The following is a 70,093-nucleotide window of genomic DNA, read 5'->3' on the forward strand; positions in this document are numbered from 1 at the left end:
GCTGCGTGATGACTGTCAAGCTTTGGACACATTTTTATACTCCTGTTCCTCCGCCGAGTACGTGTCAGGCTTTGTTTTGTGTAGCAGAGTCTCGGTTTGTCAGAATTTCATGTTTAGTTGTGAGTGAGTGTGTGTGTGTGTGAGTGTGTGTGTGAGGGGAAAAGAGAGGCTGGCAGCATGGCGGCAGGAGGGGGGCTGGATGTTGGAGAGTAAAAAAAAAAGCCACCCTGGGTCGGAGACAGCAAACACACAGCTGGGGAGAAAATTGTGACAGCTGCTTGTGCTGAAACATGCAGCGCGTGCATGCATGGATGTGTTATTCATGTGCGTAAAATGTTGAAAAAGGTCGTAAATAAAGCTCTGTGAAAACACATGCCTGTCTCTGTGTTTATGTAACCCTCACATCACAACTCTGCTCCCCCTCTCCTCAATGTTTTGGCATGAGGAACTATGATGGGGACAATCTCGCGAGAGTTTGGGAAGTTGGACTGGGGATTGTAGTTTTTCTCGGCACAGTTAGGCATGTTGCAGGTGAAGCGCTTTGTGTCAAACCTGGGGAGATGGATGCGCTGAGATTTCTCCCTGCACCTGCTCCCATGTTTCTTTATTAGTTATCAGCAGTATGATGCGGACAGAATACCTAAAATAGACGAGTGACTCATGTCGAGGTGGGAGAAGGCTGACCTCACAGACTGGCATCACTTGAGCCAATAAACCGTCTCCATGCGCTCTCCAAAGGGCGGGAATACGCATACATTTTTCACCAATGAGAGCATCCTTTCATTCATAAAGTGGTGTGGGCAGTTTTTTTTCGAAAGCGTGGGTTCGGAGGGTTTCATAATCCTGACTGAAACCGACTAACCTGCACCAGCGAGAGCCAATGACTGCCTTCGGATGGAAGCTGCCGTAATGTTTGCCCAATCGCTCCTCATCCCGGTCTCCCTTCGACCCGCCTTGCTTCATACAGAAAATCGAATGAATGGGGGAAGCTGTGGGGTTGATTGGCATGCAAATACGCCAACCAGAGGGGTGGATGAGCCGATAGACAGCTGCAGCAGCCAGTGTGCCGCAGAAAGGGGCGGGGCGGAGTAGAAGATGGGCGGTGCGCTTTAAATCAGGCTAGACAAGTGTTGGGGGAGTTGGGGGAGTGTGTGTGATGCTACAACCTCCTTATAAAGGGACTCTCTCTCACGTTGTGGCTTGGAAATTAGAGCACATTGCCTAAAATTAAGGTCTCCACACACACGCCGAGTCACCGAGAAGCCGCTGCCATGAGCTGGATGAACGTTGAGGAGACGCTCCGCAGGGCCGAGACGCCTCTCTTCTGGGTCGGTGCGTTCACTGTGGCCTTCCTGGTGCTGTGGCTGCTCTACAGGCTGCTCTCTGGCTTCAGGATCTGGGTCTTGGGGAACGGACAGCTGCTCTCTCCGAAGCTGGGAAAATGGGCAGGTGAGTTGGGTCACATCAATTTTCCACGCCACCTACATCAACGGTCACGAAGAGGGCAGCTCAGGAGCTCAGGCAGGTGTGGACTCGACGAGCAAAACAGCCAAATGAGGTTATTGGGCTAAAACTTGACTTTGGCACAGAGAGGAGCTGCTTTCTGCTGCGATTTTGTGGCTTAATTCAAAAGGGAGTTTGGTGTTGCGTAACAAGCGCAGGTAAGCAGCTGATTGACTGGCAGGATAACGCTCCTTTTATTAGCTTCAAAAAAAGATTTCTTGTCCTCGAGTGAAACGCCGCAGCGACTCTTCTCGCTGTTTTGAGCGTTTTCACCCACATTTGGAGCGGACATGGGGGGGATGCCCCACATTGGTGAGCCAGGAGCCAAACTGAGCAGCCTATGCGCACTTTTCTGTTTCATGTGGGTGAGCTATATCAGACAGCGCACTACTGAACCACATTAGCCCAGCTCTTGCTTGATGTAGGACAAGCCTGTATGCCCAATTAAAACGTGACCTACATCCAGATCATCGTCACAGCTCGTGTTTTCTCAGAGGATGTGTCCCACCTGAGTAGTTTTTACTCCTTTTAGTTTAAAAAAAGAAACGTGACCTCACTTTGTGTGTGAACATAATCAGTCGATTGCCTGCTTTTTGATTGTGTCGTCGCCTCTTTCCCATCGTTGCTTGTCACATCACCTTGTCCCGAACACACGTCTACAGATCAACATGATGTGTTGCTCAATCATCTTATTTAAAATTTAAAAAACAAAACAAAACAAACCTCGCTGTGCAGAAAGAAGCGAGTCTCCACTGAATATCTGTGCTTATTTGGATCCAGTAGAGTCTGGTCTCTCAGGAATCGCCCTGTTATGGCTTGACCCACTTCTCTAGTCTCCTGTTTTTTTGAGGAGACTGCTGCGTCTGGAGCCTCTCGCTGCGCAAATTCTCCAACGAGCGCCTCTCTTTTCATCCGACAGCTTTTATAATCCTTTTTTCTACCACTCAAAGAAAGGCCAAATGCATCAAGACTTTTCCTGTGGCTTTTTTTTCATTGACCAATCCACACGTTTATATCTGCACAGTGACGCGCTTTACCTCCAAATCGTGTATTTACTTATTTATTCATTGTAAGAATGAGGTGTTTAATTGACAACATTTTGCGCCAAAAGAGAGCAGAGACGCGTGACGCAATGGTAAGGTGCCTTTAGGAATGTCTAATGTACATTTTTTTGTGTGTGGTTCTGCTGGAATATGCGGAGGAATACTGGTGCACAACGATGAGTCATGCGCTTGTTCATCGCTTCGTCATCCATTGGTCATATAGAAATTGTGATCCCCCACCCACCCTCCCCCTCCCCCTCCCCCCACTGTCCCCTCCACCTGCAGAGCCCCTGTTTCTCCTCTCGAGGTTTCCTTCCTGCACTTTCAAGGACCCCAAAATGAATCTTTAGGCTGATTCAGTTTCATTTAACAGCCTTATTTAGTAGTACGTGTAACTGGTGCCATGTCAGTGTTGTGTTGTGATGTTCTGGATCTGCTCGGCAGGGAACGTTTCAGTTCACTTCAGTTATCAAAGGGTTAATGGAAACTAATTTCTGATTATTTTTTTCCCCCCTCGCGGTCACATTTATTATTGTATTCTCTTTCTTGGGAACTTGGATGCCACTCCCTGAAACCAGTCTGTGCCACCAGTTTGACGAGTCTTGCGTTAATAGTCTAAAACAACGGTTAAGGCCATGGCAGGAAGTGAATATGTGGAGGGCGGGGGGGGGCGATGTGTGCTCAGGATGAGGTGTCCTCCTCAGCTGGTTGCACCAGATGTGCAGGTTTGTCCAGGTTTTTGCAGTGGTGTGATTTCTTCTCCTCACGTCAACAGTGTGACTGCCAGTCTCCACCTTGAACTTAGAGACGTAAGCACATGTCGAAACACGTTGAACCTTTCCTCCTCCTCAGCACCGTTTGTCAACTTCTTTTGTAAGTTTTAGCAGTGTGTTAAGTGAAGTTATCTTACAGTTCAGACAGAGAATAAAGTCACTCAAGATTTTTTCCCAGTATTGAATATTTAATTTGAAATTAAATCATCTTGAATATGTCAAATCTTAAAAACGACAACTGGATTAAATAATAACCTCACACCCCACATTAATAACTTTGATTTACTTTTATGCTACAGTTAAAGATTGAAGCTGTTTAAATGGCCTCTGACAGGTGGTGTCTTTTTTCCACTTGTAAAGTTTCAAGTTTTCAGAAGAGCGTGTCATCCTTCAAACGTGCTTTTTGCAACCTGTCGTTGCAACATAGAGAAATGCTTCCTTCTGGTCAAACAGGTTTGAAAGTCTGCCTGGTACCCGTCTAAGACCAGACCAGATCAGATAAGGCTTTTAATCCCGTCCTCTCCTGTGAGGTCACTTGTTAGTTTGAAGTTGTTTTAGTTTTTCCATGAGACTGCTGCACTTCTCACTCTGCAGCTCTTTGCATGCAGACTGGAGAGAGGACACACACTCAGACAGAGGGAGAGAGAGAGAGAGAGAGAGAGAGAGAGAGAGAGAGCAGGGATTTCTCTGGAGTTCCTCTGCTGGTCTTCCCCTTGAGCGCATGAGACCCCTAGTGGCAGAACACTAGCACTGCAGCCTGAGTTTAAAGCGGCTTCCCCAGCCTCTCCACTGCACTGAGCATCCTCACACCCCCTCCCCCCCTCCCCCTCCCCCCTCATGCCAGCACTATCCATGTCTGCAGCTCTGTTATTTAAACCTTCGGTGCACCAATAGCACGACACGTTTGTCCTTTTTGGTCTTTAATTTTTTATTTTCTTTGTAGAAAAAAAAGCATAAAAGGAGGCTTACAGAGATGTGATTAGTCTGTGAGGACACGTAGTTAAAGTTTTCTTCTGGTTATTAGGTTGTCATTGTTTTTGCACACACAAGTTGGATGCTTTCACTTCTTCTGCTGGAGCAGCATTCAGCTTTTCACATGTATCAGAGCGCAGTCTTCTCCTATTCGCTCACTACATGCTTGGCCCCCAGCAGCCCGTGTTATATAAGGGAGCCAGAGTCTGCTGTGCTGCGTGTGTGTACAACTCCATTGCAGGGAAGTAAATTAGACTAAAGGGAGCTTTTCTCTTTTTTTTTTTATTGTGCGAGGGAGGGGGCTGCTGGGATGGGACATGCGCCTTAGAAGTGCCCCCCTCCTTCCTTTGACATCACAGTTTATTGAGAAAATGGTGCTATTATATAAGAGGGATGTAGCCATTCATCAGCAGCAGCACAGCAGTGACAAAGACTCGGGTCAGCACTTACGCAAGAATTTCGTTGACTTTGATTCGGCTCCAAAAATAAACATCAGAGGCGTGTGAGTTTGTCAACACGAGCGCCGGGCCAATCAGAGCCCCAGGATGGTTTTAATTATCATAATAAGAGAGAAACCGTTTGTTTTTTTTATGAATAGGATTAGGCTTCATTCTGAGGAACATGCGCACACGTGAATTAAATCCCTGCGTGTTTCTATTGAGACAGGGTCTCCACGTCTTCTTCATCCTTGTGAATGTGCTTCCCCCTAGTGATTTTTTATGAGTGAGAGAGAGTGTGTGTCTGTGTGTGGGCAGAGAGAGAGAGAGAGAGCGCTGCTGTTCATGTGATGAACACGCTCTGTGACACGTGCCCGAGCCAGGGATGCTGGGTAAGAAAAAAAAAAAGAAAAAAAAGAATCCTCTGCATCCCCCTCATTTCAAGCTCCTCTCAGTCCTCCCTCCCTCCTCTCACCCATCCAGCAGGTGTGTGTTTCTGTTTCTCTCTGTGAGTCTACAGTCTCATCATCTTCCTCCGAGCGTCTTGATCTCCTTTTTTCTTTTTTTCTTTTTTAGGTTTAATTTTTCTTACATTCTCCGTCTTTCTCTCTTGAGCTCCTGCTTATTTTACCCTTTAACGCCTCATTATTTCCCCCCATGATTTCATTTATACAACTAAGTAAGTCAACCCCAAATGATAAATTCACATTCTTTGTAAAAGACCGAACAGAGGCTTTCAAATACCAGAATCTAAATGATGCTTTTAGTCTGACTTTTTCTGCCCTTTTGTCTTAGTTTCTGACTTTTCAGTCTTCTGACCTGAAGTAAAAGAAATGATTTTATTATTTACTGGAGAGTTGCAACAAAAAAATCTGTCATTCATGATTTATCCTCTTTGGTAATTGTTCGCTCTACAAGAAGTCAGAAATGTGTTGAAAGAACAGCCGTGCACTGACAGACTCTTAACTTGGAAAGTGACCATGATGAATAAAGAGATCAAATGAGCAACATGATGTGCTAATATCTGCCGCTATTATCGGCCCACCGATTAATCTGTCGGGCTCTACTTTTTCTCTTGAGTTAAATCTGAAAAGAGTCAACATGCTACTTCTCCATTTTTATCTTCACAGACGCAAGAAACCGGAAACACCCGACTTATTAGTCTTCCACTTTTATCAGATTTGCTCCCTCCAAAGAAGAAGAAGAAACGATCCAATAAACCTGACTTAAGTTAATCTTTTTTTTTTTTTTTAATCCAACCAGTTAAACATAAACCTTTACAGATCTATAAATATTAGTCTTAAGATGTTCATTTGGGGCCCTTGCACCTTGCTCAACTGTAAACGCTCGAGGATTTGCACATCCAGGTTCAAGAGTGGTACAGACTTTTTTTTTTTTTTAATGAAAACAGACATTCCAGCGCCTGTCAACGTGTGCATACTTCAGTTTGCATGTTTTGTCTTTTAAAGCTCGTAATTGTACACCTTCACGTTGAAGCTTGTGTAAGAAGCTTTTTGGTTTGTGTTGATTTTGTGCCCCCCCCCCCCCCCCCCCCCTTACTTATGTCTAAGTAGTTTTATGTCTCAACAAACCTGCTTCATGTTGACAGACTCTTTTTTTAGGAGGTCTGTTTTGGCAGTTCATCACTCGCTCTGACATCGACCCTCAGCAGCGCTTTCAGGAGTTCTCTCCAGATGCTCTACAGAAGAGCGTGAGGGACGACATGCAGGCAGGATTTCTACTTTGTGTTCCTCGTGTCCACACTTCCTCACCGCTGAGGTGGAGGTCAGGCTTTAGACCCATGACAAGAAATTAAAATCCATTTCCTAAGTAACTAAAAACTTCTAACAGGAGCCTCCCTGACTTTCCACAAACGCAGGGCTGCACGAGTCATCGGGTGCAGTAGTAAAATTAGCTTCTCACATATTACTGGACCTCCAGCATATTTGGCACGGGTTGTTTATTACGCTCTGCAGGGTGACACCTTCCTGCGTTGGTTGCAGTCCAACATGCCAGAGAGGCAAGTTTGTTCACTTGTGAGTATCTGTTGAAACGTTCTTCAAAGCGTCGGTGAATCTGGAACCGAGGCGAGAAGAAGAAGAATGTATGAAGTCATGTTCGGATCCTAAAACGACACCTGAGTTAGCTAAACAAACACACGAGCTGTGTGAGAAGAAGTGCCGCTGTACCAACCTGAAAGACCGAGTCGCTCATTGCTTTCGGATAATAAAGCCACAGGAGGAGATTCAGATGTTTTGAATTCACATCTGTCCAGATTAGAAATCAGATAACAGTGCTGGATGCTGTGCATGTTTTTCATTGCGATGGCAGTATTTCCAGTCGTCATAGTCGAGACAAGACTCAGTGATATGAAGAGGAGAGAAGGTTGTCATGTTAATGAACTTAACTCATCAAGTTCTCCCTTTTTTTTTTTGTAATTCAGAAAAACAATTTTAAACAAAACTAAACCTTGTACATCGCAAAGTTATGATTGTCCTATATCATGCTCGCACCATTGGCTACCACAGAAATGAAACCAAACGAAAACTTCTCATAATGAAAGTGAAAATAAAAGGTACATGGAAATCAGCATTGATCTACAGGTCCATCAAGCTTGGTCCATTTTTAGATGCATCCCACAAACATTCCTTATTATTCCGTCTTTCCAACTTATTTTCAGATGATGCAATTTCCATTCATCAAGTTCTCCTGAAAAAAATACACATGAAATTAAGACTGTGTAGGAATATTAGTCAAACTGTGCAACACAGAAACCCAACTGAACAGTTTATTTTCTTTAACACAACTACTGTAGAGACTGATGAATCAATCAGCCGATAATATCTGCTGAGCGTATCCAGTGACTTCCTGTATCGGTTGCACTTCTTGTCTGTTGATGACTGCACTTGACGGGGTCGAACGATAAATGTGTTCATATCAAAGATGGCTCCAAGCTAAGACGGATGATGATTGGCCGATAAATCGGGATCACATTTTCTTTTTCTCTCTCCCAAAATCAATGTCGGTATCGGTAATCTGTACCTGTCGCTTTGGTTTTTATCAATCTTACTTTTTTACTTGTGTTTTTTAAAAGAGCAAGTGCAACTCTTTAATTTCCCTGTCAGGATGTTTTTCTGATGGGTGATCTTCTGGAAAGGTTGCATTGTAAAAACACAAACTTAAGTTGTTTGACGACAGATCGGATGTTTTCTTGTGCAGTTTGAGCGCCTTTAATTCCCTCCCAACATCCTGTTGCGCTATAACCTTTAACAGTTTGTGCAGGTTAACGAGTGAAATGACCTGCTGTATCTTTAACGGCACAAAGTCATGTATGAAAAGTTTGTTTCCCGCTCCAGAATCACCTTGTCTCAGTGGAAGTCCTGAAAGAAACTATTGATTTTTAAACAAAGCATGAGACTGCAGGAGGGCCGGGGAGGGAGGGGGAACTATTTTTTGCTCCGTACCCAAATTTAGACGCTGCTTCTATCTTGGGCGACTCTGAAGTACATGTTCTCTGTTCTCTCTGTGTCTTTGTCTCACCCTCCCTCTCTGTCTCTCTCCCCCGGCTTGATCAAGCTTTATTTTTGTCGACTTTTATAATACCCATGTGACTTTCTCCCCCTACTATTTAAAGCAGCGTGTGTGTGTGTGTGTGTGTGTGTGTGTGTTTGAATGTGGAAGGTGGGCGGATGGAGAATGGTGTGTGTGTTTGGTCGAGCAGTCTTTGGATCTTGTGCTGCATCCCTCCCTCCCTCCCTGTGAGTTGGGAGGGGCTGCTCGTTGATAGGCGAGTTTGGGGTGCGACAGATTACATAACGGTACGTAACGAGAGCGGGGCATACAAGGACCGCAGTCTCTCCTCACTGAGAATCTTAATTGGGGATTTGGTGGAGATGTGTGGGGGGGGGGGGGGGGGCTCATTCTTGTTCTGTCTCTAGCTTCTTCTTTTTTTGAATAGGAAGTTGAATCTTTAAAAAAAAAAAAGTACCTCACCCTTTGGGTAACTGATAGCTCGCACTGTGCCAGCTTTCTCTGCAACTAAACACAAGATGAGTAATGAGCACGCTGTCATATTTCAAATATCTGTTTGGTCGTTGTATGCTGTTTATTTTGGTGCAATCTGGCCCTTTAGATTCCTCTGGGATTCATAAAGCTTTCTAATTTTTCATCTTACTAATAAATATCACATAGCAGAAATCTTGAAGTTAATCGATATTATCTGCACACATCTCGTGCAGATAATGTTGACTTGTTAACTTCAAGATTTCTGCTCACCAGATGAGATGTCAGCTGGTTTTTATTTTTTTTAATTTATTTATTTTATAACCAGCCTGGCTCTGCGTTTCTCCCCCTGACATCAGTCTTTCAGATGGGGGTCTTAGGATGCAGCAGCCTGGTCGCCGTGGTGATGCTGCTGATGGGGGATCTTGTTGGTATTCAGGTGGTGCGGCAGGCAGGCAGGCAGGCAGCTCCCAGACGAGGCAGTGCAGGCGCGCTGCTATTTTTACTCCTCCTGCTGCTTTTTTTAGACCCTCGGAATAGTGAGCAGGCAGCAGCAGCAGCAGCAGCAGCAGCAGCAGGGGCTGCTCCACTGCTGAGGAGGGAGGGAGACAGAAAAGGCTGGGGGATGTCAATACCTCTGTACGTGATGTGCAGCGTTAAGCACAGCAGTGCTGCGGTGCTGCTGCGCCCCCGTCAGGCCGGCATGGTACGACAGTTTCCTCACAGGCCGAGTGATGGGGATGGGCTGGGGGGATACTGGGGAATGAATGGGAGGCAGTGGTGCACACATCCTCTGTACCGCCACACACACACACACACACACACACACATTCATAAGCACAAACTCCTCTCTCCCCGGCCGCTCCCAAATCCCCCTTTTCTTCCTTCATCACTCGATACGTGGTTCCCCCATCTACACACACTCACCCTTTGTTGTCAGTGTGTGTGTGCGTCTTTGAGCGTCAGTAGTGCTGCTGTCAGTCACGTGCATGCTTGCGTCGGCCCTTTAGTGATGCATTACGTGTGTGTGTGTGTGTGTGTCACAGATGTAATGTGTTGTTCATGTGAAGGGAATTAAGTCCTGCTGGGAGCACTGGGACGTGTGTGTGTGCATGCGTGTGTGTGCATGCATGTGTGTGTGCATGCATGTGTGTGTGTGTGCAAAGAACGATGCTTCTTTTTTTGGACATTATGTTCTGCTTGCAAAACGTTTGAGGAGAAGAATCTTTATTTAGAGTTTTTCCGTCGTGTGCAGCAGGATCATGTCGGCATCCTTCAGACCTCGTCTTTCTTTCTCCCTGCGTTCTTCTGATCGTTGCACTAATGAAGTCTGATGGCAACTCCAAAGCAAAGAGGACTTTTTTTTTTTTTTTTTTTTGTAAAGAGGAACTCTGTGTCCTAATCCCACTGTACCCCCCCTCCCTCCCTCCCTCCCTCCCTCCCTCCATCATCCCTCCTCCCCTGGTACAGAAACAAACACACACTTCACTCTCACTCACTCCCAAGACAACGTTTATTCTGAAAATGGTACTATTATATAATGAGTAGGAGGATCGGAGTCATTCATAAGTACAGCACGAGGATTTGGGCGAGTGAGGGAGGGGGGTTTGGAGAAGGGAGGGGGGGGGGGAGTAGATCTGTACAGAGTGCAAAACCACTAAAGTTGTGATGTTTTTTTTGTTTATTTCTCTTCATTGAAGGATCTTTTTCCAACTTTCTCCGTCGTTTCTTAAATGAATATAGAGGTTCAATAATGAACTCGATTCACTGACTGCAGCATCTCCCCTCTCGTTAAGGACGCACGGTAATCTCGACTGTGTGTGTGACGGTTTATTTCATTTTAAAGTGCTGCAGGCAGACTTCGCACAGAGACGGGTTAATCCTGTGAACATGTTCAAACTTCACCTGCTTAAGTGAAAGATGACCCAAACACTCACTTCGTTAAGTTTGTCACACCTCTGGGTATTTGTAACATGTGTGGCACGCACGGCCTGCACACATGTTCAGTCCGACACGCAACATGCGTTCTTCTCTGTCAGGCTCAGGTTCACAGGGTGACTCTGTAACACCTGGCACATTCCTGCACGCTCTCTCGTCTGTGGGGTCAGAGGTGAAGCCGGCGTGCACCTGAAGCTCAGTCATGCAGGTGAGAGACGCCCCTCATGCCTGTCTGTGGGCTGGATGTGCGAGCCCGTCTGAGAGGAATGCGGTCGGTGCACTGAGGCCCCTCCGCTTCGACTTTGTTTTCATGTTCAGTCGACCTTCCAGAGTCTCCTCGGTCTTTATCACAGGATGTATTCCTCGTCGTTCGGGGCTTTTTTTGACGCTTGTTGGTACGAGATTTCTTGTAATATCTCTCCAGCTGCACCACAAATCTATAAAGTACTAAAAGATGAATTCATTGACTGAGGTCAGAAATGAATGTGAGCAGCCTTTGATAAACAAAAGGACACATTTCTGTTCTTTAATATCAAATATGAGCAAGAACTCGCTCCTGCTTCTAACTTGAAGCTTTTAGGATTGTTGATATCAAAGTCCTGAAAACTTTTCAGGACAGAAATGTTTCTGCATTTTACACTTCGCCTGTAAAAACAAACAGATACTCAAACATTGGGAAGCGAGTACGAGCTGTGCTGTTTCTCCAAACGTCCGCCTGCGTCTGTTTGACCCGGGCGGACGTTAAGAGACAATAAAAAATGTGCTAAACTGGTGGAAACCTGTCTCATTATTACATTTTGGATCATTTCTACCTGAACTATCTTGCAGAAATGCTAAATGGAAAAGGTCCTCCCTTAACTGAGGGGTGAGGTTGCTTTAAGGGTTTCCTGCCTTTTGTTTCTCCTCGAAGCTCAAACTTGACTTTAGCTTTGCAAAATTACAGAAACAAACTGTCACGTTAAAATCACACTAAAAAGATTTTCTGTGTTCTTCAATGCATGCTGTCGATATGACCACACGGCTTTAGTTTTTGAATGTGATGGTACATAAACATCGTGCAGTGAAACTGTCTGTTTGGCAGCTGCTCAGTGAAACACCCGGCCTGTAGCTCATAAACCAAACGAGGTGTGTTCACTTAGAGAAAGCAACACATCGTCGGCCCTGTTGCTGTCTTTTCTGCGCCCGTCCTCAGCCATTTTACTCTGCAGCTCTCCGTCTGTCTCCACCTGCAGCTGCAGCCCGACTCACATTTGGTACGACCCGCGCCCATTGAGGCTTTTCTGCCACGGAGCGTTTCATTCTTAACACGGGGGGAGGTTTAAAAATAACCAGGGATTCTGCTCTCTTTTTCACTTTTGACTTTGTGCTACTCTCACTCTTCTTCTTCTTCTCATTCACCCCTCCTCCTCCTCTTCCTCAGCCATCTCTATTCTGTCTCTTTCTCCTTCACTCATTCGCTCTCTTGCTTCGCTCCAGTTCTATTTTTAGCCGCCCCTAGGATCCCTCCTCATCCCTCCCCTTCCCCGCCGTCTCCCTACCCCACTTCACCCTCCTCCTTTCTCCGGCTCCATGTTCGTCATCACTCTCTCTCTCTCCCCCCCCCCCCCCCCCCTCCCCCCCTCCTCTTGTCTCTTTTTCCTCTCCAGCTCTTTGCTGGAGAATGTCCTCTACCTCTCCATCTTTTATCAATGCTAATGATATATTCATGTGTTTGAGTACCCCCAATCCCTCCTCGACACCACTATCATTTTCTTTCTTTTTTTTTTCTTTTTTTTATTGGGGGGGGGGGTCTTTTTACCTCCCTTCTTCCTCCTCCTGTCCTCCGTCAGTCAAAGAGGAGCCGGGGTTGATGGGCAGTGGAGGTTTAAAAATAGCCCCGCTTGTTTGACAAGGTGAGGAGAACATCAGCTCCTCTCACGCTGTCGGCCGCTTTGTCCAGCTTTTAGCTCGTCGTTCGTCCACCACCTTTGCATCAACTGCAGCTTGGTCGACCTTGTTTGAAAGATTTGCTTGAACACTACGTTTGTGTTCAAACCCCCCCCCCCCCCCCAAAGTATGATGTTGAGAATATCCCTTTCTATCGTAGGAATCAGAGGGTGCAGAGAGCTTTAAGTCCTCTACTCCCTTCTACTTTTGTTCTGCAGCGATCTACAGCATCTAATCTGCAGCTCCTGTCGCTCCTGTCGACACTTTCTGTTCTGCATACTTCCCTTTGTGTGCACCTCACCTGGAACAATGGACACTTGACTGATGAGAAAAGTTGTCATTGTAAAGCTTAAGAGAGAAGCCTTCCTAAACGTGTGTGTGTGTGTGCGCCGTTGGGGTTTGCTTACGTGGAAGCCTTCAAATAAATGTCCCGTCTGTCACCTGTGAAGAGCTTTAGGCTTCTCCGCTGACAGCTGGAAGCAGACAAACCTGATGTGAAGGTGCGTCACAGACACCGGCACAAAGAGGAGTATGTAATTGTGTTTTTTTTTTTTATCCAACAGAAACCGTAAAGCTAACGTTGGGAGATGTGCCAAATTCTGAGTCAGTGGTGTGATTTATCTCCTCTGTGAGGTTTCTGTGTCGCTGACTTTGAGGTCATCCGTCAGACTTGAGCCAGAGTGTCGATTCTAACTTTAGTTTGAGGTTTAATTTTGACCTCTTGAGTTGTGTGGCTGGGAGGTTTTGAATCTTCTCTTTAGACCACCGGTGTCGTTTTTTTTTTAAGCTAGCTGTGCCTTTAAGTTGAACTAACTGTCCAAACATCAACACGACGATGAAACCTGATGAGTAATGGTTGATCCTTTTGAGGGATGTTAGACACGATGCATGTAAATAAAGGTTCCACTGGTTTTTGTACCTCACATTTGCCTTCTTTACGTTTTGTTGGAGGGGACAGAAAAACGAGGTTTATGTCACAAATGTAGCCTAGCGGGCGCTGATAGCCTCGCCATATGTACTGCATGCCACCTCCCCGACTCTCTCTCCTCCCAACAGTTCCTGTCTCTCGTCAGCTGTTTAATCCAGTAACACAGATGTCTGAAGCATCCAGCGTTGGGTGACTTCATGTTTTTAATAACCAAAACTTGCAGGCAAACTTCTGCACGTCGTTTAAAAAGCACAACCTTCCTTCTTGCTCCTGTGGCAGCTTCTGTTAAAGCATGATTTAAGCTTTGACACTGTATGAGATCATTAAAGTAATGTGTGGACTACGAACACTTGATGTCTGAAATGTTACTGTGACCGACACTTGACCCGAGCCCTGCTTCATCTTACAAGAGTTTTTTGAGTTAAAAAAAAAAAAAAACAACCTGTCATGACGTCGTTTTTTTTTGTCTTCTTTCTGTCTCTGCAGTTGTGACTGGAGCCACTGATGGAATCGGGAAATCCTATGCGGAGGAGGTGAGTCTCCCGGACCCTTACTACTTTCATGGAAAAATAAAAAAAAGCTATGACTCATGCGCACACACACACACACACACACACACACACACACATATACAGATGGTGTGTTAACTCTCAGGCCTCTGTAGGAGAGAGCTCTTACAGGCCTGTTAACATAGAGGAGGAGAGTCTCACACACATGCGCACACACACACACACACTCTATAGCAGGCACACGTTGAATGGGGGCTACCCTGCCACGTGTTTGGATCTACTGGTGTGGCGTGTTTTTAAAGTAGAGCCTTTGACTCGTATTGTCGGGGCTGCTTGTCACAGGAGCCGAATACTTCACAGGATTTTATGAATGTTTGTATTAATGCAGACTCACATGGGTCAAATACAAGATCGGTCTGCGTTTTGTGCTTCAACACTCGTGTTCAATCAGAGGGTGGATGGATCCGTAACGTTTAACTAGGTGACTCAAAGAGGCTTCAGAGAGAGGACTGATAAAATAAACGATCTAATGAACATTAAAACCTGTTTCATCAAGTCGGACCATAGCTGTGTCTTCCTCTGAAATACAAGAAGTTATATCCACTAAACGTGTTCCGTTGCCTAGTAACAACTTTTCTGGATCAAGACCGTCACACACGGTGAACATGCTAGCAGCTAGCGGCGAACTGATGAAGCTCTTCAGTCACTTAAAACCCATCTAGAAGAACTTTTTTTGGTTTTACTTTTGGATAACTGGCACGCTCGCCTTTTTAAGAGCAAGAAAATGTACGTCAGACGGCTTCTGGACCGCTGCGAACAAAGTCTGACGAGTGCGAAATGTTGCATTCAAAGTTGTGTGAAGGCAAAGATCAAGTAAACGTGAAGTCTGACACACGTGTAGAAAAGAAAGCGCTTCATCTACGACCACGGATGCTGTGCGTATCAAGAGTTCTCTAAAAGCTCTGAAGTTATTAAACTGTTCTTGCTGCCTTCAGCACTTTTTGTCGACACGTTTTGTGTGCTCAATATGTTTAGATGGATCCTTTATTTCATGCCGACTGACCTTTCATTTCCCCTCCAGCTGGCTCGTCGAGGATTCGCCATGATGCTGATCAGTCGCTCGCAGGACAAACTGGATGATGTGGCCAAGTCACTTGGTGAGTGTGTTTTTAAGTGTGTGTGTGTGTGTGTGTGTGTGTGTGTGTGTGTGTGTGTGTGTGTGTCCAGCGCATCATGGAAACCTGTTTCGGGTTGAAAGCACAGCGAGTGGGCTGATGAGGATGTGTGTACGGGCAGGCGATGACGTGCAACCTCCTACCCGGTCAGATACAGGGTTTCCCGCTCCCTAATAGCAGGGAGTGTCCTGGACATGAAGGATGAAGAATACAGCTTAAAAAAAAAAAATCAGTCAAGGAGAGAACAGAGTAACAGTCTTGTTTTCCAAAACGGAAAACTTTTTCAATGTTTGTTTTTGTTTTTTTTGCTCTCTTTGCCAACCTATGAAGTCATGCTTCCACTCTGAATGTTGTCATGCAGCCAACAAAGCAGATTGTGTTTGACTTACTCAAAGTCGGTGTAAAGGAAGGAGGAGAGACTGTCTGCATTGATTTGGAGGACTGACACAAAAACGTATTCCTTCTTGAGATATCTGCAGGATCCACTCAGACGGAAACAACAAATGGAAAACCAGCGTTCGTATGAAAGGGGGGAAAACTTGGCCCGTCTCCAGATCTGAGCAGAGACTAAATTGAGTTTGCCCCCCCCCCCCCCCCTCCCCCCCAACCCTCCACCCTTCAAATTCAAATAAGTGCCCTCGCTCTGCCTCGCTCCCTTCTCCATCTGTCTCTGACGTCTCCCACAGCGCAGTTTCCCCTGTCGTGCTTCGAGTCCACAGAGGGGGCTGATGGGTAGTCACGAGCGGGGCGCGGCGTGCCAAACTCTCTGGCACTCCTCCCTCATGATCGGACAACACCGCCCTCCTTAACATGTGCACAGGGCGACCCACCCTGCCCAATTAAATTGTCATCAACATGTATGTGAATGTGCGTGTGTGTGTCTCACTAAATTTTGGCTTGTAGTTGCACCAACCTGGCAACCCAAACTTTCTGCTACATTTTGGCAGCTTTAAATGTTTTCCACCACCATCAGCTGCTTTTATCATTTCATGTCACACTCGGAGGTTCTTGTTGAACATAATCTGAGCTGGATGAAGATTTCAGACACGATATTCCAGTCAGGTTTCCCCTGTTAAAAAAAACCATTTCCCACATTTCTTGTTTCTATTCTGAATCTTCCCTGAAACACTCCGACGAGGCACATCCCAGGAATTTTCCTCTTCTAACTCCCTTCGCCTCCTAACAGCCAAACGAGTCTTTGGACAATAAATTCTAATTGCAGCAGGCGCGTCAAACATGACGAGGGAGGAGAGGGAGGGAGGAGACGGTTTGTTGGTGCACAGCGCCCTCCTCAGGTCAAGTCTGAAACTGACTGTTTTGGTGCTGCGTTCATGTGAATGGATCCAAGCGTTTAAAACGGGGGATCACTCCGTTGTTTTAGCCCTGAAAGCCGTCTGACTTTTGACGCATGAAATCCTCCTCGTGCTGCGTTCACGTGCTCCTCTGATACTTCATGAACTCTCTCCTTCCAGCTTTGACTCGTTCATACTTCATCTTTTAAATGCAGAAACAAACGATGATGTATTTTCTTTTTATGGCTCGAAAACCTACTGATGCAATCCAATCACACGTGCACAAGTTTCTCGCCATCAACATAAAATGTGTTTTTTTTGTTTTGCAAGATTTACTTCTACCTCTTTTAACTCTTCAAGTCTGCAAACAATTTTTCTAACTTTCCGAGGTTGTTTTTGAGACGTCACCGAGCCTGATCTTCACTTTCACATGTTCAAGATGCACAAGGATGCATGTCCAAAGTGTTATTGAACATCACAAGGACTCACGGTCCCAGCATGCATCTTGTTTTTTTTTTTTTTTTTTTACAACAATCTCATTTTCATTTAGAACTGCATCTCATCAGCCTGCTCGTATATCCTTGAAACTGTTGTTTGAATAAATGTCTTCTCCTTACAGAGGAGCAGTACTCTGTGGAGACCAAAACCATTGCAGTCGACTTTGGTAGATCCGACATCTATCAAAAGATCGAGGCAGGGCTGACTGGTCTGGAGATTGGTGTTCTTGGTAAGTAGTTTTTACAGATCCGCTCTGCAGACTTGGTGCTCCAGTTTTCCCTCAGTGCACAAAGAACGAGTAGAGGTGACGTCTCAACGCGTTCTTTATTGAAATAGGACTAAAACTGGCCAAGAAATGTCCATATCAAACTTCTTTTCTCAAGTGAAAGGTTCTCAAAGGATGACGTATCAATAAACTCGACCTCAAGTCTCATCCAGGAAACGTGAACCTGTCACACTTCCTGGTGATGTCACTAAAGCAAGCGCTCTGTGGTTGAGTTTAACTCTGTTTCCTGTTGTCGTAGTCCGTCACAGGCTCGGATTGAACTGAATCAGTTTTGAGGATGGAGACGCTTTACTACGTCAACATAATCCACCATACCTTTCAGATGCTAAAGACTACCTAGCTAAAGTTAGCTCATTAGTTTTGTAACATGTCGAGAATAGGAAGTAGAGATTTGTGTAAGAAATGCAGGGTGTAAAAATGAAATACCTGATACTTTATACTTCCTCTTCTGTGTGCTTATGACCAAAAACAAAAAGGCGTAACATCCAATGACTGTGCAGCAGGAGGTCATCGAAATCAGAGTAAACCTGTGCTTTATGCTGCGTTCTGTTCACCTCGGAGCTGGGAACGACGTCTCACCTGAGTTGAGCGTGTTCGAGTCAGAAACGCAACATGGACACCTCCAGGAGTTTCTTTTTGTTTTGACCACAGAGAGAACGTGCACGACACGATCGATTTTAAACGCACAAAAACAGGAACAAGCTGCTGATAAACACGACAGTTACTGATGCACGTAGCGGCCATGTTGGATTCTAACTCGGGCTACTCCGAGTTCCTCCGACTTGTAAATACGACTTCAGCAGGCCGTTCCAGTTAACAATTCCAACTGGGAACTTGGAATTTCCTACTTCCCAGTTTAACTTGAACGCAACATTACTCCCATTGTGCAGGTTTCTCTGTGAACACTTTGACGAGGAGGGATTTCAGCCCCTTGATTTTCACACTTGAGGTGTCGCAGAAGTTGCACACGAGTCTGATTTTTGAGGATCTTGTTTAATTCTGAACATTAAACAATTACAATTAACAATCAATTAAAAAATTTTTTAGTACCCTGCGTTTTTAATTCATGCATTTGTTCTTAAAGTCGATGCTTGAAATACTTTTCAGACTGATCTCACGACTCACGCTTCGTGTTTAAAAAGTGCTCCGTAGTTTCCGCTGTTGGTCGTTCGGGCTCCACGGTTCACATTGTTCTCCTTAGTTGAACATTTTGGGAACTCTGTGTTCTTTTTTTTTTTTTTTTAAATCATACCAATTGTACTCTGGTTGTGAGGTGGGGCTGAGTGAAGACCTGTGTTGTTTGCTTTTGCTGCCCCTTTGTGGTAGAAATTCAACTTAGTTTTTAAATCTCCAGCTTAAAGTTATTTTTGCAGAAACACTTCTGAATCATTCTTTTGTTTTCTTCTCTTCAACAGTCAACAACGTTGGTGTTTCCTACCCTTACCCCGAGTACTTCCTTCACATCCCTGATCTGGACAATGTGAGGTTTTTTCCTCTGATATTTGAAGCTCTTTCAGTTTGTTTACCTCGTGTCACGTCATCTGACTGCTGCTGTTCTCTGTTTTCAGTTCATCACAAACATGATTAACGTCAACGTGACCTCAGTGGTGCAGGTGAGTTTGTTGCGAGCACATTTTCCAAGTTAACCTTCAGCCCCGTGCTCGCAGAACTCCAAGTTCATGTTGCAGCCCAAGTTTTTGTTGAAGCTGGATCCTTGGGTTCACTTTCCTCTCCTCCTCCTCCTCCTCTTCTTCTTCTTTCTCCTTCTTCTGTTTCTACCGCGCTACCTGCAGTGTCTCAGTTGTTCCCAAAGCAACGGTGGACTACACCAACGCTGTCTGTGCTCGCCACCCACGCAACTCTCTCTCTCTCTCTCTCTCTCTCTCTCCGTCGCTCCCTTAAAGTCTCTCTCTCTTTAACTTTGTCTGTTTTCTGGCAGAAAACTCTTTCACCTTCCTTTCCTAGTCTCCTTGTTTGTCCTCTGAGTTTGTGTGATTTTTTTTTTTTTTTTTTTTTTTTTTTTTTTTTAAATGTTAATGGCGCTTGTGTTATTTTTAGATGACCCGTCTGGTGTTGCCCAGGATGGCTGAGAGGTGAGTTGAATGATTGGCTTCCATGTTTTGCGACATGCAGACTGCAGTGAAACACCAGCGTGTGGCGGCCAACTGCCGAGACATTTTTAAAAACACAAAACAAGTTGTCATTTGCTGACGGATAACCCTTCATAAAGGTGACTCTTGTTGAAGAAGAAGGGGGGGGGGGCAGAAACCCTCACTGAGCCCTCTCCATCACTGCATCTCTTTTCCTCTCCTCCTTTGTTCGCATTGCTGACAAGCTTTCAATTCACACAAAGTGCTCTTCCCACCCCATTGGCTGCTCTGTTCCCATGTGACTCAAGCCGACCAATAGCGGCGCAGGCACATTTGGTGCCGTGTGAGGCTGGAGCGACGCTCCACTACATCACTGCAGCAACAGGCTGCCATGGCAACACACACACGGCCACTACCACACTGTTTCAGTGGCATCGCTTGGTGTGTGTTTGCCTCCGTGTAGACTCCAGGTCCCCGCTGGAAAATCACTGAAAGTTTTCAGATTTTTGCAAAAAAAGAAAAGAAAAGAAAAAATCGATGTAAAGACAAAATTTTGAATGGACAACGTGAAGCGATGTGAACAAATCATTAACACAAGATAGTTTAGATCTCTGGTATTTAGTTAATCCTGCAGCAGTCCTAACGCTCCCTCTCGTCTCCCTCAGGTCTAAAGGAATCATCCTAAACATCTCGTCTGCCAGCGGCATGTACCCCGTCCCTCTGCTTACCGTCTACTCTGCCACAAAGGTGTGTACTTCAAGTCTCGACAGCGTCTGCTTGATTCATCAGAATCCACTTTTCAGACCGCTGTGTTAAAACTCAGCATCTTTGTTGTTGTTGTTTTTTTTCTGTGTGCAGGCTTTTATGGATTTCTTCTCCCGTGGCCTTCATGAGGAGTACAGGCGTCAGGGCATCATCATTCAGGTGAGTTTAAAGCTTCTCTGATTGGATTAATCGCTCTCCTCCATCCTGCAAAAGTTTTTTTATTTTTTTATTTTTATGCAGAGGATGTGTTCTCAACCCCAGAGGACGCTTGTAGTTTTTTTAAAGGCAGATAGGAACCAAGATATGGGATCACTGCACATCACTGTAGGTGCCCTCCAACCGAGTCCTTTCCTCCTCTCAGCCTCCGTGCATGTTTAACAGAACATATTGTCAGGGAGAAACATGTCCTTTTAAGTCTTTAATGATTGATTAAAAAAATAAAGTATTACCTATTCACTATGTCAAGATAGAGTATCTCGCTTGAGTCGAGACTGCTTATGAATTCCAACTTGTTCCCCCTTCCTGGAGTTACCATCCAGAATGATTTCCTCTTAAATGCACATTTTTAAAACTGCTGTTCCCAACATGGCCTGTTTGTTGTTTGTAAAGTCACTCATGCGCCACCCTGTGGTTGCAGCGTGTAACAGTTTCTCCTCAGCAGACTTCAGAGTCACTTCAGAGAGTAAACAGAAAATATTCAAACTGCTCCTCACCATCAGAGTACACATGCTGGTTTTGATCGGATGGAGTTGGGAGTCTGGGAGCGAGTGAGAGAGTTGTGATTGACACACGTGACAGGAGTCATAAGTTAGTCTTAAACCTGGTCCACATTTATGGAGGATTGTGTCCTCTGTGTGTAGAGTGTAACCGCTTGGCCACACGTGACACCAATATGCCATCATATTAACACTTTAACTATTCCCTGATCCTGCAGATCTCAGCTGCAGAGGTGTTTCTGTTGAATCTAGTTCTATTGGGAGTACATAAAAAAAAGAAGATGCATCTAATCTGTTATTTCTTCGGTCTCCCTGCAGAGCGTGCTGCCCTTCTTCGTAGCCACTAAAATGACTCGTATCCGGACGCCCACCCTGGACAAACCCACACCTGAGCGCTACGTTGCAGCTGAGCTCAGTACTGTGGGTCTGCAGAGCCAGACCAACGGCTACTTCCCCCACGCTGTCATGGTAAGAACTACAAACCTTGACTTTTGGTCTGATGTCAGACTATGAGGTTAAGTTGTTGACTTAAGGAGCGTCCACTTCTACAAAATGATGAGCGATGAAAGATGGTGTAGGTATTGTTCCCTTGTGTGGTCCATGGTGAACAGAGAGGTCACATGCACCGATCATATCCTTCAGATCATGGATGTAATGAACACATCTGAGTCACTCTTATCATTTCAAAGCCTCTGTGACCGTCGTCATTTAATTTGCATCCTTTCAATTGAGGGGTGCAGACATTCAAATAAAGGTGCAATGCAACCTTTCGCACCCTCATGGATCTGGGACAGAACTCGGAGTCCCCGGTGTTTACATGCAAAGAATAGCTTTCCTAAGAGAAAGGAATCCAGGCTTCAGTTTGTATTTTTATTTTAAAAGGTTACAGAAATGATTGATTGTTGTTTTCTTATGTGTAGCACCTGTCCAAACCAAGGATGAAGAGTTTTATCAAAGAATATTAAACTCAAAATGAATGAAGCAGGAAGACATGAGCAACAACTGAGGAACTACTTTTAACATTTGATAACATTTTCGGTTTTAAAAATGAAGCTTTTTGATTAAAAAATAAAATAAGTGATTCGAATGAAGACGAAGAGAATATTAATGTTTATTAATATTAACATTTTAAACTCACGCACCTCTCTTTCTTCACCCGCAGGGCTGGTTGACCACCAAGCTTGTGCCGATCAACCTGGTCATCTTCTTCGGAGCGAGAATGAACCGTCTGCAGCGCACCGGGTACCTGCAGCGCAGGAAGCTGCGGGAGCAGAAGAACGGCGTTGCTTTTAAAAGTGAATAAGAAGACTGCTTGGATGAATCTGCAGACAGCTGTCGTATTTAAGAAAAAAAATGAGATTATGCGTGTGTGTGTGTGTTTTGTATCTGTGCAACTGATCCTCAAGCGTTACCTGAGATTTCAACTTCGTGCCTTCAGTTAATGTGCAAAACTTCAAGATAACTCTGCCCTGATGTGATTTTGTCCAGACCAAAATAATCAAAGATGGTGGGAGCTGAAACCATAATAAAATGCTGCTCTTTGCAAAGGACATGTATATATATTTTTGTGTTCACTGACACTGTTGGTGGAAACAATAAAACCAAAGAATAAGTGATTCGTTAACCCTGCTGTTGTAAGCAGTGGAAAATGGTGACGGGTATCTTTTTGTACGGATAATTATTTATTTTGTAAGAACACACGAGCGAAACGCTGACCTTCAGTTCTCAACCTGTTTTCAAACCAGTGAGTCTTTTAAAGAAGGTAATTCTACATCCTGTCATGTTAGTTTAACTCTATCGGCCCTGTCTGCCTTTTTTTTCTATGATATTTGTTGACATGTTTAAAATGATACTCTGTGGTGGGTTGTTGTTTCACCGATGTACCACTTGTTCTCAGCCGAAGATCGTCATGTATTTGTCGAAGTAAACTGAAGTGCCTTTCTACTGACGTGAATGATGGCTGCGGTCCGATTCGACGAGTGAGCAGTGCCGGTTGAATATGTATTAAGGATGTAATTCACTTGGTGCTATGTCTTACTCCCCAAATTCTGCCTGTTTTTAAATCGAAGTGGAAACCTTTGACAGACAAAGAAAGAGCTTACTTACCAAAGAACATGAAGTTTATCCGGTGTGTTTATTAAAGATTTCTCAAGGGTGAATTATAGTTTTACATTATAGGTTGTTAAAACGTTCATTTACAGTCTTTGTCACATCACATGCTTTCATAAATCTGCTCCAGAAATAAATGTTTTCCTCTTTACAGTTGGTGCACAGTTTTAAAAGAAAAAAAAAAAAGCACTGTTTACATTTATAAGGCTGGCAACTTTTGTTTTATACAGTTTGTTAATAAAAGCTCTAGCATACAGCAAGATATGTGTTCTCCCTTTATTTTTAATAGGACTAAAATAAGATCTACTTTATAAAGTACAGATGTGAACCTTGACCAGTGTGAATTGATTATTCACGATTTTATGATTAATCTTTGCATCCCTGTCAGACGGTCTTATATAAAAGAAACGTCAGAAAAGGAGCAGGTCCAGACCGTACTCTTTGCTCTAGACTCAACATTAATGCACCGTGAGCAAAGCACGAAACAACATTTAGGAAAGTAATCAAGGGGAATAAAAACTTCCGTCTTCCAGCTCATAGAAACACCTCATTTCCAGTCCACTTCATCTTTAGATTAAAGTTATAACTCTTTAGAATAAATTACCTCTTTTTAAAACATCTTATTAAACAGGAGCAACAATGACCTTAAAAATCAATTATCATGTAAACATTGGAATATGTTATGTTTCCTCACTGTGTCCACTTTAGTTTGATTCAATGGCACAACAACCGGGTTCAATGAATTCTCTTTTCATGAAGTGTTTCAGTGTAAATTAAAAGAGTTTGGACGTGTAGGTGAATATTTAAGTAAGGTCCTTTACCTGCTTTTGTAAAGTGTCTCAAGATAACACCTGTTATGAATTAACGCTATATAAATAAAGATTGATTGATTGATTGATTGATTGATTTATAAGCAATATATACTCAGACTTCAAAAGCAGAATTATTATGTATGGTTAATGTCTTTTCTCAGACTATCAGCTGGCCTATAAAGTTATATTCTGCACACTTTTTTAGGAGTGAAAGGTGGCGATGCTTCTAAAATGATCTGTACTGATGAAAATATGGAATAAACCTGAAATTCTTACAGGAAAGAAGAATGACACAGTTTGACCTCTGTACATTTTCAGATTACGTTACGCTTAGGTTAAAATGTATTTTATTAACCTTTATTATATTACATCTATTTTATTTTCACACGTCTATCTGAGGTCTGTTTTTTTTATGTTTACATGAAAACTTTTCTGTTCCGTTTGCAAACTGGAAAAGAAAAAGAAATCGTTGAACCAACCCGGAACCATTCTTCTCAGTTCCGGGTCGAGTTTATTTTGATGTAACACACAATCCTCACGGCTGTCATCGCTGTGGTGTTGCCTGTTAGCAACAATTCATGTAAGTAAAAATATCTGACTTTACTCACTTTGGTTTTTTTTTAAGCCTTACCTACATAAACTGCTTATTTAAATCACTTCTGGAGGTTTAAATCTCAGTTAGCTTTATGCTACATGCTACCTAAAGAGCTATAAATAAACTTATTATAACCAACTATGTTCCTGCGGTTTAACAGTGTTTAATGCAACTTAACGATATTGTTTTTCTGTCTCCAATAAATATTTGATCACAAAAATATCCGTCGTAATTAATCGCATTCATAAATTCATACCCTGCTTATGAAGCAGCGGGAGAAACCTGAGGTTTAGGATCCTGCTCAAGGACACATCAGACATGTGTCTGCAGGACCTGGGGATCAAACCCTCAACCTTTTAGTTGAGAGGCGATCAAGTAGTAGAAAAGTAGATAGAAATTTTTCTGAACTTTTTGTTCGTGCCCCTGGTAAATAAAGTAGATAGTCATTTTTCTCCACGCCCCTGGGTTAGGGTTAAGTAGTAGTCGTAGACGAGGAAGTTTTAACGCAGTGTTTAAGCTGTTTTGTTTGGAGAGTTTGTTTGTTTACATGCTGAGAGCTGACTTCCTCCATTTCTCCCATAAAGGCGACGTGATGTCGGATAAGCGCCAGCGAGCCAGAGTCCAGGGATCCTGGGCCAAACAACCGCCGAAACACTCAGGGCCAACAGGTGATGTGGGAGTCATTGAACCCCTGTCCCTGCTCTCCGATCATTGGGCCTGTTATCCGGCGTGTTGTCCGGCGTGTTGTCCGTGTGCGGCACAGTCTGTGATCCTCGCTCGCTCTAACTCATCGTTTGTCTTTCACAGGTTCAGTCCAAAACAACCTGCTGCCTAAAAGTGTCCACTCTGCCCCTTCTTCTTCTTGGGGACGTGGGCCACAGAAAACGCCTCAGACATTTGAGTTCCACCAGCCCGCCAAAGTAAACGACACACACACACACACACACACACACACACACACACACACACACGCACGCACACACACACACACACACACACACACACACACAGTTTTATTATGAAACACTCTTTGTTTTTCTTTCCTGCAGCTCAGAGAGGCTCCTCCTGAGAAGTCGATCGAGTGAGTTAAACGTCGTGTTGTCACATGACAGACGCCTCTAAAGTTTAATTTAAAGTGACCTCTCTTAAAAACGATTATCTGTCCTCTATCTCATGATGTTGTTGACTAATAAACTCAATGTTCGCTCTTGACAGAAACGCAGGTGATTATGAGATTAGCTGCGGGCCATCAGGAGTGTCCAGGTGAGCAGAATGTAAATCCTCCATTTGAAGTATATAATAATAATAACTTTATTTATATAGTACCTTTAAAAACAGCTGTTTACAAAGTGCTTAACAGATAAAAACAAATACATCAACATTTAGGGAAGGAAAGGAACAGAGGTAAACAGACGGACCAAACAGGAAGGGTTAGAGTACATAACAGTAATAGGAGAGATACAACAGGCAGCTATGAGTCAGTTAAATACAATGATGGAAAATTAGTTTAAAATCAAACTCAATAAAAATAAGAAATATAAATTATACTGAGGGAGACTGGGACGACACTTTTTATATATTTAAAAAAAAAGTAAATTAAAAAGGGGGACACAAAACATTTCTTGTGAAAGCAGCTAACCAGTATCTATTGACTCTTCTGTGATTGCATTTATAGTCCACTAGATGGCAGTCATCCCATCAGTAATGTGTGTGCTGACTGCCTCTGACCTCACTTTTGTTTTTCACGAGGAGTTTAGAGATAATAAGACAGAAATGTTTAACCAGGATTTGTTTGGTTTCAGACTTGTAGATGTCCGGGACATCAGCTCGTCTTAGTTAATCATTACTTGTTTGCATTTTGAGTTGATTGTTGATGTTTACATTGTGCAGAGAGAGCACTGAAGTTAAACTCATCGTGTGTTAAACATACCTGGCCAATAAAGCTGATTCTGTTCCACACACTGCATTAACCTGTGTGTGTATGTTGTCTTTCTCTGTGTCCAGGCTGCGGCTGCTTCCTGGGTTTCTCTCTCCAGACGAGGCGGACTGGATGTTCAGTAAGCTGCTGGCAGAGCTTCCCTGGTCCCAGAAGACCAACTACAGACAGGGTGCGTACCAGGGCGCTCTCAGGGGTTAAATGCACAGTGCGGGTTGAAATGGGTTTTCCCCCCTGCAGCTGGTTTTCTGGAGGTTTGGTCACAGTTGTATTCAGTGGATCAGGAAGCTTCACTCAAAGCCAGTGTCTTGTATATGAACCAATAATGACATTTCAGATTCTCTGATTTGACATGGAGGAGCTCAACAAGGACGTCCAGTCTCAGACTACGTCCTCAACCTTATCATTGAACTGTTAGCAGAACGAAATAAAGTCCTCAAAGAAGGTTAAAAGCATATTAGTGAGAACTGTAATCCATCAAATATCACTCGGCTGTTTTAGTTTATGTTCCAGTGTAGAGTAAGACTTCTTCGTCTCCTCGTGTCTGAGACCTCGTCTTCGTACACCTAAAGATCTCTGAGAGTCAACCTCTCGACCACAGCTACGTAACACTCTGGATTATGTCGACAACAGGATGTGTTTGGACATTTTAAGTGCACGTCTGGGTTTCATAAAGGCAGAATCAGTCAGTTCACCTCCGTTAGTGAAGACAGATCCTGAGGAGGAAGAACACAGAACATGGCTGCAGCCGCGCTCTTCTGGCTCTCAGACGAAGACGGGGAAAGTGCTCCTGTGAAAGCAAAGAATAAGTCACATTGTACCCGGACAGACTGTGTACAGGGAGCCTGTTCAGCTGCTGTGCGGCTCGTGTGTTACCCTGCGATCGCTCCGTGGCAGAAGAATGGCATCATAAAAGACAAAGTGAGCAAGATGATCTCCAGCTGCAGGTTGTGTAATCTCAATCCATCACTGCTCAGACTTTGTCAACAAAGTCCACGTGATGTTTGGGTTAGAGAGGACCATAACGCCGTCACCACTCACCTCTCCTACATCCTGTTTTTTTGTCATTTCTCCTGACTTATTTTAAACTGTGGTGACTCCGTTTTTCCGACCATTACTCAGGTCAAGAATCTGTTTAAATGTTCGTCTGATAGCAAATCTTTGAGCACACGTATTAAAAACCATTACTCCCAGAGTCCCTGAGTGATTTAGCGCCATAAAAAGCAACGGCTGCTTGAGCGGTTTGTTTTGGCCGGCGTGATGCCAGAGAATCAGAGAGCTGGTTGTTTCCCAGATAAACACCAAAAACCGCAGAGAATAACCACGCACCAACCTCCGTGTTTGAAAAATGAAACAAAGGCCGAAATGCAAAATCACATCATTTAAAAACTTTTTTTTTTACAGGATAAATGAACATGTTTACAGCCTGGTACAAAAAACTAAATAGTTTCAGATTAGTTGCTGTCCTTATTTTTTATCTGTTTTCATTTTAAGAATGATTGTGTTATTCATAGTCAGGGGCGTAGCTGACTTGATTGACAGGTGGGCGTGGTCTAACAGCTCCAGCTCTCAGCCTGTCGTCAGGTTGACTCAAAGTGAGGCTGAGACGGCGTTTCCAGCACGGAGGCCGCTGCCGATGATCCTCCAGCGCCCCCTGCAGGACGAGATTGGTGACATCCAGTTAGATGATTACCTTGCCTTACAACAGCCACAAAAAGATGACGGTAGCAGATAATCACTGCACATGTGTTGAAAGGAATACATCTGCTTGACCCAATTACTGCAGATGATCGTAGAGGCTTGTTTTCCATTATCGGAAGATAAACGGCAGAATAAAAATAATATAATTAAGTTCATTATCATTTGTTTTGAGGTGAAATATGAATGACTCATCAAATATTAAGCTGAGACAAGGAGGCCGTTGAGAAAATGATGTGAACGGGAAACAACATGCAGAACCACACAGATTTAGTTTTTCACCCATAAGACAGTTAATCACCACTACTTTATTATTTATTATTATTATTATTATTATTATTATTTTCAAATATCAGCTCTAAAGCTGGACGTCAAATCTACCTTCAATGTGTCTGTAAAAAATATCACAATCAAGGTTGAGACGCTGGCTCAGACATTTTGTCTTTGTGAATTTAAAAAGAGGATTCCTGATGGTGAACATACAGATGGAGGCTGAAGGATGTGCTGGCTTGTTTGTTCTGGAGGTAAATCTGTATTTCTTTATTTGTGCGTGTTGATCCAGGCGAGGCGTACGACGAGCCCAGAATGACCTGCTGGTACGGAGAGTTGCCGTATACGTACGCTCGCTCCACGATGGCTCCAAACACAGAGGTGAGATCCTTTCACTTCCTGTGTTTCTCTTTTTATTCTTGTTATTAATCTCCTGACGTTACTTTCTGTCTTTTTTTTTTTTCTTTCAGTGGCATCCGTTGCTGCTGAGGCTTTGCGAGGCCATGGAGCAGGCGAGCGGCTGCAGCTTTAACTCCCTGCTGTGTAACCTTTACCGAGACGGACACGACAGCATCGGCTGGCACAGCGACGACGAGGCCTCTTTGGGTGACAAGCCAACCATCGCCTCCCTCAGTCTGGGCGACACCCGAGTGTTCGGCCTCCGCAAGCAGCCTCCTCCGGTGAGACGAAGGATGTGACCACGTCCGTCATCTTCAGTGTTTTTAGTAAACACGTCTTCAGAGACAGCAGCGATGATGTAACGGAGCGTTACTGCGTGTTTATACGAACACACTGTGTGTGTTTTCTGTTGATGGACAGCTGGACATGTGCTCTCTTTACTTTGTTTGTGTTAGGAGGAAAATGGTGACTATACGTATGTGGAGCGGGTTCGAGTTCCTCTGGGTCACGGGACACTTCTGCTGATGTCAGGAGCCACGCAGGACGACTGGCAGGTAAGAACCGCCAATCAAATGACACCACCCACTCAGCTTAAAGATATACTCAAACATCTGCAGGTAATCTGTGTAAGATAGAGAAGAGCCCGGTCGCAAAATGTGACTGTGTATTTGTTCATTTTTATTTTATTATTATTATTTTATTTTTTTAAATGTTTTATTTATTTTTCATTTTATTTTTTTAAATTTTTTTTGTATCTTTTATTTTCTCTGTTCAGCACTTTGAGCATCTAAAAGCGCCATATAAATGTATTATTATTATTATTATTATTATTATTATTATTATTATTATTATTATTATTACTCATCTCATACGCACAGTAAAAGTATTTGTACCTGCCAGTGACAAATGTACCGCCAAAGAAAAGAGAAAGATGTTAAATAAGAACAAAATACAAACCGATCATTTATTGAAATAGACTTTAAACCAAACTTTCATGGAAACAGAAACCACAGTCTGCACCTCATTCAACCTTCGTCGTGCTCTGACAGCTTCAGCCTGGGTCAGGTCACATGAAGACCTTCCATCACCTGACCTGATCTCTGTGTGTGTGTGTGTGTGTGTGTGTGTGTGTGTGTGTTTCTGACTGAACACACGTGATAGGGTCGATGTGTGTTCCAGCACTTGGGTTCCTCGCCTGACCCACTGAGCTGCAGAGAAGAGCAGCGCTTCAACATAATGAGAGTAATTTGCTTGACAATGGAGACAGAGGACGAGGTTTATACGAGTGTATGAAAGAGGACGAGAGGCCTTTTTGTTTGTGAGTGTGGAGCCGGTTCCTGATGGAAGCACTCAGCAGTGATTTATGTGTCCGTCTCAGTAAACCTTTGGAAGAGTTCATGTCTGCAGACGCGGGAGGAAGGTTTGGTTTGCAGAAGTTAAACGTCCAGGGCTGAGAAGTGACCGCAGTTCATTCGGCGGCCACTTGGGGCTGGATCGCAGAGCGAGTCGATCCCTTTTTAAGCTTTATGTGCAGAAACAAACAAACAGTTCTAATCAGCTTCAAAACCATCCTAAAATCATCAAACAAAATCATTCTCCTCGCTCAACTGCAAGGTCGAGGGTTCGATTCCCGGCTCCTGCAGCGACATGTCCGATTTACCCTGAATTGCTCCCGCTGCTTCTTCGGCGATGTATAAAAGTGTAAGTGTGACCCGCGGTGTAGAGAAAAGCGTTAGGATTAACCATCATGCTTCTATTTGACGTGTAAAAGATAAACGCACACGTTTGTCTCCACCAGCATCAGGTGGCTAAAGAGTACCATGACCGAGGACCTCGCATTAACCTGACCTTCAGGACTATTTACCCGGAGCCGCTGGGCCACAGGGCGGGGACCAAGATGAGGTTCACAGCCAAACAACCATAAAGTCCCCCGAGAGGCGAGTCGGACTGGACTCTGGACGTCAGATTCAGGGAAAGTTCACGAGACGTCAGCTGACTGAACGGAGGAACTCTTACCTGTGTTGAATATCACACACGTGTTCAGAACAGCAACACACTAAAGAGCTGAAGGATTAGAAACATGCTCTCTAAATACTGTCAATGTACAATGTGAGTTATTTATGTTGACTTCACCCAGACGGCTGCTCATAAGAAGAGTTCACTGTTCAACGCTGGGAAATGATTCCCCACCTCGTTTATCTTTTGGGAGCGACGAGGTTTCTGTTCAATGTTGAGAAGCAATTTGAGCCAATTACAGCTCAATCTGAATTCAATCAGCTAATTCTCCTGTTGAACAACACTCGTCTTACCAGTCCCTCAAAGGAGTCCTTGAAGGGGGCGCTTGAGGCCGAGTGGTTGGTGAGTGATCCCTGTGTGTGTGTGTGTGTGTGTGTGTGTGTGTGTGTGTCTGTGTGTGTGTAGGCTCTCTGTTCACCCTCCTCCTCCTCCAGTGGGAGCACAAAGTGGCCCAAAGAAAAAAATCTAATTTTATTTCAAATCTCAGATTTCAGTTTCTGCTGTATAAAGACAGATTGTCTTTTTCACGCTGCACAGATCGAGGACAGTGGACGTCTTCAGGGGGGATAAACGTGAAGACATTTGTAACTAAAGACAAAAAACTCCAGTTGTTGATTTTTGAAATAAAATGAAGGAAAAACAAACAGTTGAATCCTCTTCTCATGTGTCCTTTTGTGGCTGCTATGCAAACATGCTTTGTTGACGGGCCACTTGAAGGGTAAACACCGGCGTGTGTCTTGACAACAGGATGCCACAAAGGTGCATGGTGTTTACCAAATACACTGAAAGGTTCTCTGCAGGACTGACATCCCGTCTTTTAGTGAAAGAAGTCAGCGTGTCGTTTAACCTGCCTGCTTCGGACTCGACCATGTGACGTGGATGTAAACTTCCTCTCAATGACAGAGTGAAGTTCAGTCATTTGTGATGCCCCGTTATTAGTGCCTGAAGCTCACAGCAAACGATGGGAGACACACAAGATTTAAGTTACAAATAATTATTTTATTAACCTTAAAATCAAGTAAATCAAATTATACCAAGTTACTTAAACTCTGCAGGAGGTTAAGTAAGGTGTGCTGAGTTTCTCCAGTTAGTGTTCCAGCCAGATCACATGGCTGACACACTTTCAAGACAATCATGTCACACCTGCTCGCATACGACAACCTGACCCGAGCCCTCAGGTGTCTGTAGTTCAGTGACTGCAGGTCTGAGGTCCATCGTCTCTTTCTCTAAAGCTAAACTCAAGATCTCTTTGTTCTCCCAACTTAGCAAACGAAAAGTGTGCCTGATGGTCGCGTCTGATGTGTGTCCTCCTGGGATCTGATTTAAATCAACACATTTCATCAGTCGTGTTCAAAGCGTCCGGAGCTGCCTGAAACATGTTTGTCAGGACGCGTCCTAACTCTGTGCCGGTCCTGGAGTGACTGGAGCTACATGTGATGTGAGCATGGGCTCGACTGTTTCTGTAACTTTACAGAGTGAGCACGTCTTTCTGTCGTGTGGTTCGGCTCAGCGTGGATAAGCTTCTGTTTTTTTTGTCACGAGCATTCAGACTCTTTGTTATTGTTTGCTTTTCTGTCTGTTCCTACACCAGATACATTCACCATACTTATCTGAGTTTGTGGTTTTATGGAGGATGAAACTCTTAAGTGTCGAACCCTGAAGCAGCGGCGACTCCTCCTGGGTGATTCCTGCTGATATTTGATATGCCGTCACATTTAGCCGTGAGACCACAGACCGTGGTACATCTACTTCCTGGATCATGTCCACCCCCCCTCAGTGTAGTTTATTAATAGTTGTTTGTGAAGTATGGAGTTTCAGAGTCAGATTATCGGATGTTTAATTAAAGACGGACCTGATGCAACGGTTGAGACTCGACGGCCGGGAAAACGTCTTTTCTGTATCTGTTGTTTTAAGTGGTCGATTTGTGCAGCCCGTTGTGTCCAGTCCTCGAAGCAGGCAGCTTCTGTCCTACCTCCCATTAAAAGGCCCCAAAATAAATCTTTGCAACTCAACCGGGCCGCCTGCTTCATGGTCTCCCGAGCAGCATTAGAGCGGTTTGTCAGGAGAACTTAAGGCCCGCCTCTTTGACCACGTTTTTAATCGAGTTACCGGCGACAGGAAACATTTAAAATCCCCCACTTCAGAGTTTAGTGTTTTACAACTTGACTGAAACTGACCCGTTGCATAGTAAACAACTCTTCACTGCACTCTTTCTACTCGTATCCATGGTTACCACTGACCAGCTACTTCCAGTCGTTTGGTGGTTTGGTTGACTCAGGCTGTAATGTTAATGTACAGTACTGCAGGTATCATGGTTTAATGTCCAATCAGAAAACACTTTGATGCTTGTGCTTGAGAGAAAAGTGTAAATCAACTAAAGAGGTCACGGCACACTCTGCGCCCACGATCAACTTTTCTATTTTCATGAACACCGCTAAACACCACTTTAAAAAAAAATATATATTTAAAAAAAAAAAAACCTGTGACAAACTGTAAACTCGCTGCAGCTTTTACTCAGAGAGTTTCCGACAGGTTTTCCAACAGTGCAGCGTTCACTGCCGTTACCACGGCAACCTCCTCTGCTGTCTCGGCCATCATAATCTCACCTCAGAACTCCACGACTGGCACGTCGCCTTCACACCTGGCATCAAGACGTCGTTCTTCGCCCTTCCTCACTCTGCCACAGTCGAAACAGGACCCTTTTTTTAGTGTGTGTGTGTGTGTGTGTGTGTGTGTGTGTGTGTGTGTGTGTGTGCGTGTGCGTGTGCGTGTGCGTGTGTGTGTGTGTGTGCACGTGCACGTGCACGCAGAAGTTAATGAGGGAGACACACTGTGAGTAAGCAGGTTGTGTAACAGGTCCCCGGGCCTCTTGATGGAGCAGTGCAGGTGAGAAACATCCCACATGCTGTGCACGCTTATTACCAGCTCCTCGATGTGGCGCCTGCACGGTGACGGGAACAGAGCGGGATATTTAGTACCAGACGAGAACATCGAAACAGATCTGAGCTGAACCCTGAGGTGATGGACTGTGGCCAATGTTTCAAACATTGACGTCGTGGTGTTTGTGTTTTAGTGTGTGCATTATTTTATTACAGCTTGTTTACTCTGAGAGGTGGGAAGGAACTCGGCCTGTGACCTAGAATCAAACCAACAAGCTGCCTGGCATTACCGGGTTAGCCGCTGTTTACTTTATCTAAATCCCGACACCTGTTACGCAGAGCTGGAAGCAGTCAGGCGTGCGGAAGCTGCGGTTGCTGCACGCTCCTTTTAGCTCAGCCACTGGAGCCGATGTTTGGATCACAACCAACCCGGCGTCCGCTCAGAACAGTCCCTGTGCATGCCGTGAAATGACTTCCAGGCACTGTAGGGGTTTTTTTTTTGGTCTTCTTTTATTAGCAGACAATGCAGCGTGAGTTACCGGAGCACGCTGGATTACAGAGTTTTATGAGAGGTTTGTTTGGCTTCATGACATTCTGATCCACGAGGATTGAAGAATTAATCCAGCGGGTAATTTGAAACCATGCGTTTAAATTCAGACGCAACAGTGTGATATAATATTATAATTAGGTATTAAAATGTAATTAATCTGAGTTCATGTATGAAACATAGAATATAGTGCCGTATGTTGAATGCAAAGCTTTACATGATTTTGATGTCTTCATTTTACCAGAAAGGAGAGGACGAGTTTCACTTCAACAACTTTTTAATTGACTCTGTAAATCTGTGGTGAAATGCTGCCTTTTCAAATGCAACACCATCGAGGGGTTTTAAACAGTCCGAGATTTTTAAGTGCTGCACCCTCGAGTCTTTCTTGGAAGATCTGCGCCCCCCCCCCCCCCCCCACGAGTGAAACACGCCGTCAACAAGTTCAGTAAGAGCGTGAGCGCTGAGCGGAGAACGTGAGCTTCTGTGTGCAGACAGGCAGGATGTTTGCAGGTCAGTCACTGCACAGTCCAGAACCTGATGATCCTGTAATCAGTGTGTCTGGACGCATCTTCTAAACTGTAGCCTGTAAGTTCTCTGTATAGCTTGTTGTAAATCTGTGGTGGTGAATGCAGTCCGGAGTCATGCTGGGATCTGCTGGGAAGCTGCTCTGGGAACGAGCTGACCGATTCACTTCCCCCTCCCCTCTCCTCCCCTGGGCTTCATGACTTAAGTTCACTTTCTCTCTCTCTCCTCCTCCTCCTTCTTCTTCCCCTCTTTCACCTCCTGCACCTATAAGCCCCTTCATCTTCTCTTCTCTTGTCCATGCCTGTCTCGTCTCTCTTTAATCCGGTTTTGGTCAGGTTGTGTTGTTGGTTCGGCTGCAGCTCCCTCTCTCTGAAAACTGATTCTTTCAGATCAGCTGTTGGACCTCAGATACACCGCAGTCAATGGAGTCACTTTAACTAAACTTATCTATCGACATCTGTTTATAGCAGGACTTCTTGTTAGAGATGGGACAAATCTGATCGAATATCAACATCAGGTCTGATAGTGATTAGTAATTTATGTATTGGATATCGGACTGGCGCCGTTGATCCAAGATTGGCCGATTTTAAACATCCTCAACTCGCACAGTTTCTCTTCGAAGGCGTTCGGAACCAAACCGTAAGAAGTGTCCACAAATCGTCTCCATGACGACCTTCAGCTGAGACGAAAACGCTCCTTGTGATCAACTCTCACACTTCAAAAATCTAAATGTGAACGAATTGAACGTGTTAAAGAACAAATAAAAAATGCTAAATCTGTCCGTCAGTGAATCCAGTAGTGTAGATCGTGTGGACGAGTCGAGTAGAATAAGGAAGTTGTTGTTTTGTTACCTGCAGATGTAAATTAGCCTAAAGCTAACTCTGGTGCAATGCATCAAATGGTTACATTTATGTTTTTTTTAAGAATGAGTCGAAGCAGACTACTAGAGGCAGCGACCCGTCACAGGATCATACAGTATGTTTCCTTTTCATTATTTAATCGAGGTTATAAAGCCCACAAACACGAGAGTGTAAATACATTATCAAGCACGTGAGAAGAATCCTGATGTACATTAGGATTGGAAGTGGGGCAGACGATAAATGGATTCAATGAAAAAAACCTAAAAAGCTTCTTCCAAAGTGAGAGCGACTTCCTCGGGTCATGGATCAATCTTTGATATTTTCATTTGAGTGTTTTGTTCTGATTCTGGGGGATTTGAACTCGGATGCTCTTCCTGTATGTCCCAATGTTTCCACCCCCTGTCCTGTTGAGTCACACCTTTCCAGTGCGATTGCTACCAGCTGCTTTCCTGGCGTTAACCTCATGTTTACAGACGTGTCATCAGTGACGTCTTGAGGAAAACTGAACAGATAGAAATGCATCTAGTAAACAAAAATAAAAAACAAGATGAAGAAATGTGAAGTATTTTCTGACATATCTCAGCTGTGTGTCCTTAAACAGCAGAAACGGCTACATGAAATGAATCTAACATGACGAGTGAGTCATGTGACTGTTTCTCCTTTGAGCACTAATTGGAATGGAAACTGAACATATGAGGACAGAAACTCTCAGAAGCTTCCCGTCTGCAACAGGACGCACGGTTATACTCGGCAGAGAAGATGGAGGGGGCATCTACCAGGAATCAAAGCCCGCTACTGGATGGAAACTTAACCCCTTCATTAACCATGTGCCACTGACCTGGATACCAACCTGGATTAAAGTCTGTCTGTCAAATTATGAAAGTTATAGGACGGATAGCATAACAAGGATTTTCCAAAAACAAAATGACAAAAGATGTTGACAACTGTAAGACCGCACATCAACTTATCACGTTAAACAATATCATCAAAATAATAAAATGGTTACATTTCATGGCATAGTGAAAAACACTGTAGATAAATACAGAAATAATCTCTCTAAACAGAATTTAAAGGTCACACATGCAAAATATCTTTACCCAACACTTATAGGTGTCCCTTGTCTGTCTACATACCCGACAATTATCAATTCAAATTAGTATTTTGCCTGCTCCACTTTTCAGAAAATGTGTGCTCAAACAGGCTGTTTGGAGATTTTCCCTTCATGACATCACAAAGGGCAGTAGCCCCTCCCCCAGGTGGGTGACACTCCCACAGCTAGGTGTTTGTTCTGCCCTCTGAGTCTGCCTTCTCACCGTAAACAATAGGACATGGAGCCAGAAAGCAGCGAGTACACCCGAGCCCTTCCAGAGAGGGGGCGTGGTCAGACACAGCTCATTTACATATTTAAAGCTACAGACACAGAAACAGCCTGTTCTGAGCAGGGCTGAAATAGAGGGGTTTATAGACATGATCAAACACAGGATCAGAGTGGATTTATAACACACTTCACACACATGATGAAGAGGAACTCTGAGACTTCTTTACACTTGATGAAAAGGAGGAGAATATTTACATTCAGCTTTTTGCTTGATCATTCTCTCTTTTTTTGTGTCGACCGATCAGACATGCTCGTCTTCTCTGAGCAACTTGGCGTAAACAAACACAGAGTTCTTGGAAGGGAATCCTTCCCCGTGATCACGTCTCCGGCTATAAATAACTGTGTTGTGTCTTTGCTGCCTTGACTCAGTCTCCAGAGAGGGAGGGCAGGAGAAACAAGCTGCAATGATATTACTTCAGTGTTACCAAAGTCCATTTTGTTGGTTTTGTTTTGTTTAAGGACCAGAGATCTACTGAATCATATTTTAAAAAACCTTCTAAATTACGATTACTGTGTGGGGTGGTATATTATTGTTGCAGCGATGGAAGCAGACAGTAGAACTGGTTCAGATAGAAGTGATATCGATCAATCATGAAACATGGAGAGAAGTTCGAACGCAGAAAGGTTTACAGAGCGATGCAGAGCTGGCTAAACACTGAAGCTTCAAATTATTTGAAGTTAATAGTACCCTTGTTTGGAGCTTTGGCAATGACAATCTATCACAGATAAAGAGCCGAAACTATTATCTAATTAGCTGCTAAATAAACCAGTTTATTTGAAGCTAAAATAGTTTTAGCTAATTGGTTGTCCGCTAAGTAGGAAGGTTTAAGAACCTGCATTGACTGAGGTGAAACCCTGCAGAGAGGAAGCTTTTACATCTGTCATTTGAAGCTGCGACACATCTCGTAGGCGTCACAGCTGGTTTGCATAATATTTCAACCTATTGCAGATTTCATGAGAAACAAACTCAGCGATGTATCACCATGTGTGCTAGCATGTGTAATTGTGCTGTAAAGTTTTGCATTTTATTATGGGACTTAATGGGGGTTGACTCACTTTTTGGATCCAGCCTCAAGTGGTCTCTTGAGGAACTGCGGTGTCGGCTTCGTGTCTCAGCCCAGGAGTCGTGCACTTGGTGTTTGGCCTCTCTAATCAGGAAAACCTGAGCCTGATTCCAACTTTCAAAGTGAAAACACGGTCACGTACCAACACGTCAAAGGCCGACTTTCACCAGTGTCATCAATCTTTGATGCTTTAAAGGTGCATTACGTGACTGCAAAGCTTTCTACACCTTCATTGAAGAGACAGGACAGTGGATAGAGTAAGAAGTCAGGCAAAGAGAGAGAGATTAGGGAATGACATGCGGGAAAGGAGCCACAGGCTGTGTTCGAACCCGCCTGCTTTGAGGACAACAGCCTCTAAATGTGGGGCGCACAAACGAACCACTCGTCCTCCGGGACTGTCCTCAGACAGTATTGTAATTTGCAAACTCATCCCTCTGAAGCAGGGAGAGAAGACGTACAGTACCTGAGCTGTTATGTGACTTACCAGCTTTGGCTACCCCCTGACATTTGGGTTGTTATGGTAACAGGGGCGTCCTGTCACAGCGGGTACAGGGTGATTTGCCTGTGCGGGAATGCAGCCTGCAGCGTGTACCTCACCTTTCCGACCCCTGGAGACCTGGATAATGGATTTTCCTTTCTCTCTCTTTTGCTTCATCCGCAGTCACTCAGTAGAAGTTATTGTTTTGTCCAGACTTACATTTTGTATTTCTTAGTTTGGTACATACCAGATGTTTGTTTGATTAATCGAGTTCCTGCATTTCTTCATTTCAGGAAAACTTTATTCACCGGGCTTTGCCAACAGGCAGTATTTTGTCTCATTTAGCACAGACTGAATATCATAAATACTTCATTTCAAACAAAGCCAGATATTATTAAAAGACCTTTTCAGCTTGTCCCATTTCCTTTCAAGCTTTCACATTTTAACCAACTCACCTGCACAGCAAAATCTACCGACTCAAAAATAACCGTTAACACCAAAACTCACACATTGAATCTAACTAAGAGTAACCAAGCTGGTGTTGTTGTTGTTGTCGTTGTTGTTGTTGTTGTTGTTGTCGTTGTTGTTGTGTGGCTGACGGTAAAGTGCAGTTGAGACAAGCGTGATCCATCCACCACACATCAAACCCTCAGGTTATTTTTCTCCTAACTTGCACATAGAAGCTTTGAATAAAAATAAAAAAATCCCATCGCAGACTGAATGATGTTTGATCTCATTAACACACAAGCACATGTTAGAGCCCGACTTTAACGATAGGTATCAGCTAATTTAATCACTAATATGTGCCGATATCATGAGATTTATTCACCATTCCAACATCATTGTACAACACTAGCAGTTCTTTTTCACCAGCAGAGGGCGCTCTATGAATTACAACAACAAGCATTATCGGGTCAAGCGTTGATGCACGTAGTTGCTGACCATCTTGTCTTCATTACATATCTACATGCACATATCTACATGACATGCACGAGCACTATTATTTTAAAGGCAGATTTCAGCTCATGCTTTAAGAGTGCATGCATGGAGTAGAGAGGCTTGATTGGTTTGTAAAACGTGTACCGAGTGCAGACATTGGTTGACGTTTAATCGTGTTTACAACTATTACAGATTTATTTTTCAGAGCGCTTGAGTTATTAATTACGATCAGGACCTAAAGACAATTTCAACCAAAATCTTAAAAAGTGTATCTGGAGAAAACTACCAACCCTGCCTCAAAGAAAGGTTTTCGGTTTCCTCCCCAGTATTGATATCTGCCTCCAAAAAACCTCATATCAGTCCGGCCCTATCGTCCATATCCTCAGTGTTTTGCTGAAGGCCACCACTGTCTGCCTGTGGTCGTATTGTTGCACGGAGGATCCCGCTGAGTGTTGGCTCTGTACTGTAAACATCATGTTTAAATAGCGTGAGATTTAAATCACACTTTGGGTCTCCATGACTTCATTTACAGTCTGCACCCAGGGGCCGTCGGACTTTTAATGAAGTGTGGAAAAAAGTTGTAAAATGCCATTGTACTGTAAATAGAGCCGGGACACACGTCGGCTTTAATGAAGCGAACGTCCATAGAAGGGACCTCAGTCTGGTGTTGACCGTGCAGCTCTCTTTCTGTGGCTTGGACCTTTGTTTCACAGCGTCGGCAGAGCAAGCTGCACTAATAGATCATGTTTGCAATGTTCTCTGAGTTGTTCCAGTTAAGATCCGTTCTATATCGAGACAGATCCTTATCATACGTTTCTCTGCGGCGTGGTCGGTGCTGAACTAATCCTTTACATCAGAGCAGTAACTCTACACACACACACACACACACACACACACACACACACACACACACACTTACGCTCTATTGGAGTGGACTATCCTGAAAGTTGAGCCCACTTGTTAATTAGAAAGACTCCCATCTGATTCCTTTTTCCAGTTGGTGCCCTTGTTTCCGACCATGTTTCATAACCAGGACTGTTTTATTTATACACGTCGTGTCCCGCTCACGCTGCCTCGTGTTCCAACTACACTTTGAGATGTTTCAACGCAACACTGCCAATAAGTATTCAAGCGTTTAATTAACACGAGTGCATGAATAAGAAATTTAAAAGCAAGCGGCACCTTTTGTGCCACCATCAGTGATTCTTGCCAGGGGGCGGGACTCGCTCAGCCCGGAGGGGACTTGGGTTGGGTTCACCGGTTCAAGTCCGGATGTCGAGTGTAGTATGGAAGTTGGAGGGTGCTGAAGCAGCAGTGGTTAGCTCGCACATCCTCATGGCCCAGGCTCAAATCCAGCCCGTGCTGATCCTCATCTCTTTCCACTTCGCTGTCTCTCCGATAAAAGTCCAGAAGAATTCATCTAAAAAACAGAGTTTAAAACCATATTTTCCCTCAGGGATTAATAAAACATTTATAAAAGGTTCATCAGAGCGCTGGGCTCAAACCACACGGTCAGCGTGCAGGACACTCAATGAGCTGCAGAGCTGGGAAACAATCCCCCGTGGTGTCAAGGTTTAAGACATGTATCGTTTGAGAATTTAATTTTTTTTAAAACATAAAGGCGTACGAGGACGAGGATTTGGAGGAGGATTTGTCAGCTGCCTCTGCTCACTGCTGGAAACATCATCAAGTGTCGAGAACGAAACAGGCGACGGATTGGCTCTTATGTGACTTTGAAACACCTTTCAGAAAATTGACTCTCCAACCTACATTTAAAATAATAAAACTCTTCACAGCTTGATAGACGGAAGGAGAAGGAAGTTATTCTTGGTATTGTGTTTGTCACATCACATGACGTCCTTTTTGTCACAGGTGGGGTCTTTTTAGAAAAAACAAGGCGTCCCCCCCCCCGAGGACACACTCATCCCCTGACAAGCATGACCATTACTCTGCAAGCTTGTCACAAAACATGCACACACACAATCATCCAAAGAATAACTTAAAATAAATAAAATCATAAAAGACCCGTGTGAACGCCCTCATGTCCGACTTAAATAACCATCATGTGATGTCATGACCGGCAGCTGCAGGTCTGATCGAGAATGACCTTACATCTCCTAAAAATAGAGCTACTAGGTATTTGCAAGATCACATACAGGGTTTACTGCCAAGAGTGTGTGTGTGTGTGTGTGTGTGTGTGTGTGTGTGTGTCAGAGACGAGACATAGGATGACCTGCTTGGTCTCGCTCGTGAAGTGTCCTCCATGTTTTAGCAGCTAACGTCACTCCTGAAAACTCCCCGGCCGAGGAGAGCCGAGGAACTCGAACCCCTGAAATGCAAAAAAAAAAGTAGGATCATAGTGATCGTACGTTGCATGATGCACATATTACTGTTGGTGATACTACAAGTTAATATTAGTAACTATGGGTGACGCTCCAGATGCTCCTGAGCTTCTCATGTTTGTGTTCATGTTGCCATGGTCACCATGACATTTTCAAACTCCCCAGACCAGGGACGCAGGAAGTAAGAGTGCTGCAATACCAAATCATCAGCTTCTGAGGAAGTTGACCTTCAAGTTTTATGGGATATAATCGGAGTACACCATGATGTGCCTTTAATGCCCATTTACTGTAATAGTCGCAAATCTGTTTATCATGCTTACTGAAGGTCGGAGCTGTTTATCTTTACTCACACAGCGAGGGGTTTCTGAGAGGTTTCTTTAACCTCGACAGGATGTTGTCGAGTGTGACGTCGCTTTTATACAGTTCAGTTCAACGATCAAAATGTAGAAGAGAACAAAGCGGCGAGCCTCTGTGTTGAAAAATGAAGATTATGCAGAAGTTAAGAAAGTCTAAATGGACACTCAGGCGAGCTGCAGTCTTTGGTTACGCTGCTCGGCCCTGTAATGGTGAAAGTGGGTAAACAGCACAGAAGAAGTTAATGGAATAAACTGTCCGTCACAAAGAACCCTGGACCATTTACTGTAAAGTAAAGTTGTTGTTTTTTCCAGGGAGATAAACCCCTCGCGTCCCTCCGTTACGATAACGTTGTGCACACTCACCCTGACATGCAGCGACGCTGATGAAGGCACACTGAGGACTCGGATGACGCAGCTTGTTGACCTGATGCTGCTGGGACGCTTTCATGTGTCTCCTGATCTGCTCCGACCTGAACGGGTTGAGCCAGCGCGTCCAGGTTCCCTCAGACTGTTTATTCAGTGTTGGTGGAACGATGAATTCAAGGTCACGACAGAGTCGACGTGTCAGGAGGATGCAACAACACTTCATCAGCAGAAGTGGCGGCCATGTTTGGTACTTTTTTGTCGGTCAAATGTGGCTCCGGTGAAAGTGACTGAGAGAGTGTGATCCAGACTGGGAGAATTCAAAAATGACGCGGGACTGTGCAATACAATCCATATATCCAGGGATGATATAGGGAAGTGTAATCGACTAATAGGAGGGCAATAAAATCAGTGCAATAGAATAAATGACGTTGTATATGTGCAAGAGAAAGAGCGTGTGCAAAAAGTGCAAATGAAGAGATGTGTGTGTTCTGTGCTGTTAGCACGTTAGCACGTTTTATGCATACAGACATTTGTGTTGTGCTGTGTTCTTTGTGTTCGTCAAATTACAGCGTCAATGGTCAAGAAAGATGTGAGCCGTTGTTTTTAATTCAGGTTTGCAATGCAAGCCTCCGCCATGACAGCGGAGCTTCGTCTGCGCCTCAAAACGTCCAGCGACCGAAGCAACAGCAAATAATCGTCTGTGAGAAGACGTCTGCGTCCTGTGCTGGTCAGCAGAACCGGCTTCTGACGCTTCCAGTTTGTCAGTTTGAACCTGTATGCTAAAGATCATACAGTAGACAACCACAACAATCGTGTCTAACTTTGTGACTGGATTCTAACCTGTACTAACACACTCACATCCTGACACTTGTTCTTCTTTTACACTTTATTCTTGTTGATAAGTTAAATGTTTTTGTATAGTTGCACTGTCGTTATTTGCCGCTCTGTGTGCCCTGAATTGCCCCCTGGGGACAAATAAAGTTTTTTGAATTGAATTGAATTGATTTGACAAATCAGCGAGCCCCCCAGTGACAGACGCACAGATCCCTCCATGAAGTTCAAAATACAACAGGTTAGCCTTTCAGCTTCTCGCAGCGCCGATCCACTCTCTCTGTTTTTCTGAGCTGGAGAAAGTTACTCACACGTTCATATCCACCCGCATCGACCACTATCATTCACTTCAATTCAGTTTATCTCACTCATGTCTAACCCGTCTTCGGCTCATACAAAATTCAGCAGCCAGACCACATAACTCCAGTCGTCGCCTCCTTACACTGGCGACCGGTCATGCTAAGAATTGATTTGAAAATACTTCTGTGTTTAAGGCATTAAATCCGTTTCTCACCCACTTTGATGTTTTCAAAACCCGCCTCAAAGCGTACTTATACTCGAGTACTATTAACGTTCAATAACCCATCAAGAAAAACAGAATCCATCTCTCTGTCAGTCTTGAGTTACCCTGGACTCAGATCGTTTCTTGTTGTGATGTTTCTGATTGTTTTGTTTTATGTTTTATGGATCAACTGTGTTGTGCTATATTAAAAAAAAAAAAAAAAAAAAGTTGAGTTGAGCATTTAAGTCCGTTAGTAGGACGGCGTCGAGCTGCCAAATCATGTTTATCTGTAACTTTAGTGTGTGGGTAGCTTGTCAGTACACATGTTTGGTTTCTTCCTCTTCTTCAGTGAAACGTGTTGTTTTTTAGAGACGGTGCATTTTTACATCTCGGCCTGTGCCACTTTAATTCTCTCCCTCCGTTCATGAAGCGCTCCCTCCCAGCAGGCTTTACGCGGACACACTCTCTCCTCACATGTTTATTTTGGTGAAGTGACTGACTGATCCGAAGGCCTGGACTGTGACGAAGAGGGAAGGAAGGAAGGAGGAGGGAGGAGGGAGGGCAAACACAGGGAATAGAGGGAGGGATAGAGAGAGAGAGAGAGAGAGAGAGAGGGTGGGTGGGTTGTGAGCTGCTATAAAAGACTGTGCTGGAGCTGTCACAGGCATTAGACTCAGCAGAACCAGATTCACACTCATGAGTAACTACCAGGAAGAAAGGAGACGTCACATCGAGGACGGGATAGGAGCGTGCATGGAATGCTGTTTTTTCGAGATTCTGTGTATGTTTTTTGGATCGTGTTTGAAGGCCTGAAATCTTGACAGTATCTTTCATTGAGTCTCCTAAGAAAGAGACTCATCTTCAGAGAGCCGAAGATCCCACAGTGAGCAGAGAAGAAGCATTTTAGAGGAGCGCAGGTTGTCAGCTGTCTTCTTCCAGATCTGTCCACCAATGGCTGCTGTACGTCAGATGGTGATGGAGGCTTCCGGCTTCCACGTCCTGCCGGCTCACCTCATGGCCTCGGCTATGGAGGAGTTCCCCCAGCAGCTGCCGGTCCCCAAGGGCCCGGCAAGGGGCAAGAGCCGCTCCCGCCGCTCTCGGGAGGCTCGCTTCAAAACCCAGCCGGTCACCTTCGCTGAGATCGCAGAGGTAGAGGAAGAGGGTTCGTCCCCGCTGGAGGAGGAGAGGGCACGGCGCTCCTTCCTGCAGTCTTTGGAGAACCTGCGGCGGAGCACACAGACCCTCCACTGCTCACCGGCTGCAAACCACAGCTGCACCCCGACTCCCACACAGCAAGCCAGCCTGGACTCCAGTGACTCCGACTCCACCCAGTGAGGGTGCAGTGCCTCCTGCAGGCATCCGTCATCCTCGCTTCACCCTGACCGAGCTTCACATGGAGGCAAACTGAACTGAACCAAACCAAACCGGCCTTTCTGCCTGCCAGCCTGCGTGTGTGAGCTGCTGTCCTACAGAAGTCTGAGTTTGATATTTACTAACATGCAGTGAAAAAGCTGAAGATGCACCTGACTGCATCAGAGTGTCAGGCTGCAGGTTGCTCTGCTGTATAGTTATGACGAGTGTAAAAGTAGCCAATGACAACATTCTTCAGATGTATTCCTTTTCTACCATAGAGCTCTATGAGAAAAACTTGAAACGATGAAAGCTTGCTGATATTTTTTTCCACTTTTAAAGATGTATCTGTATTTTTGTTGTTTCGATTCGAACGTTTTCTACTCGACCAGTCACCTGTTTGAAAAAAAAGAAAGAAAAAGTTAGTAAACTGAGTCACCACACTGTAAATAAGAACTGAGCCTTAACGTGACCTGAAACCCAGAAACGCCAGCGTCACAGCGAGGAGATCTCTGCTCTCGCTTCACTTTGGAAGCATTTTACAATCTTTTATTTATTCTTTCTTTTGTTCATAATAACCACGGGAAGCTGTAGATGTACTTTTTTTTTTATTGCTGTTTCTGACTTCTGAAGTCACTTTGACTTTCAAAGAACATAACCTTCATACTGTCTCACTTTATGTTTCGATGTTATATATTCTTTAATAAATATTTTCAAGTATTTCGAGCCTTTTCCTGTTTTCATTCATCTTTTAAATCTTATATCAAATGTGCAATCATGAGCTTGGTTCAGTCAGAGTCGATACCGATGCTGATGTTTCTTTCATGATTTCTTTCACTCCCACAATGCAGCATTTTCTGTCCTGTTCAACAGTGGGAACAAATCACAGTTTGTTCATTGTTGAGTTCTTCTGCCCGATTCAAAACCTTTTCTCTGAATCAGAAGTTAGGATGTGCCGTGCATTCAATTAATCGAACACAACAAATAAACATCCAATATCACGCCACATTATTTGCCAAAGTGCCGATGACAGTCAGAGACGCTTCAGTTATATCGGCCGATACAGATGTAGGCGCATCCCTACTTTTGACATTTACTAAACTTTTGCTGTAATCCAGCGATTCAGTGACGTAACGACACAAAGATGAACGTCTCTGATCCAAGAAGATCCGAAAGTTTGATGGAGAAATGAGTCGAGACAAAAAAGTCCTGTTAGAAGACCATTTTATCTTTTAATTTTGATTGATTTCAGTTGCATGAATCGAAGGTCTGTTTGGTAAACTTTGACTTTGTTACTTGAAGAGATCCAACATAGATGCATCGTGAGTAAAGCACCGTGAAGCAGGAGGAAAAAAACAACTTTTTAACAGGCAGAAACCCTGAGCTGAGCCGGACACAGGTCAGCTACTATCTGCTGAGTTTAGAGACAACAGGAAGTGGTGTGTTGCCTTCACTGACCGTCCGTCTCCAGTGTTATGGTTCAGATAAATGGACTCTGACTCGTTCGTAAACATACTTCTTGAGCAGCGTTGACTGCTGGCTTGTTCAGTAATGCCAAGTTTTCATCAGCAAGCTCAGCCAGAGAAAGCAGCGGGCTGCAGAGAGGGTCGCCCTCTGGTGCCTCACACAGACCCTCCTCCCTCCTAATCCACTCGTTGACAAGTGAAACGTGAAGCACCACTTCCATCCGAGTGCATGTCGACAGCATGCTTCTTCTGCCGAGGCTTAAGCTGAGAAGCTGCTTGAGTGTCAGCCCGGTGGCTCGACTATAAATACACTGTGATTAAGTAAATATGTAAGATGAGAGAGACGTCCTCTCCAGAGGTAGCTTCAGCTTTGGGTGGTGATGTGAACGCTGTAAGGAGATGTAATCTCAGAGGGGCGCTGATATGAGATCAGTGTGTGTGAGACAGAAAAAGATAGCAGAGAGGGTGAACATTTAAAGTGACAGAACAGGATGGAGAAAGTTTTCTTATTGGATACAAATACCCGAAAAATGGGCTCTAATTGACCACTCCAAGTGCCAACCCAAAAATCCAAATCGATGATTGGCTATTTGCCTAATCAGAGGCGGGGCTCAAGTATGACTCAATCTTTATTTGTATAGCGTCAATTCATAACAGGTGTTATCTCGAGACACTTTACAAAAGCAGGTAAAGGACCTTACTGTTTGGCCATCCTCACCAACAGTCCCAAGGAACCTAAGAGACTCCACTCTGGCTGTTTTTACAGGCTAACAATCGTACTTTGTCATCATGATTAAATACTTTTCTGAATCTGAAATATGTCACGCACCCCTCAGCCCTCTGAAGTCACAACGTGTGCTCACGTCTCACACACATCAGTGAACTCTCATCTTCAGCAGCAATGTGACGATGTTAATCATCAAGACAACCTGTGAGACAAAGAAGAAAAAAGACATGAATGGTAGAGACGGAACAGCTACCAGCATGTGAAAAGGGTCACCCCTCTCACATAAACACACTCATGAGTCATTGTTTGTCCAGTGCTCACAGAGCTGTCGCACTTAAACGCATCACCAGCATCATAACTGTCTGTTTCTGCGTTTGGCCACGCAGCTCTGGAGGGTTTTACGTCACTGAGACTTTGCTAAAGGAGTGTGTGACGGATCTGGGAAAGAGACGCAGATTACAGATGCAGTAAGACAAACACATGTATTTACACACAGGCACATGGGTTTATGTATTAATCCTCAACTTAACTCTCACTTTCTCCCGCAACCTAGTTTTAGCGTGGGTCACATTACTAAAACAAGTCTGACATAGTTATGAGTTTCTCTGGCTGATCAGTGTCCAACAGCTGGAAATGATCGTATAAAGAAGAGGTGGGAAACCTTGTTCATATCAAGGGCCAATCAAACTTTTGGAAATACTTTGAGGGACTAAACCAATATTTATTAGTTTCCTATCCTGGTCTAAAGCGATGGCTGGAGCTGCTTCTCTGGACGATGGTTTTCTTGGTTCGGCTCATTCAGTCAAGATTTTGCAAGAGTCTGTTTTTTTAAGAACATGCTCACAGCTGCAGGTGGTCGAGAACAGAGATGCAAACTTCAGTGCAGAACGAACAAACGTGCTGCAGAAGAAGTCAAGAAGAGGAAGGTGGTTGTACCGAGTTTTGAGCTCCATAAAGACATGATGTGAAAATTATTATACACGTTTAGTCTCAACTTTTTGTACATGTCAAACCTGCTGGGTCTGACATGTTTTGTTCATACAGAACACGCTCATCTAATATCTATACTGCTCAGCTTCTTCCTGTTTGGGGTCGCGGTGCTGAAGCTGCAGCTGTCATTGGGCGAGTGGCTGGAACTGGTCACCAGCCAATCAGAGGGTCCACATTCAGAGACACACAACCAGCTGCACTCACACTCACACCTAAGGGCACCAGTCACCATTTAACCTAACAAGCCAGCAAGCATGTCTTTGGACTGCTGGGGAGAAAAATCCACACATGCACAGGAAGAACTCCACGCAGAGAGGTTCCTGGTTCAAATCCCTGTTGGACAAATCCCCGTTGGCTCCTGTCCAATGGGGATTTGAACTAGGAACCTTCTCTCTGCACCATATTTGGATTCATTCTGAAAAGAAAAAAAAGGCTTCTTATTGCACTTTATTTTTTTTTCACTGTTGACCATCAATTAAAAAAAAAAAAAGAAAAAAAAAGAAAGAAACATTAAAGATGAAACCGAGGCTTTAGCATTGGGCTCCAGCTCTTTCAGGGTTAAACATGCACCCTTTAAACGGTTGGAACCAGACCTAGTTGAGTCATATACAAGCAACCAGTTATATCTTAACATGAACAGAAAAGCAGTGTAGTGAGAGTTACGTGACCCTTTGACGCACATGATGTGTTTGTGAGCACCCTGGCAGCGAGCAGAAGAGAATAACAGACCAATCATCCATCAGACAGAACAGAACACATGGAACAAACTGAACCACTGTGCCAGCCCACGTGTAACAACGTTACAGTATCAAACACACGCAGACTCTCAGTGAAGGGTTTTTTTTTCTTCTTCTTATAATGTACGTGTGGATGTTTTAAAGTGCGTCAAGACCTGAAGTGACTGTAAACGAGACAGAGCTGACAGCGCGTGCAGCTCTGCTCTCCTGCTGTACAGGTTTTCATCTTAATGCACGTGCAAGTTAATCACACACAGATCTGTCAGACTCGATCTGTGCTGGTACCCTCAAAGCCACAATATGTCACTTTTCCAACTTTGAATAGTTTCAAAGTAAAAATTGATTTAACAGCAAAATGACTTTCAGCAGAGAGAATAACGTCAACATCAAAACCCGACTGTTTACTGCAGTATGTAACTTCAGCAGTGAGTCGAGGTCATCTTTTAAAGTGTGTGTCCGACTCTAATGACACTTGGTCACACACGTTTCTAAAGCAGCCAGCTCGCCAGCCTGTCTCTGAGACTGAGACGGAACATTTCCCACAGTATCTGTACATCATGAGCAAGTGGGCCCATAATGAATTAACTGGTTTCTTAAACAGACAAATAGTCCATATGAGTTTGCAATACCTCTTGCTGCCATCTGGCAATTCCTTCCACGTCCACCAGGGGGCGAGGGGCCGACGTTTGGGAAATCTCTTCCCAAGTCGGGAAATTCTACCAAATATAAACGAGACTGAATGAAATATTAAATATGTGAAGACAAATAACATGCAAACAGTAAACTCATTTTTTATTATAAAAAACAGAAACATTTTCTACGTATCTGAGTGGTGAAAAGTTAAAAATATGGAGTTTCATTTGAACTTTAAAGGTCATTAAAATTGAAATTCAATATTTTAAATCTAATTAATTGAGTCACATTTGGTCCTCTCTCTGTGAAATACGTGAAAGAGGAACTTGCAGATTTGTGACGTAACAACAAGACGACATGGACATAAAGATCTGTCACTGAGATGGATCACCACCCCGCACTTTGTTTAGAGTGTAAACTGTGTTTGTGTGATTGTGCTGTGTTATGAATCAGCTCCAATAAACCAAGTTTAAAGTATCACTGTAAGTAAACACTGTACACGGGTCAACTTTAGTTGGGATAAAAAAAAAAGACATCATGTTCCTTTAAAAGCAGTTTATTTCTTGATCATCTATTTAAAAACGTCTTAGTTTTAGTGACGTAATCTTGTCTGTCCCTTCTGTTTATGTAAGCAGTGTAAACACGCAGATATTCACTTCTTTCAGGGATATTACCCCAAAATATCTCTCCTCTTCTTTCCTGTTTTTTTAAATCTTGTTTTTCTTCTTGTTCTTGCATGAACCCTGATCTAACAAGCTGTGAATGTTTTGTCCTGTCATTGCATGCAGTGACCTCCTCTCTCTATGTTTACTGACCGCTGCTGCCCTCCCAAATAACTGTCCAAAAAAAAAAGACAGAAATTGCAAATACATTTCGTTGTCTTGTGAAATGTCCCAGAAAGCAGCCAGTCCTCTGCCTTATTAGTAAGTGAAACAGAAGCCAGGGGCTCCAGATGGGTTTATTTTTAGAGGCAGCACAAAAAGACAAATGTTTTCAAGATGGCCCTGAATAAAGAGTGTCCTGCGTCAGTGACGTACACAAGTCTTCATTTACATCTCGATGAGTCTGATGAGCACTCAGGTCAGCGTGAAAAACATCTGGTTCATTTTGTGTTGAAAGCATCGACTCAGTAATTCCACCCAAAGCTAAACAGCCTTCCAGTGTTCTTATACATCTGCAAACTCTCCCTGATCTTGTTTTCAACATCATATACTGACAATCGTTGCAACGACCTCAAAGACGCCCACTTGCACAGCTGGTATCCAATTATGTGAGCTACTCAACAGTGATGTTTTTGCAGTAGAACAAACTGTACATGTGAGGTCAAACAAACAAGTCATGAAAATAAAGATCGATTATTTGAGTTCTGACACGAAACACAATTTATTACTTACAGTTCTTTTTTTTATACAGAGTTCATCCACTTTCTGTGTCGGCTAATAATTCTGTTTCCCACTCATACAAAGGAAAATGTAACATTTCATTTACAACCACACAGCAAGGCATGTTTGGATCTCCGAATACGATGACCTCTGCCTACCTGACAGTGAAACTTCTCCAAGTGATGTAAAGTTGTTACAGACTGTTTATTCTCAACGAAGGACCAAAACAAAGGAGTTAACAGACATTTCAAAACACTTAAAACAGCTTCAGCTGCATCTTATTCCAAGATGAATCTCACAGAGAAAAGACGTGTGTGTATAGTGTGATCTCCCTGCTTGTAATGACAGTGTTTGATTATGTTTGCTGCTCATCTTCCATCGCTGCTCTTTTGTTGATGTTAGGGAATGTAAACATAGATTTGTAGTAAAGTCTAATAGGCAGACTGTATTATTGGTGCTGTTTATTGGTACATAAGTCTATCATAAAATTAAATATGTATACAAGTTGCTTCCTTCCCCTGATTAAAACATTGATGTTAAAGGAACTTGGACATCTGAATTGACTCTGGGGAGCAGAATGGGTAACTGATAAGATGCATCCATATATACAGATATTTCCCTGAGGACTACAGTAGTGAATGTTATACATTAATCCTGCAACATTTGTGATCATCTCTAACCTCAATTATGTTATTCATGAACACTCGTGTCAGACTTGATTGCTATTTAGTGACCTTTAAAGAACAACCGTGACAGGAATATGTGTATATAATTTGAATATTTGTATTAGTGGGCAGGTGTGCACTAATACATAATGTTTATGTAGTCTTAGCAGCTCCTGAAATCATCTACATCCTGGTCTCATGACTTAAGGCCACAGAAAGCAGTCTAAACATCCAGCAGGTTCTCTCATCTCTCTCTCTCTCTCTCTCTCTCTCTCTCTCTCTCTCTCTCTCTCTCTCTCTCTCTCTCTCACACCATTTCAGGGCTTTTTTAAAGCTCTTTGTCTCCCCCTGGTGCTGCAGCCGAGAGATGGTTACGGATGCAAAACAGAAGGTGACCCACATACCTCGTCCTATTGTTATATATTTAAGATGCAATGCACTGGCTGTTTTGTAAGTGAATAAACAGAAATCATTGTGGGAACACAGCTGTAGCACACTGGTATTTGGGCACTTTTCTGGTCTACAGGATTCGTCTTTGCTTAAAACTTGTGGGAACTTTGGAAAACTGTTTACCCTGAAAAAGATAAGGATCAAAGAAAAGTGTTTCTCTGAATGAGTTTTTCTTCCATTTTAGGTAGTGAGAGACAGATTGGTTGAGTAGATGTCAAGCTCTCATTCTCACTGCTTGTCTTGGGCCAGAGCAAGTCGTCATGGACCAACACAACAAAGAGTCCATATATTTCACATACAAACACTCTTGTCACTTAAACCACTACACGTTTACATAGCCACGTGTCCACAACTGTCTATGTTACATCGCCATAAAGCATATAATTATTTTACCACTTTGCCTTGCTGTTTATGCAGCAAAGTCTTGCATTTTTTAAATTTTCCCTAGGTGTTTCTATAATGATAGATATCGTTTTTTTTTATTTTTAAATCCTCTCCGTCATGATTGATGGACATGTTTGTTTACTCACAACATGTTACAGGTGTGCAGTATCAATAACACCTTGATAAACGGTGTCCATTTAAAAGCATAGCCTGGAAATAAAAAGTGTAGTTTATGAACTGACTTTTAAAACTTAAATGCGAGTGGATGGAGCCTGTCAATCACTCCCGATGCATTCAAATGCTCTTTGAATGCTTGGAATTCAAAACCTCGTGAATCCGGACGCTTGAAAAGTGTGAAAAAATGTATAGTGTTTTGGTTTAACTCTCACAGCAAGCTGGATAACGTAATTTGTACACAATCTTAACACGTATCACCAAAAACAAATGTCAAAACCAGTAGGAAATATATAAATTACTAGTAACAGCAATGAAAACCATAGAAATAGTAACAGTTGCCTGCCACGTGTGTCTGGGGATTATAAAGTAACATCCACCGAATAGATGTGTCGACTATGAATGTTTTCAAACATATTCCCAAGTTGTTTACATTTGAGAGAGCTACCACTCTCGTTTGTTTCCTATTAAAAACTCATTTTCCCAATTATTTATAAAACACGGGAACGCGTGATCCTTCCTTCATGTAGTAGTAACAACTCTGCCTAGGCTTGATTGACTGCGCATCTGTCCAATCAGAAGTTAGTGTGACAGTTGTGACTGTTTAACGGCTCCTTTTTGACCAATGAAATTGAGCTTAAACAAAATTTGACCAATTCCAGCGAAGAGGCGGGCTGTCGTTCAAGAAGCGCGAACGGTTAAGGATAGACCGACTGCCACTCGAAAATGGCGATTATATAAACTTGTAGTGTGGATATTTTTTAAGTGGTCTTAATGCTTTAAACGCTCGGTGTATTTATGTTGTACACTAGTCGTTAAAATAAAAAACCGCCAAGGCATAACTTTGAGCGTGTTAATTTTCTATAACGTTAAGTTGCGTCTTGGTAGCTATGCTAACTGAATAGCATAGGAACAAGAAATGACCGTAAAGTAAGTAAGCTGCTGTAAATGGCGACGCTGTTTCCACAAACGGTGAACTACCAGCTGGACCAAATGTGTGAATCTGGACACTTTTAATCAAGTTAGTCCTGTGTTCATGAACTGACATTGTGACACAGTACACAGACGGCATGGCTTTAATGCTGCACAACTTAGTTTTTGTTATTGATGTGGATTATGGAGACCGCAGCTCGGGCGAGCAATTGGACGTCAGGAATCATTTGTTGAAACGAGGAATATTGCAAATCCTGTTGCATTATAGCTGCAAATACGGGTTAGACAAAGTGCGATGGGGATATAAATTCTTTCAGTCCGGGACTGGTCGTAACGCCAGGCTCATCTCAAGGGGGTCCGACTTCAAGGAGCTCCGCCACAGATCGTTTGAGGACTTTGAAACCGAGTTTGACTCCAGGTTTGACGTGAAGGATAAACAGAGCCTCTCTCAGCAGAAGCAGAGATCAGGTCAGTCCGCCTCCGTTCAAAATGCACTCAAAGAAACCCTGCTGGACTTCCAATGGGACCGACCGGACATCACCTCCCCTACCAAGCTGTCCCTGAGGCCCAGGAGGTCGAGCCGTGCCGGGAAGTCAGTCAGCGTTTCACACGAGGATGACGTTTCAAACACCGGGAACAACGTGGTATTCGTCGTCTCGGAGTGTCCCCGATCCAGGACGCAACTGGAGGACTACCTGTGTATGGGACAACACGACCTGAACACAGATGTGACAGAGCACCTCATATCCAAGGGCCTTCGTGACATGCTGCTTCAGAAACAGGTGGTGCTGCACTGGATTGACAGCAGATCTCATGTACAGGTGAGTAAAAGACCAGGGACAGCATTTTGCACCTTAAAAAAAATCAAAATAATAATAGTATTGTAGTGTTTGTAAAGTGACTTGCATCATGCATCATTTTAAGACCAATATGTCAATAACAATAACAATTAAAGGTGAAATATGTGACCTGTAAGACAAATACTGATCCAACCTGATACCTACTATTTAAACTGCTGGACACAAGTTAAATGTTTACATTGTCTGCTTAGACATTGTAGCATTAAAGGGTTAAATTTGCTAGTTTTTGGGGGGGTCCAGATGACCGAGCGCTGTAGGTTAGTTTAGTATATTCATGTGTTTGGCAGGACCATGCACAACATAACTGTTCTGTGTTTTTTAAAGGTATCTATGTAAATTCCTCCCTGTGTTTTAGTGATGTAAGTAACGTTGATGTTTTGTCTCATCGCAGGTCATGAGGAGTGAGGATCACCTCGGCTTTGACAAGCTGTCTGAGGTCTTATCCCAGGCAGGCGGCAGAGTGATCCCTGTGGTTGCCCTGCTGAACCTCTGCTGCGCTCAAAAGTCCAACTCAACCTTCAGGAGCGACACCTTCACGTTCAAGTCGAGCTTTGGATACCTGCTGTCCTCTGAAAGGCTGTACCGCCTGGCTTTTCCTGTTGCAGGTGGTGTTCTGCAGTGGGAGCAAGGTAGGTAACACGGAGTCTCTGTAAACTTAGAGCTGCACAAGACTCCTGGTGTTGGAAGCAATCTGGTTGGAGTAGTTTGTTAAATCCAGTTTCTGAAACAAAATGTTCAAACTTCAGAAAATCCGGAGATATGCTGTCTTAATTTAAATCTGCTCGTATACACTAACAGACAAGCGTTCACCTGCGTTTGACGAGAAAGAGCTTCATATAAACACGGTGTGAATGAAGATCTTTTCATTTATTCCTGTTTTTTTTTTTTTGCCCTTTTCCAGGGGACGTGTCCCAGAGCTGTGGGATCGTGGTTGAACCAGTTTGTTGCAGACAGAGGCTTCTGCTGGAGTCGGTGCGAGTGTGCCTGAAAGGAGTGCTGCAGGGCTGGGACGCCTCGTCACTGGCGAGGGCATCAACGGAGTCATGGGTGCTTCAGTGCTCGGGGAGTGTGGCTCATGAAGCTGCTGCCCTCCAGCATCTCCTGATGGAGCTGTGTGCTCGTGGTCTGCATGTGGTGAGACGTCTAATTTAAACACTTATACACTCACAGTCGTCATACGAGCTGGACTGTGGGGGGGGGGTCAAGCATGCTCGGGCACGATACAGGCCACGTAGCGTTATTGCACCTTCTAATTTCCGTCGTCTCCTGTTCTCCTCATCTTTTAATGTCCCTGCAGCTCTCGGAGGTGAATGACGGCGGCCTGGTGAGCTCGGCTGTCCTCTCTCCCCTGTCGCACTCCACAGCTCTGCTCACTGTTCTCCTGTCGGGAATCACTCAGCACGAGCCCTTCCCTACTGCTGAAAACATTTCCCCAGTCGCTGCTGAAACCTCGCCTGAACTGCCAGAAGTCGTGAGCAGCGTCTTGGGAGTGGTGTATGACATCATGGAGGAGGACAGTGACCGTTTGGACGGTGAGGATAAAATCAGTCAGCTGATATTAAACTATTTTGTTACTTTAAATTTGCAGATTTGAGGATGGATGTAACAGTTAGCGCTCTTAGACCTGTTAGGATGCTCACTGATTGTTTTTCTTTTTTTCAGACTCATCAAAGGATCATCAGGTTCCTGAATGGGCTCAGCATGAAGTCAACCACTTTCCGCTTTCAACAGGCGTGTTGGAGAGTTGGTTCCCTCAGTCCGACCAGGCCGGAGTGAGTTCCCATCTGATGGAATCAATGAGGTAAGGAGTTCAAATCGTTTCTTTAAAGACCCCTTGAGAAGGTAACAGATGGACCTTACCTTCTGTTTTTTGGTTCAGGTTGCTTCACGCAGTGCCCGAACAGAAGGAAGAGGAGTCGTCTGTCCTGCAGCAGGAGCTGCTCAGTGGTTTGGCAGAGTTGTATCAAACATCCAGAGGGACAGGAGAGAAGAGGGGCAAGAAACGTGAGGGAACTTGTCTCTGTTTTTCACACACACGTCGGTTTCTGTAAACATATGCACAGTAAATCTAGGCTATTAAGAAATACAAAGTTTTTTTTTTTTTTTAAAGTAAATAAGATGGTGGAAGGAAGCTCTTCGCCTTCTGGGACATCAAATCAGTTTTTAAGAAAAGCCACATCCTGTCTTTGATCCGCAGGTGGCACCCAGCGCACTCCGGTGAAACAGAAGATGAAAACCATGAGCCGCTCCCTGCAGATGCTGAACGTCGCGCGTCTTAATGTCAAAGCTCAGAAGAACCAGGCCGAACCGGAGCCGCCGGGGCCGGAGGGCAGGGCGGCAGAGAGACCGGGGAAGAGGCGCTCAAGTGACAGAAACAAATCTGAAGCAGCGAAATCCATCAGTAAGTTTCACGTGAAAAAACTGAATTCACTCTTTCTCTGCACCTCGTCAGACTCTGCTTTGGATGTGATTACAAACTGTGTCGCCTCTTTGTCAGGTTTCAGCAGTGAGGCCGAGCTGCTGTCCCACCTCAAGTCCAGCTACGAGAGGACTGTGGCAGAGAGAGACTCGTCCCTCCTGACTGCAGTCCAGCAGCTCCTGTGGGCTGTCAAAACCTTCCTGGGGGCCGAAACAGACCTGAAGGTGGGACGCCCGATGGCTTTAAATGTGTTCAGAGATTCTGACCTGAATCGCTTTTTCATCGTGTTGCACAAGATCACGAGACCTTTTGGTTGTGAAATATTAACCTGCCCACAGAGTGGAGTAACAATTTCTCTGAGTGGTATCCTGATTAATTTGTGTTTCTGAAACACTCTTTTCAGGTAAAGACCTCCCAGTGTGTCCAGCAGCATCTCCTCAAGACCAGCAAATCAATCAGGCAGGAATACGGCGCTGCTGGAGACGTGGACAGCAAAGTCAGAGAGTGAGTGCTTTATCTCCCTTTTCAACCTCCAGTCAGGAAGCAGCCTCTGAAACACTACACTGCTGTTGAATGTAAACATCAGTGTACATCAGTTTAAGGCTGCTCTCCTGATTTCATCAAGGTGGTAGTAATTCAGGTTTTGCCCTCTAGGTGTCAGCTCCAGGCACTGCTGAGGCTGGAGCTGTGCCGGCTGTTTTCCTCCGAGCAGTCGGACTCACTGGATGCAGATCAGATGGCAGAGGAGGTGAGAGGCCGACTGCAGTAGATTTGTCTGTTTTACTGTGAAAGAAGGAGTTTGAGGTTTACCCTGAAAGTCAGCACTATTATTAACATCACTGCATGCAACACAAGTTGTTTTTATTTATTTCAGAGACTAAGTTATGAAGGTGTTAAATGTCTGCATGCTGTCAGTTATGGACACTACTCCTCAGAGTCGACCGTAGTTGGGACAAAAATACAGACCTGAGGAAGAGAATATGTTTACCTACCATGTATCACAGCAGCTCTCAGTAGCAGCTCATGCTGCCATTTGCTGCCTATATGACAATGATAGACCTGTCGAGTCTGCCAGGAAAGACACGGAGCCTTACAAGTTTCAAATGAAGAAAATGTTTCAGATGATGTAGGAACTAAACACAAATAGTTTTTGTATTAAACATGAAATACTGTGAACGATGTTTCTATTATTGGATGTTTTGGGTGAGTTTGAACCTTCGTGTTCCTCAGGTGGCTGAGATGCTCAGGATAATCTCCTTGAACAAAGATCCTGTTTGCATGACTCGGTTCCTTCAAGACGAGGTCCTCCCCGGGTGAGAGTTTGGCTTTTTGTATTCGTGTTGGATCAAAACAATGGGTGGTGTTTGACGGGGCGGTTTATGGTCAGCTCTTTATAAGGAACCTTTAGGACTGAGCAGGTGTTACACCTGGGAAAGGACGGTCGGGTGGTATGAAAATGTGGATCCTGTGAACGTAAAATAAACAAATGGCACGTTGAGCAATGCAAATACGGCTTTGACTTCCATTCATCCAACGAGCTAACTTTTAGCACGCCAAGTAGACCGAGCAGGTGCAGCGCCTCAGTGGCTTTAAGTGTTTAAAAAAAAAATGTAATTTCTAAAGATGGTAAAGAATCTCACTTCTGCTTCTTCTCATAAATGTTTAAACCCAAGTGACGAGCTGCTTGGTTTCCATATTAGATGTCAGAACTCTCTCATCCTTTATCGCTGGAATCTAACTGTCGTCCTCTCGTGTTGCGGCAGCTTCCTGACCTCCGTGCCCAGAGTCCTTGCAGACGTCTATCACAGTCTGGGCACTCAGCTCCCCGAGGCCTTGGTGGCCGTGCTGCCTGCTGACTTCTTCAGCGACGAGTCCATCGCCAAAGACAGCGTTTCCCCTTCGGCCTCCTCGCCTCCCCTCTCCAGCCTGGCTTCAGATGGCAGCGATCGCCTGCAGGAGCTTCGGAATCGTTCAGCCGGCAAAAGGAGGTGAGAGGAGGCTGAATGTTTGTTCTGGGAAAATCAGGACGTGCTTGAAATTAAAATCATATTTTTTGTTTAATCAATGACGCGTACGTCTGATCAGATTTATTCCCAGAATTTGAAGTAGATTTTTCTGTCTTTTTTTTTTAGGAGCGGGATGCTGACTCGTCATCGCAGCATGACTGAATCGTCACAGAGTCTTCGCCAAATAGAAATGCCCAAAAAAAACACACGAGCTGTAAGATCAACAGAGACACATTTTCATCACTTATATCTTGATTTGTTTATGGTTTTGGAACTTGCAGATGTTTTGTTCTTTATTTTTCGATGCTCTGTCATGATTGCTTTACCTGCTTTTTGTGTTTTTATCAGTCCAAGTTAAAGATGTTTGTTGCTCCCGAGAATCCTGTCTCAGAACCACAACCTCCGAAACAAGAAACACAAGGTACGCTCCTTCCTCCTCCCGTCTAACTTGATCACATCAGACCAAATCTTACACCTTTCTTTTGGCCCTAAAATCGTCTTTCAATGAATGAAAGTGATTCTGATCATTAGGAAGCCTTTTTAAAAGACATCAATCATCACAGAGTCCTAAATCCAGACCGTGTTCTTGATGTCCACAGAGGTGACGAAGGTGAGAAGAAACCTGTTTAACCAAGAAGTCGTTTCCCCGTCGAAGAGAGCCAAGCTGCCGAGGAGTCAGTCTGTGTCCGCTGTGGAGGGATTGAAACGCAAACGATCTCAAGAATCTGACGGTGATCACTTCATTGTCGCAAATAATAATAATAATAATTTCTACTTTATTAATCCCACATTCGGTTTACACTCTGTCTAATAAACACACACAGGCTGAGATACACACTCTTGCACAAATAGAGTTCTAGTGACATGCATTCATGGAGAGGTCTGAGAGTGGGGGGGGGGGGGCTGCCCACAGCGAGCACTTCAGAGCAGTTTTTTGGAGTTCGGTGCCTTGCTCAAGAGCACCTCGGCAGTGCTCAGGACGTGGACTGGCACCTCTCCAATTCAATTCAAAAAACTTAATTTGTCCCCGAAGGGCAATTCCAGCTACCAAACCAGTTTCCGGACTTGGTCCGTGCCGGGACTTTAACCGGCAACCCTCCGGTCCTCCAAGTCCCCACAGACTGAGCTCCTGCCGCCCCAAATGAACTCAGGAAAAGATGCTCCTAATTAAGGGATGAAAGATAACGGAGGAGGCTTTGACTTTATTATGCTGACTTGATGATCAGATTTCAATGGCTTGATTGACAATCAGAAAAAAGGGAAGTTTTTATATATACATGTGTGTGTGTGTGTATTTTTTTCCCCTGAATCGTCCATCAATTAATCGTTAATGACTTTTCTTCATTGCAGAGAGGCACAAGCTTCTAACAAAGACGGTCTGTGAAACCCCACACCACAAGCAGGTGTCCAACCGCCTCCTTCAGCGGCAGAAAACTGGAAGGTACGCTTCATAAATCCTCAGTTTGATTTATCTGAGATCTATCCTGCTGTTTCTTCAAAATCCTCTTTAATCATCAATAATATCCGATATCAGAAAAGTTTTATTTTTGACTTTTCAGGAGGTCTGTCCCAGCTGAGGACTGCATCGTGGAAGAGTCACCTGTGAAACCTGCAGAGGGTATTTCACTGATAATTACCCCACACACACACACACACACACACACTCTACATATATATGATTTCATAATGTTGTCTCTTTTTGTATCAGACCTCAGAAGGAGTCCGAGGATCAAGAAGTTTGCCAGAAGACACTCCAACACTTTCTACTCGAGCTCTCAGGCGCGCTCGCGTAACCTCGACAGAGCTCTATCTGTGTCCCGGCTCGCGCTCAGCGACGGCAAAATCGGCAGGCTCGAGGGGAAACCTGTCCGCTCTCCCATGCGTCTGCTTTTCGGCGCCGCTGTGTCCCCCGGTCGTCCCTCTGACCTGTCGCGTGCAACCAGATCCACGAGGTCGAGACTGTTCACAGACTCCAGCGTCTTTGAGGTGAGTTTCTACAGAAACTCGGTATGATTGGTCGCCGTACTACGTAAGATGTTTTACACCTGAAAAGCAAGTTTATAATAAATAGCTGAATATACAGAGTACAAAGACTTCTGTGACAGATTCTTTAAAAGATGGATTCTGCTTTTAGATTTCACAAAGCTTGATCCAGATCTAGATCCAGCTGCCTTTAACACATTTAATGATGTTACACAAATCGACATTACTCATTTGGCGCAAAACGGAAAGCTTAGTCGACTAAATGCAATCATAACATTGTTTGTTTGTTTTTAGAGTCCAAATAAAACGCCAACAAAGTCACCAGGCAAACATGAGCGAGCCAGCCATGGGACTCCCAGAACACCGACGACCCCCAAAACGCCTCCTAAATCCAGACTGTGTGTTTCCTCTGTGGCTGAGAGCCCTGTCGCAGGCACCTCAGGTATGTCTCTTAGAGGAAGTCCGTTCAGATCTCCAGCCAGAAGGAGTCTCGTGGTTGAGACCCCGACGAAGCAGAGCCCCATGAGGAGCCCGCTGAAGGGAATCCTGAGGACTCCAGTCAAGGCTTTAGTCGACTCTGGATTACAAACGCTCGGTAGCCCGATGTCGAGGACTCCAAAGAAGAGCGTCACGTGGTCTCCTTCCCCTCGAAAGTGTCGATTAGCAGAGAAAGGTGTTTTCAAGGTGCCGGAGTCCCCTCGCTTTTCACCCCGGACTTCTCCCCGACTGCAGAACACAAACAAGTTCTGCAGTCCCGTCAGAAACACAAACACTAAGAGAGACATTTTTAAAACCCCAGAAAAGACTGCTGCTGTTCAGCTCCAGGAAAAACATCAGCGCTCGTCAGGAAGTCTCGAGAAAATGAAAACACCTGAGAAAAGTGACGCACTTCTGAAGGTGGCTCCCCCACCCCTTCAAGACCCCCATCAATCACCGAAACCCAACACCAGGAGCCGAGCCAAGACTCCAAGTCCTACTTTTCAAAGGATTACTCGCTCTGCACAAACGCCGGTCAAAAGTTCAAACGTTGCATCTCCACGTGAGCTGCTCTCCACGCCACCAGGAGCTGCTGCTGCTGCTGCTGCTGTCTCAGAAGGGATAGAAACTTCTGGAAAGTCTCCAGGGAAGTCACCAATGAGAAAAAGATCTGGTCACGGAGCGACAACCACCAGGCGGATCTTGAGATCCAATTCTGGTGAAAATGTTCCTCTCAATCTGAACACATGGTCTCCTGAGAAGTGTGACCCTGCAGGAAAGACGGTGCAGTGTGATTCTAAAGAAGTGGCGCGGGCCGAATCTTCCCAAGCTTCCGAATCTGAATCGAGTTCACATTCAGATTCACAGCAGCGCGACTCTTCGTGTTTTAACTCCGTAACCACGGATGACGACAGTTTGGATATTGTGGACGCAGCCGTTGTAAAGACCCAGTTTAGTGGAGGTCTGAAGATGAACATCAGCTTTTCCCGCAAGGCGTCAAAGTCGGGGGAAGACGTTCTGGAAGGAGCGCTTTCTCCTAAACAGCGCTTGCTTAACCAGGGCACGCCCAGCCGGAGCTACGGCTTCCGACAGACCCCCGACCGCCAGCAGAGGGAGGCTGCTGCTCGCTTGGGTTACGGAAACGACTCCCCTCGATTTTCCACCCCAAGAGGTCCGGCAAAATGTAGTCAAAAGGTCTCTGGCACTCCAAACCCTCTGACTTACCAGGTAGAAATGGAAATGCAAACATCAGGACTTCCTAAACTCAAATTCAAACGTACAGATTCCATGAATGCAGGTGACGCTGCCTCAATCGGAGGTCCTCAACCTGGAGCTTGGAGCCCTCTCGTTCTGAAACCCTGTCAGCTGGAAAGCCCCTTAGCTTTGTTCTCCAAGCACAGGGACCCCGGATGTGTCTCTCCATCCGTCTGCTCTCATGTCGACCCCGCTAAGAGCACGCCTGGAAAAGGAGGAAGTGTCCAAACGTACATCTGCCAGTCGTACACGCCCACGCGCCATCCTGCAGGAACTGTGTCTCCGGTGGCTTTTTCCGAGATCCTCCCCCTGACCCCGTCGCCTCAGAGCGTGGGGAAGATGACCCCGGACAACCTGAACAGCTGGCCTCGCAGGAAGAGAGCTCAGATGGGCGCGGTCAGAGGTAAGGATCGCTGCCTGAAGGGGGAGCCGCTGCTGGCGGAGCTGCTGGAGGAAGCCGAGCTGGGAGTCAGCAGACTGCAGGACGTGGAGGACGCCGACGAGCCCTCCAACGTCAAAGCTGAGATCGAAGCTTTGACCTCGAAACAGTCGACGTCGTTCGCAGCAGACGTGGATGTGGCGCCTCTTTCTCCGATGGAGGACCTGTACTGGGTGGAAAAACTGGCACAAGAAGCCGACTGTGCTGATCGTCAGAGAGCAGAAGAAGAAGTGATCTGGGGGGCTGAAACTGAAGACGCCAAATCAGGTGAGATTGTTGAGCGCTGAAACCAAATCTTCAGCTTCTGGATTACAGATTACTTTTGATTACAGGTAACTGGATTATTTTTAAGGATAAAGTTCACAAATCCAAACCTATTGCTAATAAATGTTTTTTTTTGTTTACATTGTGACTCATGAAATATCTAACAGCTAGCTCAAAGCTTTAAATTAACCATGACAGACGGACATGGTGTCTTCAATTACAAAAGTTTGGACTGAGATTTTTTTTTAGAGAGAATGTGTGATGAGATGTGAAACTGAGATAAATAAAAACGTGCATGTTATATTTCAGGAGGATTTTATATCCTTCAGATATCGTGATGTTTCATCATTTTTTCATTTCGTGCATCTTGAGACTCACCTGGGCAAATCCCACCTCCTAAAGATCCTGTTCAATGAATCCTAACAGATTGTTTTCTTCTTGTTATCCCTGCTTTTTTTTTTTTTTTTCTTACTTTATCAGCGGCAACTCCTCCCAGTTCGAAGGCGAGGAAGCCAGTGACGGCGAGTGGGATTCTGGCCCTCACTCACTCTCCGCTGTTGTTCAAGGGCAGAACGGGCTCTGCTAGCAGGAGAACGCCACGTTTAAAAGGTAAGTTCTGCTGCTTTTTAGTCCCTGAGGGGAAGGACAAGTATCTGAAGCCAGAGAACTTCAGAGACATCCTGCGTAAGTTCACACTTAAAGGAGTGAAGCTGATTTTAAATGGGACGTTTCCCCTCGAGTCTGAATGTCTCTGAGACGGCATCAGAGCGCAGTGCGTGCATGCGTTTATGTCTCAAACGTGAAAGGTAATGTGAATTCACAGACTGGGACTTTTTTTTTTTTTTTTGAAACTTTTGCAAGGTTTAGTATGTCCTAGTTTTCCCGTTTTTTTCACAGTCATCACATGACGACGCTGTCTTTCATGTTTTTAGATGAGGACGCTTCAGGGAGGAGGGCGGAGCTGGACGGCGTGGAGCTCTCTCCCTTAGGTCAACCAATCAGACGCTCGAACACAGGAAGGACCTACAGCAGGAAGAGACTGCTCCACTGACCACGAGACCCTCTGAAGTATTGTCCATTCACGCTGACTGTGAACCTGATGTGACGTTCAAAGCTGCACTTTGAGCGCTTTGTAAGAAGAACAGAGCGCCTCCTTCAGACGCTTCGACCCCGACTTTTACTCTTCTAACTTTGACTTTGAGTCGCGACATTTTAAGATGAAAGGTTCAGCTCTTAGTTTTAGATTCTTCTTTTAAGGATTTGATCATTTTAGTTGTGCAGAGGTGTCTCTGAGGCTCAGAATTATGTCTTCATTTCTTTTCTAACCTTGAATCAGCCTTTGAACAATCAAGTCAGAAGCCCAGATGTGTTGACATAAATGCATTACATGTTTATTTATTAGTTTGTTTGTGTCATAAAGGTTTTTTTAAGTAAAAGGGAAGGTTCAACGATTTACTCGTTTTGTAAATATGTTGTGTTGCCAAAGTTTTATGTAAATAAATATTAGTTTTCTGAATTATGTCAATGGAAATTATTTATCATTTTGTTCTGCTTTGTCACTCAAGACCGAGTAAAAATGACAGTTTTAAAAGTTGTCTTGAGGCCGATTTCAAGAACACTTTAGTAAAGTCAGGATTTTATTTAAAAAGGGAAATTCAAATTGAAAACCTGCCAGTGACTCAAACAAACGTTCATTCATCGTCAGACTGTAGTTTGACTCTGTTGTAGTTTTAAGACAAACAAAATGAAACCTGAATCTTCTGTCCTGGGAGAAGCGACGTGCTCAAAGGTCGGTGCTGTAAATGTTTATGACTCTTCATGTGTGTAGGTGCTTCATTAATGATTGTTAAACACAGGAAATCACATTTTCATTGCAGCTGATAATCAACCCTTCTTACTGTAATCCGATCAGGTTTTTATTGTTTCAACAGAACTGCAACTCGTTTTGGTCGCCAATTATTACTCAACTAAGGCGAGTTTCTCGATATCACGCCCTGATAACACATTTATAATCCTCATGAAAGATGCACTTTAATTCCATCTTCCATCCACCAGGTCTGTGTAGCATGTGATGTAACTATCTGAGCCCGTAGGAGTGACTTAGTTTCATTGCGGCAGGTTGTTGAGGGATAAGCAGAGAAGAAAGACATTGTTTAAATACTTCCTGTGTCGTAAACTAGATCTGTGCCCTGCAGAAACACAAAGTGAACTCTGATTCCTGTATACTGTATGACCTCAATTTCCTCCTTAAGAATCCGCAGATTACTGCATTAAAGCTCAATAAGGAGCTCAGACTCTGAAACTACAACAGTGTGACCCTGTGTGTAGTTACTGACAGAGAAGAGAAAAGAATAAAGGAATAATCTGAATTAAGTCAGGTGGAAAACTGATCTCAGGTTTTCGTCTAATAAGAACCACATAAAAATATCCCGCCAGAGAAATGTAGACTCAGTGTTTTACTGTTTTAACTTTTGAATGTATTTACACTGGAGTACTATTGGCCCAATGTTAGTGCATGTAGGGTTTCCTGCAGTAGAGCACCCCTACTAAACTTTGTCCAGTAAAATCACAGCAGTGATGCATTGGTATGAGGAAGTTAATGGTGTTTATGGTGTGAATGACTGTGCTGACCTTGTGATAAGTTTAAATGCAGGGGAAACATCTCTCAGCTTGGCCTGTTAATAATAATTTTTTTTTTTTAAAAAGGACAGAAAGTGTGAAGCGACGTTTGGAGACTGCGGAGGGATCCAGCAGCGTGGTGTGAACCCCGCCTGTGCTTCAGCATCTTTCACTGATGTCCTCTTTAGGCATTCACACCACGCACTTCTCCACAACTGTTAAGATAGAGAAAAGAGAAATCTATATGACTTCCGGTTTGTGGAAAATTTCACAATAAAAGCCGCAGTCATCACCGTTTTTGTGTAGAAGTGAAGTTGAAAACTAGAACTTTCTTTAATTATTCAAACGGATTTTTTTTACACCCCTAAACTAACCTAGTTACAGGTTGTTTAATCTCAATCAATGTCCTGCATGCTGAGTGCAGGCTTACAAAATGACTGGTTTCAAAGCTATGTGCCTAACATTTAAGCGGTGAATCCATTTTAGACAGTATTACGTTGAGATGAAGTAGTATCCATGAGGGGTAACAAGCACGGTGATTTGACAGAGGACAAGTCAAGGAAAGCACAAAATCATTTTATAGATAATTAAAATGTCAAAGTGTCCATAACAGACACTCTTACCTTAGTTAAAAAGATATTCCTTAATGCCATTAAAAATGTTTAATCAAGCTTGTATAGAGCTTTTCTGCTCTTCAGATGACTTTTTAACACTGACCCCCATTCACACACTAATGGCAGAGGAAGTGCCCATCAGTATGAACTAATCCATTCATATAGCCAACATACACAAAGCAGAGGGAGCGACTTGGGGTTAAATGTCTTGCCCAAGCACACATGAAGCAGGGCTGCAAGAGCTGGGGATCAAACCCCCAACCTTCCCTTGTAGAGAAAACCTACTGAGCTACTGTAGGTGTCATACCTACTGGCCCATTGTGCCTTTCACCGCTGCATATTCACTATGTTATTGTTAGATTGTCACTAATGCACTCATACAAACATCATTCTGGAAGCCTTTTCGATTTATCGATAAAAATAATGGTATATTACATCAGACGTTTCCTCCAAATGTATCTCTAAGTTTTTATTGTAGCACTTTGAGATTTTCTTTTAAATGTAAGGTGCGTTATAAATAAAATGCATTATTATTATTATTGATTAATTTTAATAATTTGAATTGCCCTCCTGGGGACACTTATTTTTTTAAATTGAATTTATTTATAAAGTGGGCAAATTATTAAAAAAAGAAAATACTCAAGTACCTCAGTTATTTAGTTTATAATGTAGAAATCGAAGTCTACTGCAAGAGGATTTCAGTATTATCTTCTTATTTTGAAAGGTGTATTTCCGGTCTCGTCTCGTCTCGTCGATCTTGACGCAGCTCCAGTTTTTACCGAACAGTACGGCTCCACTGGTGCCGGCGACTGGTAGTTTCTCGGACATCTCGATGCTTTCTATTAATTTAATAATAATAATAAAAAAAGATTTTGATTTAAAATAAAATAATATATTACCGCAATAAAACGGGTTAACGGTTAACGCCCAACCGTTGAGTGCTCGTGCGCGATACTGACTTATCATTCCAGCACTCGCTCTCTCTCATCCACCTGTCTCTCCTTCTCTTCAACCGACGAGATTATTCTCAATCATCAGCTTTTTAACGAAAGGAAGATTTAAATTTTAAATTTAAAGAATGGCCAGCAGCTTCTCCAGACTCCTGACCTCCAAACGACGGATCGGGATCTTGTCTTTGGTTGGTGGGTCGGTAACGGCTGGATTTCTGCTCCACCGGGAACACGTCAGCGCCGGAGTCCCGGTCCGCAGGAGGTACCCCGCCAGGTAACGACCCCCCGCCGGTCTAAACCCGCCTTAAACATCTCTTCTGTCATTAAAAGAGTCGCCTTTTCGGCGTTAAAAATAATATTTTGACATTATATATTTATTTTATATATATATAATATATATATATATTTAGGCTGCGAACGTTTGTCATTTCAAAAAACAACAATTAAGGCCTACTACAGCACGACTAATACAAAATGAACCAAATGATATCCTATCATAAAATAAACATTAAAATAGGATGTCATAATAACCTACAAAGTCTCCAATGTGCTGAGCCTTTGAACGCACCATTTTCACACACTGTTAGAAATGCCAAATGACAAGAGTTTTATATGAAACATGCATGTGTTTATAAGCTGCACAGATGTGCTATATATTTAACACGCATACAATTATTGTATTATTAGAGGTTTTAATTAGACATTAAAGCTGTTGTAAGCTGTAATAGAGTAAAGAGATTTGACCTGGACTGCACTTTTTGAGTCAGATGAATCAAGGACTGTGCTGCTGTGTGTGTGTGTGGGGGGGATGTGTGATGTATATTAATAAAGCCATACAATAAAAAAAGGTTTGGGGTGGTGATGTGTACGTGTCCCTCAGCACGCAGGTATGCTTTTTATAAAGCTGTGCATGTGTACAGATAAGTGAAACATTATCTGCTGATCAGATATAAAACCCTGCCCATGACTGTGATATAACTGCCACACCAAATAGCAGCTACAGCACCTGATTCTTTACCCTAAAGGAAACCAAATCTCTCACTTCGTGTTTCTAACTGGAGCAGATTATTCTGTGAGATCTGTCGTTTTTTCTGAGCCCGGCTGTGAGTCCAAACACACCATAGTATTATCAGCAAAGCATAGATTGATAGGCTATAAACCTGAGCCAACATATGACCACCAACTGGTCAATTAAAAACTCTTTTTTTTCAATAAAGCTGAATATATTCAGTTAACAAGACATTTAATAAATGGTCATCAGATAGATAGACAGGCAGGACACAAGACATTGGTTACAATACAAGACATTGGTTACAATACACACCCGCTGTCCCCCCCTCCCCTCTGTACATAACAACATAATTACAGGTTAAACCTGTGCAGTTAGCATTAGCATTAGACTTAAAACTTATATAGCATAATGTACATAACCTGTGAAGGAGAGAAAAACATGTGCTGGCTAAAAGAGACCTGTAAACAGTTAAAGAGCCTTAGAAACAAAGTGCTGACCTTCTAGAAACTAGTTACATGTGCATGTACAGAGGTGTTTGAGGTAGTGCCAGAGGTGTGAGTACAGTCATTAAACAGTCAATGCAGGGATGCAGACTGGGCCATTAAAGTGCTCAGCAACATAAAGGAGCAGTGATTAGCATTAAGTGTCCAAAACAATAAGGTCCACATCTCAACACAGTTATCATCTCTTCTGTCTCATGATTAGCACGAGCAGACATGCCAGCAGTTTATGTTTATATGGCACAAAGTTTTTTATTTTTTTATTTCAACAACATACCCACCTTCAAGTGAAGCACAAGCCTCTTCTTGTTTGGGCTTTTTCTTTCTTTTGCTAGCTCCCGAATCGTATTGACGTTTGGAAGCCATCTCCATCTCTCTCTCTCTCTCTCTCTCTCTACTCTCTCTCTCTCTCTCTCTCTCTCTCTCTCTCTCTCTCTCTCTCTCTCTCTCTCTCTCTCTCTCTCTCTCTCTCTCTACTCTCTACTATCTACTCTCTACCTGTAAACAACTGAAGGCCGGCCCATTTGGCTGCTGATTAGTCAGATGGGGATTCTTCGTGGTTTCGATCATCGCGTCTGTTATTTTTTCTCTCCTGCCTCGGGCTGACTTGGTGGTGCTCTACGCTCGCTTCTCGGCAAAATGCACGCGCATCCTTTATGCATTTGCAGAGAATGATGATACTTTATTGATCCCGAGGGAAATTCAATTCACTTGCGCAAAATGGGGGCCCCCCATGGATCGCGGGGCCCTACGCATAGCGTGTGTTCTGCTTGTAGGGAGGGTCGGGCCTGATCCGCAGTAATGCCAAATCACCTGCTTTGATGGGTGTGATATCCTTAAATGTACCACAGGCATGCATGCTGCACACATGACGCCAGATCTTCATTAAACTTCACAGAGTGTGGTGCATCATCGTCACCGCAAAATGTGTCTCTGAATGTCTCCTCCTCGGCTCTTCATGAGAAGCTGGGATTAAAAAGCAGACTTCAGTGCGCATTGCAGAATGAAGACATATTGGATCATGTTCAGCAGCCACCTGGGTGGTTCTGG

At 44.0% G+C, this 70,093-nt stretch overlaps 5 protein-coding genes across 7 annotated transcripts in view; all 5 read left to right on the forward strand.

Moving 5' to 3' along the window:
• The first annotated feature begins 1,122 nt into the window (after window positions 1-1,122).
• On the forward strand, window positions 1,123-23,218 carry hsd17b12a (hydroxysteroid (17-beta) dehydrogenase 12a). The gene is made up of 11 exons (XM_079346271.1): window positions 1,123-1,449; window positions 14,009-14,055; window positions 15,113-15,188; window positions 17,118-17,225; window positions 18,698-18,762; window positions 18,851-18,895; window positions 19,341-19,375; window positions 20,038-20,119; window positions 20,231-20,296; window positions 21,172-21,321; window positions 22,016-23,218. The coding sequence occupies exons 1-11, from the start codon at window positions 1,272-1,274 to the stop codon at window positions 22,154-22,156; spliced, it is 993 nt and encodes a 330-aa protein (XP_079202397.1). The 5' UTR covers window positions 1,123-1,271; the 3' UTR covers window positions 22,157-23,218.
• Window positions 23,219-24,266: 1,048 nt separating this feature from the next.
• On the forward strand, window positions 24,267-31,308 carry alkbh3 (alkB homolog 3, alpha-ketoglutarate dependent dioxygenase). 3 transcript variants are annotated; one of them, XM_079346090.1, is made up of 10 exons: window positions 24,267-24,354; window positions 24,954-25,025; window positions 25,174-25,289; window positions 25,416-25,450; window positions 25,585-25,632; window positions 26,374-26,477; window positions 28,566-28,654; window positions 28,744-28,953; window positions 29,128-29,226; window positions 30,471-31,308. In XM_079346090.1, the coding sequence occupies exons 2-10, from the start codon at window positions 24,962-24,964 to the stop codon at window positions 30,594-30,596; spliced, it is 891 nt and encodes a 296-aa protein (XP_079202216.1). In that variant the 5' UTR covers window positions 24,267-24,354; window positions 24,954-24,961; the 3' UTR covers window positions 30,597-31,308. The 3 variants fall into 3 exon arrangements, with proteins under 3 accessions (XP_079202216.1, XP_079202214.1, XP_079202215.1); XM_079346088.1 differs by having other exon boundaries at window positions 24,954-25,037; window positions 25,177-25,289; window positions 30,471-31,307; XM_079346089.1 differs by having other exon boundaries at window positions 24,954-25,037; window positions 25,177-25,289; window positions 25,419-25,450; window positions 30,471-31,307.
• Window positions 31,309-44,437: 13,129 nt separating this feature from the next.
• On the forward strand, window positions 44,438-45,825 carry cUnh11orf96 (chromosome Un C11orf96 homolog). The gene has a single exon (XM_079346362.1). It carries the CDS (start codon window positions 44,707-44,709, stop codon window positions 45,088-45,090), a length of 384 nt encoding a protein of 127 aa, XP_079202488.1. The 5' UTR covers window positions 44,438-44,706; the 3' UTR covers window positions 45,091-45,825.
• A 7,545-nt stretch (window positions 45,826-53,370) lies between these two features.
• Window positions 53,371-64,864, forward strand: ticrr (TopBP1-interacting, checkpoint, and replication regulator). Its single transcript, XM_079346249.1, has 21 exons — window positions 53,371-54,467; window positions 54,898-55,135; window positions 55,408-55,640; window positions 55,804-56,038; window positions 56,169-56,307; window positions 56,386-56,510; window positions 56,704-56,907; window positions 57,004-57,149; window positions 57,329-57,429; window positions 57,580-57,673; window positions 58,156-58,238; window positions 58,689-58,913; window positions 59,058-59,145; window positions 59,280-59,352; window positions 59,531-59,662; window positions 60,282-60,372; window positions 60,491-60,549; window positions 60,640-60,917; window positions 61,209-63,351; window positions 63,829-63,957; window positions 64,281-64,864. Exons 1-21 carry the CDS (start codon window positions 53,784-53,786, stop codon window positions 64,397-64,399), a joined length of 5,619 nt encoding a protein of 1,872 aa, XP_079202375.1. The 5' UTR covers window positions 53,371-53,783; the 3' UTR covers window positions 64,400-64,864.
• A 2,457-nt stretch (window positions 64,865-67,321) lies between these two features.
• LOC306826123 (creatine kinase U-type, mitochondrial-like) overlaps window positions 67,322-70,093 on the forward strand; it is a 10,643-nt gene continuing 7,871 nt past the window's right edge. Inside the window, exon 1 of the mRNA XM_079347248.1 lies at window positions 67,322-67,805. Coding sequence (XP_079203374.1) covers window positions 67,660-67,805 — 146 coding nt within the window. The 5' untranslated portion in view covers window positions 67,322-67,659. The remainder of the gene's footprint in view (window positions 67,806-70,093) is intronic.

This window comes from Symphodus melops (assembly GCF_947650265.1).
Source record: "Symphodus melops genome assembly, chromosome: 6".
In the NCBI taxonomy this organism is placed as follows: domain Eukaryota; kingdom Metazoa; phylum Chordata; class Actinopteri; order Labriformes; family Labridae; genus Symphodus; species Symphodus melops.

Bases quoted from the DNA above. Each gene is read 5' to 3' on its own strand.
- hsd17b12a (XM_079346271.1), top strand. From the start codon at position 1,272: ATGAGCTGGATGAACGTTGAGGAGACGCTCCGCAGGGCCGAGACGCCT. The intron at 17,226-18,697 runs GTAAGTAGTTTT...TCTCTTCAACAG, and splicing joins TCTGGAGATTGGTGTTCTTG to TCAACAACGTTGGTGTTTCC. The intron at 19,376-20,037 runs GTGAGTTGAATG...CGTCTCCCTCAG, and splicing joins TTGCCCAGGATGGCTGAGAG to GTCTAAAGGAATCATCCTAA.
- alkbh3 (XM_079346088.1), top strand. From the start codon at position 24,962: ATGTCGGATAAGCGCCAGCGAGCCAGAGTCCAGGGATCCTGGGCCAAA. The intron at 25,633-26,373 runs GTGAGCAGAATG...CTCTGTGTCCAG, and splicing joins GGGCCATCAGGAGTGTCCAG to GCTGCGGCTGCTTCCTGGGT. The intron at 29,227-30,470 runs GTAAGAACCGCC...TGTCTCCACCAG, and splicing joins CCACGCAGGACGACTGGCAG to CATCAGGTGGCTAAAGAGTA.
- cUnh11orf96 (XM_079346362.1), top strand. From the start codon at position 44,707: ATGGCTGCTGTACGTCAGATGGTGATGGAGGCTTCCGGCTTCCACGTC.
- ticrr (XM_079346249.1), top strand. From the start codon at position 53,784: ATGGCTTTAATGCTGCACAACTTAGTTTTTGTTATTGATGTGGATTAT. The intron at 55,136-55,407 runs GTAGGTAACACG...GCCCTTTTCCAG, and splicing joins TGTTCTGCAGTGGGAGCAAG to GGGACGTGTCCCAGAGCTGT. The intron at 59,146-59,279 runs GTAAGATCAACA...TGTTTTTATCAG, and splicing joins CCAAAAAAAACACACGAGCT to TCCAAGTTAAAGATGTTTGT.